This window comes from Tupaia chinensis, unplaced genomic scaffold, assembly GCF_000334495.1.
Source record: "Tupaia chinensis unplaced genomic scaffold, TupChi_1.0 Scaffold000596_1, whole genome shotgun sequence".
NCBI lineage: Eukaryota > Metazoa > Chordata > Mammalia > Scandentia > Tupaiidae > Tupaia > Tupaia belangeri.
In genome coordinates this window covers 267,296-333,470 of record NW_006160112.1, presented here as the reverse complement: position 1 = coordinate 333,470, position 66,175 = coordinate 267,296, and the positions used below count along the sequence as shown (strand labels likewise).

At 35.5% G+C, this 66,175-nt stretch overlaps 1 protein-coding gene and 4 pseudogenes across 1 annotated transcript in view; all 5 read right to left on the bottom strand.

Annotated features, from left to right (window-relative positions):
* The window catches only part of LOC102467678 (olfactory receptor 10AG1), a 39,072-nt gene extending 31,326 nt beyond the window's left edge, over nt 1–7,746 (bottom strand). Inside the window, exons 1-2 of the mRNA XM_027775670.1 lie at nt 7,658–7,746; nt 4,463–4,575 (exon numbers count right to left, since the gene is read on the bottom strand). Of these exons, the coding sequence (XP_027631471.1) occupies nt 4,463–4,575; nt 7,658–7,746 (202 nt within the window). The remainder of the gene's footprint in view (nt 1–4,462; nt 4,576–7,657) is intronic.
* Nucleotides 7,747–8,799: 1,053 nt separating this feature from the next.
* Nucleotides 8,800–17,305, bottom strand: LOC102503022 (olfactory receptor 10AG1-like; annotated as a pseudogene).
* Nucleotides 17,306–18,048: 743 nt separating this feature from the next.
* LOC102500505 (olfactory receptor 10AG1-like) lies at nt 18,049–18,992 on the bottom strand (annotated as a pseudogene).
* Nucleotides 18,993–34,234: 15,242 nt separating this feature from the next.
* On the bottom strand, nt 34,235–35,192 carry LOC102502592 (olfactory receptor 10AG1-like; annotated as a pseudogene).
* A 12,283-nt stretch (nt 35,193–47,475) lies between these two features.
* LOC102502165 (ribosome biogenesis protein BRX1 homolog pseudogene) lies at nt 47,476–49,853 on the bottom strand (annotated as a pseudogene).
* Nucleotides 49,854–66,175: the final 16,322 nt, after the last annotated feature.

Genomic DNA, 66,175 nt, shown 5'->3' with positions numbered 1-66,175 from the left:
TGAAAGGGGAACTCTCTTACACTGCTGGTGGGAGTGTAAATTAGTCCAACCACTGTGGAGAATAATTTGGAGATTCCTCAAAAATCTACAAATAGAACTGCCGTATGATCCAGCAATCCCATTTCTTGGCATTTACCCAAAGGACAGAAGAATTTCTCATTGGAAAAGTGCTTGCACATCAATGTAAGACATGGAATCAACCCAAATTCCCCCGTATGGATGAATGGATTGAAAAACTGTGGCACATATACTCTATGGAATACTATTCAGCCATTAAGAACAACAAAACCCTGACTGTTGACAGAAAGTGGAAGAATATGGAAGATTTATTGCTGAGTGAAGCAAGCCAGGCTATAAAGGAGAGACACTGTATGTCCCCACTTAATATATACCGAATGTCCGCACTCTATAACTGAAACTTACGGGTTAAAGGATGTACAAACAGAAGAGGTGGATATGAATGCCAGATGTGGTGTGTGTGGAGGAGTGGGGCCTGGGGAAGAACATTTGAAGGAGGGATACGAAGACAGCATTGTTGAGACAGGGAGGTAGTGTTGCTATATTTTGATCAACTAGACCGGGGAGAAATGTTCATGTATTGAAATGATCACCTTGTAAGCTAAATAATGTAATTGAATGTATTAAAAAATGTAAATAAAAATTAAAAAATAAAAAAAAGAAAGTTAAGCAAATCCTTCAGGGAAAATATGAGTGGTAATAATTCTATAATACACTAGAAGAAAGCTTATTTGCATTGTGTGTTCACATGTCATAAATTGAATGAAAAATGTATACCTATGTGTATCTTGTTGTGAGTCTAAAATAAATCATTTTAAAGTATTTTATTGATTAAATTTTTCTTTTCTTTTCTTTTCTTTTCTTTTCTTTTTGCTTTTGTTTTTGTGTAGATGAGTTCATTGTTCCTGGTTTCATACCAAATCTGGGATGACAGATTACTTAAGTATCAAAAAGAAACTCAGGAAGTGTAAAGACGAAAACCCATGTACCATTCCAACTGTAAAAGAGGAATATGCAATCAAGAAATGTAAGTCCACAGAGAGAAAATAAAAAATCAAATGTAGTAAACATAACTTGAGAGAATGTCTGGGTACCTGGTCTTCTTAAGAGTAAATATTAGTTGGAGTTCTTCAGAAATAAACTAATGATGCTAAATGATAATCTGAGTTCACATATAAAGAAACAACAATGCAAACTGAGAAAGTTTCTATTCTAATCAAAATGTAATGGAATTAGACATCAACAATGAAAAGAACATTGGGCAATTTCTCTTTAATGTGTAAACTAAATAACACACCACCCCCCAGGGGGCATGGCCATGTTGTAATCCCTTCTCCTCCATTCTCCTCCTGGGATCTTGTGCATGCATGCACACATGCCCAGCAAGATTTTCAAGACACTAGGTCTGAGATTTAACTGCAGTCAACCATGTGGGAGTCCAGTGACCCTGGTCTCCATAGTTTCTAATGAGATGTCAACTGTTATGTTACTGGAGTCCTGTGCATAAAAATCTGTCTTTTCTTGGTCCTTTTCTTGCTACTCTCAAAATTTTGTTCATTAGTTTCCTTTTCAACACTTGCAGTCTTGGCCCATTAACATTTATATTATTTGCACTTTTCTGAACTTGTAGATTAGTATTTTTCATCAAATTTTGGACATTTTTCTAAAATTTTTATGCTCCTTTCTCTCTTTCCATTTCTTGAATTTCCAGTAGATGCATTTGGTGTGCTCCATGGTGATCTACATTTCTCAGAGTCTCTGTTTAGATTTTTCATTCTTCCTTCTTATCTTCAAATTGCACAATCTTTATTGGCCTATTGCTGTGTTCACTGATACTACCTCCTGCCAGTTAAAATCTACAAATGACTAGCTATCATTTTTATAAACTTCATTTTATTTCTTAATATCATAAATGTTTTTAATGTGTAATTCTTATTGATAGTCTTCACGTTATGAAATGTGGTCATCAGATCATCCTTTAATTCTCTACACATGATATCCTTTAGTTCTCTGAAAATCTTTTATAGTGGCTGGTATTATATGGTTGTGTTCCCAGTCCAACATCTGTGCTCTTAAAAGATGAACTTCCATTGTTTCAGAAAAAGTTTTTAGAAGGTTTTTGTTTTGGAGCACATGCACTCACAGGAAAGATAGACAGAGACAGTAAGAGGTAAAGTGAGAAATTTACCCACCTTTTCTAGGTTTTCTTGTTTGTTGGAATATAATCACTCATAGTATTCTCTGATGATATTTTGTATTTGTTTTGTCCACTGTAATAATGCTCATTCCTTTGCTGATTTATCTGTTTTCTTTCTCTGTTCTTCTTGACTACTCTAGCTAATGATGTGTCAATTTGTTTTATCTTCCCAAAGAACCAATATTTGGTTTTATTTATTTTCTGTATGTTTCATTTTGTCTCTATTTAATTTATTTATGCTCAAATCTTTATTATTTGTTTTCTCCTTAAAGTTTTTTTATTCTTTTGGTTTTCCCAGTTCCTTAAGTTGTATTGTTAGGTTTTTTTTTTGTTTGTTTGTTTGTTTTTTTTGCCACCTTTCTGCTTTTTTCTTGCAGGCAGTAATTGCTATGAATTTCATTTTTGTAACTACTTTTGCTGTGTCCCCTAAGTTATAAACACTTCTTTGTTCATTTTCATTGATTTCTCTGAACCTTTTGATTTCAGTCTTAATTTCTTCTGTAGTTTGTTTATTTTCCACATGTTTGCTGTATATTTGAGGGCTCTTTCTGTAGTTGATATCAAGTTTGATTCCATTGTGCTTGGAAAAGATGCTAGATACAGTTTCTATATATTTTAATTTGTAAAGGATTGTTTTGTGCCCTATCATGCAGTCCTCTTTGAAATGTTTGATGTGAGGGTGAGAAAAATGTGTATTTTGCGGTTGTTAAATCGAATAGTCTGTAGATGCCTGTCAAGTCCATTTCATGTATGTTCTCAATTAGATATTGTCTGTCTTTGTTAATTTTTTGTCTAAATGATCAATGCAGAGGAGAGAGTGGGTGTTGATATAGCATATGATTATTGTGTTACAGTCTATCTCTCCCTTGAGATTTAACAGTCTCTCTCTAATGTAGTTAGGTGCTCCACTGTTGGATGCATAGGTATTTACAAGTGTTATATCTTCTTGGAAAAAAGTCAATTTAGTATTGTATAATGTCCTTTGTCTCTTCTTACATCTTTAATTTTAAAGTCTATTTTGCAAATCCAACTGTTCTTTCATTTCCATTTGCATGGAATATCTTTTCCCAGTTCTTCACTTTCAGTCTATCTACATCTTTATCAGTGAGGTGTGTTTGTTGTGAATAGCATATAGATGACTTCTGTTTTATATCCATTCACTAATCTGTATCTTTTAATGAGGAAATTTAATCCAATGACATTTAAAGTTATTATCGATATTTGCAGACTTATTCCTGTCATTTCATTAGCCATTTTCTCAGTTGGTTTTTCTTCTCTTATTTCTCTTTGTCTCTCTTTTGTTATACAGATACAATATTCCCCTCAGTACTTTTTGCAGAGCTGATTTAGGATTGATGGACACTTTTAGTTGTTTTTTTTTTTTTTTTTTTTTTTATCTGAGAATACTTTCATTTGTTTTTCTCATTTGAAGGATAATCTTGCTGGATATAGTATTCTTGGTTGAAATTGTTTTTCTTTTAATGTTTTGAATATATCTTTCAATTCTTTCCTTGCCTGCATTGTTTCAATCATTGTTTCAATTGAGTGGCCTGATATTAGCCTAATGGGATAATCTTTATAAGTAACATGATGTTTCTCCCTTGCCGTTTTTAGAATATTGTTGTTGTCTTTTATTTTTGTCAATCTTGTGATGATGTGCTGGGGGTGGTAGGATCTTTCTGTGTTGATTTATTTGGGGCCCTTTCATTTGGGGGGTCTGAATTTCTCCATGTTTCTCAATCTCTCCAAAAAAATTCAGACAGTATTTCATGAGAGGTTTTCCATGCCTTTAGAAGATTCTTTACCTTTTGGAATACCTATTATATGGATATTTGGGCATTTAGTGGCATCTAGAATTTCCCATATGTTGTTCCCATTTATTATTTTGTTTCGGTTGTTTCTCATTCTTTTCAGTGGCTTGGTCTAAATTGGAGACTTGGCCTTCCAGGGCAGAAATTCTTCCTTCTGGATGGTCTGATATGCTGTTATTGCTTACTAGAGATATTTTAATTTTTTGTATTGTATTCTTCATTTCCAGAAGTTCTGTTCATTTCCTTTTTAGGGTGTCTATTTCTTTATGAAGTTCCTCTTCATGTCCTGGAAAGATTTTATCATTTCCGGGAATTGATTGCCTGTTTTCTCTTGTATCTCACTGAATTTTGTCACTGAATATTTGTAATGATTTTTCTGACATTTCTGTGTATTCCTCTGTGATGTACATTGTTGGTGAGGGGTTACTGTGCTCACCTTGGGGAGAGTTACCCCCTATTTTTTTTCCATGTTTCTTTGGAATCTGAGTCAGTTTTTGGTAGTCTGATTCAGTCAGTTTTTGGTAGTCTGATTCAGTTTTCCCCTCTTTCCTATTGGAGTAGATTCTGTAGTATTTAAAGAGGAAATTTCACGTTTAGTTCCCAGGCATGTTCCTATTGGAGGGATGTGTCTCCGAGAGCAGAACAGTTATGGTAACTTCAGGTGCTTGACTCCTCTATCAAATTTTCAGCTCTTGATGAGGCAGTAGCAAACTAAGGAGATATAACTTAGTGAAAAAGATCAAGTTGTGCACTGCATACAAACTGGTGTGCCAAAAGTTTCAACATTACTCCTGGGGCCTCAGGATGCACTCATAAGAGGAAGCCTTCTGAGACCAGTCCCAACTGTCTTGGTGTTTGGAGTGAGCCCATGCCACTAGAGCACTGGATGATGGAGTGGCAAAAGTTCCAAAATTACTCCTGAGGCCTTGGGGTGCACTCACAAAAGGAGTTCTGTTGAAACTACACCTGAGTCTCCCAGGGAGTGAGATGAATCCTTATTTTTGTATTTATAAAGTAAGCAATATTATATAAAAATCTCCTATAATTAAAAATTGCCTCATGTTTCTCTCTTATTTCCAGTATTTACACACTCACTTTATCCTCTATAATAGAATCTACTATAGGTTACTCCGTTCTGGGTTCACAGACCTCTTATACCAAATTTTACTGATTCAATTTTGTAATATTGTATTCAATTTTTGTTTTTGCATTTATACCATCCTTTGCTGAGTTTTGCATTTATTTTTTAGCTGTGATAGGTAGAATTCTATGATGGTCACCAAGATCTATATGCCTTTATGTACTCCTATCATCTCCCAGCTATTCATACAAGGTAGGAGTTGATGTGAAGAGATTTCACAGATATAATTACTTTCCCTTATCAATTGACTCTAAATTAGAAACATTGTTCAGGTGGGTCAGATCTAATTATATGAGTCCTTTAAATTTTCTTTTAGTCATCATAGATAGTAAATTAGGAATTCAACATGAGGGGGATGGAATGGGGTACATGGCTTGGATCCTATTATTTTCTGGGACATGAGGGTGGCCCTGGCTGATATCCTGGGGGAAACTCCCCCACAACCTGCAACTGAAAGAAATGGAATTTCATTGACAGTCTAACAGGACTTAGGATCAAGATTTTTCATTCAAGAACTCTACCTATGAAATCTCTTGATTTTAGATTTGAACCAATAAGTAGAAAAAACCACCCATGTTGTGCCTATCTTCTGACCTATGGAAATTGAGATGACAAATTTCTATTATTATATGACAAGAAAAAGAATACTCCAACTGAACTTCTCCTACTCTCTAAACTCTGAAAGCTGAGATTCATTGCACATTAATTTTATTTCAAGCAAGAGTGCAGAAGGTATGAAGATAAAAAGGGCTGTGAAGATTTCTGATTACCGAGTGCCTCTGAGATCGCCAATGCTTTCCAGAATTTTTTTTTTCTCCCTACAACATATTAATTTCCTTTAAGCGAAAGTCTTGTGTGAGTATACTCTATAGAGTCTGTTGAATGCCTCCAAATAAGCAAACTAGAGAAAGCAGTGCAATTGTTATTATTTTCTATCAGGTCTAATAAAACATTTAATATTTCTTTGACCAATTATTTGGAAATACTCATATATACCTTTTTCTCTAATTGAAATGATTCCATGCAATGTCAAAAAAAAAAAAAAAGATGGATACCTACCATATCAATACTATGTTTGAATGTATTTATATTTTTATATTATTTTATTATTTCACTTCGGCCTATGTAAGTAAATTAATTGCCAACATTTTTTAACAATTTTTCAGTGTTAAAAATTTTGCTACATTTTTACTTTTATAGTTTTACAACTTATTTAAATTATTATTACAAAAATACATGAACATATTTTTATTATAGGTTGTGATACTGAGAAAAAGTTATATGTTCAGTGTTCAAGTATACATTTGCATGGTCTTTGATAATCACATATGCTTCCATCTTTTTGTGTTTCAAATACCAAGATTTCTTCATTAATTAAATATGTTTTGGCATTTTTCTCCTAGTTTTCATTTGGTTCACTTTTTACCATTCTGTAATGACTGATAGTCTTTTATTTGTAACTATATCTAAACATAGTGTGCTAAATTTCTTCATCTCTGGATTTGAAGTTGTTGCCTTTTAGTTATTTTAAAGAAATTATGGTAAATAATACATATTCTGATTCCTTTTATATCATAAATGATTTTTTTCATAAATCAAAGATGCTTTGGCTTTTTAAAAATAGATGTCTAATTATTCTTTAAGACATTTTAGATACAATAATAATGGATAAGAAATTTTTTCGTTGTACTATGATTTTATTAATAAAGCCATATTAATATTTGGAATGTGCACATCATGTTCTCATTTCGGTAAATTCAATCTATACAGAGATTTAAAGTATAAAACTGAAATGATTTTAAACTCAATGACTCAGTGATTATTGATTCCTTTGGAATTTGCATTTTTCAAGACACTGCTAACATGCATACACATCCATTATAGTCCAGCATGTGTAAAATTTTATATAAAAGGATACATTGTCTTTCTCTGTTGTACTAAAAATAGTGCTATGACTTATAAATTTTCATTCATCTCTACATGTCAGAAAATTCTTGGCATTTTTTCAGTGCAGCTGCTCTTAAACATTGTCTTGAATAGCTGTGTGTATGTGTAGTGTAGACCTACGTCAGTGACTAGGCCCTGAGAGAACCCTTTGCTCCTAATATTTGTTGCACTATAAAATACATTGAGTAAACATTCTCAAACATGTATCTGTAATAATCATTCTTATACAAGCATTTTTATTTCTACAAGTTGATATTCTTTTGATTCAGTCTCTAATACAGTATCTTGATTTATTTTGAAAGGAAAAATGACAAATGATTGTTTAAAAAGTATATAATGACAGAAGAAAGTAAGTAGCATACAAGTTGGGGAATGAAAAAAATGCAGAATTCATTCCAGATGATTTAAATTCCCATAAATCGCCTTCATATGCCTTACATGACATATTAGGTTCCCAGGATTACTGTAGCAAATATCAGTTTAATACAATAAAAATTTATTCTTTTAGGGTCTGGAAGCTAGAGACTGAAATCTTGCTCTTACCAAGGCCTCACTGTTACCAAATGTTCAAGTATAAAATAATTTCTTGTATCTTCCAGTGGCACCTGAAATTCCTTTGGTTCTGGCTGCATAACTCCAGTATCTTCATGACTTTCACCTTTGTGTCTGTCTGTTGTCTAAGTTTCCCCAACATATCTGCCTCTTCTAAGGACATTTATCATTGGATTTAGAGCCCGATCTGATTCAGGATAAGCTCTTTGCCAAATTCTCAATTTAATTACACAATTATACTTGTAAACATTCGTATTTTAGTATTAGGTTACATATGCAGGTTCCCTTAACATTTTAGGGGACATTTTTTGCTAATAATTATTTATTTAATTATGCTATTATTATTATTATTTTAATTTGCTATAGCACATATATGGCAGAAAGAAAGGAAGTCAGGTCTGGGACTGAAAATGAAGTCAGCCATGGAGGATTTCAGTGCTTTATGCACCATGCCACCTCTGGCCCCAGAGAACATTGTATTAAAGCACAGTCCATTGGTTTGGGTTGTGCTTTTTTGAAAAACAGAATTTTAGGTAGGTATTGCCAAAGACACACCTGAGTCCACAAGGGGAAAAATTATTTTATCTGATAAAAGTGAGATCAGTGATAATAGAGAAATGAACCACACCAGAATTTATAGCCATGGAGGACATGTACAAGAATAGAATCAGGGGGAAATGTAAAGAGAATCCAAAGTTTTCTTCACTTCTACCAACTTTGCTACTGATGGATTTCTAACTTAATCTTACCACAGTGCTATAAAAGGTGATAAAATGCATCTAAAGAAATGAAAAAAAAAAGAAAATTAATCACAAAGCATGACCCTAATATCTGCTTATAAAACACACTTGATTATCTTACATTATATTGTTCAGATACCCTACTAACTCACTAGTTCACCATGACGAAAGAGATTAATTTCCGATTTGGATTATTGCAATCAATTTCACTTAAACTTTGATTACAAAAAGTGACCCCCATTAACTCTATAATACAAAGGTTCTTAGATAAAATGTCAGGTGATCCATGCAAATAATTATATTATTATCTAGGAACTAAGAAAAAATAACTTTTTTATTGTATGTATAGAAGCAGGTAAAATTATTTCAGTATTTGCAAGTGTTTTACTCATGTCAATATTTGGGTAGTAATTTTCTCAATGCTATCCTGACATCTTCATTCCTCAGAGTATATATCATGGGATTCAATATTGGGCTAAAAACAGTATAGAAGAGAGAAATTAGTCTACCCATTCCTTCAGATTGTTTTGTTTTGGGTTGTAAATAAGCAATATTAGCAGTTCAATAGAATAACACTACAACTGTCAGGTGAGAAGAACAGGTGGAGAAGGCTTTAGACCTCCCTTTGGCTGATAACAATTTCGGGATGGAGATAATTTTACCATAGGAAGCAATAATCAACAATAATGGCACCATGAGAAATAGCACAGCATCTACAAAAATTGCTATCTCATTCACAAATGTGTCCCCACAAGCAAGCTTGAGTATTGAGGGAACATCACAGAAGTGGTTAATTGTGTAAGGTCCGCTGAATTCTAAAGCAAATATTTGGTATGTTTGCCCAATTACAGCTGGAATTCCACTAATCAAGGAGGCAACCACCAAGTGGATGTAGACCTTGTGCTTCATCACTAGAGAATAATGGAGAGGGTTACAAATGGCCATGTAGCGATCATAGGCCATCACTGTCAGGAGAAGGCACTCTGTGCCTCAAAATATAAGGGGGAAAAACTGTGTAGCACAGGCAAAGAAAGAAACATGTCCTTTCTGAGTCCAAAGGTCCACAAGCATTCTTGGGATGGTGACTGCTACATAGCAAATTTTAGAAAAGGAAAAATTGCCAGGGAAAAAAATACATGGGGGTGTCTGCGACCAGCAAGTAGCGTAATGGCTATGTCGCTGAACTTCCATGTAGTCCACCATGGTTCGAGTCCTGGACCTGGTGGCTTAAACTCACGCCAGGCACGTGCATGCATTGCCCAAGATCCCAAGAGGAGAATGGAGGAGAAGAGAATGCAACATGGCCATCCCCTGCTGGGGGGTATTTCTTGGGTACAATGGAATTCTTTTGCTATAAATTTCCTCTGACTCCTGACTCCACCATACACATTATGGTAGTTTTTCAAGATCAAAACTAAAAGAAACTTGAACAAGTAGGGATTTTGGAAATCCAACTTTTTTTTTTTTTTTTTTTAAGATTTTTGCCAAAGGTACATGTGCTAGACAGAAAGACAGAGAGAGACAGAGAGAGAGAAATCACCCCCTGGAGAGATGATCATGCTACAATCCCTTCTCCTCTATTCTCCTTTTGGGATCTTGGGCATATATGCGCATGTTCCTCTGCAAGTTTAAGTCACCAGGTATAGGACTCGAACCATGGTTGACTACATGGGAGTCCAGCGATGTAACTATTATGCCATGTGCTGGTCCAGGAATCCAATTTTTATAACTTATTTATTTGTGGAGCAAGCATAGAGAAGATCTTAATTTACAAACCAAAGATCAAAAAATATTTTAATTATTATTTTTTGGAAATAAAAATTTTTCTAAAATTCAGACTTCTCATCTATTTATTTTATATCAGTTTACATGACAAAAATTTGATGGGGCCATGCAGACAACACAAGCTGGTAAAGAGGCTGTCTCCCATGGCCTGGGCTGGGAAGAAACGGCAAGACAAGGCCAGTGGTTTACTAACTCTCCTTGTGTCATTTTACTGGCCTATAATTTCTCTGCCATGAGTTTTACTGTTATTACAGTACCCTGCAAGGGTAAAATATAACCCCCAACCATTACAATAAAGCCAATTAGTGATCTTGTAGGAATGTGTTCCCTAAGAAGAGGGTGGGAAGTTTGAGACTCCCCCACTTGTCCCTCTAAGCCAAAATTAACATAGGTTAGGTCAAAATAGTATAAGCCAAAGTAGCATCAGTAGCATATAAAAACTAAGTTAGTTTAAGGCTAGTTTTACGTACATACCCCTTGAGGATGAACAAACCTGAGGGCTCCAGAGAAAGATTAACCACCTTAACTGGGAGCTCTTATCTAAAGCAACAGGTAGCTTTCAACTACAAAGAGTTTCTCATCTATGTGCTGTTGACCATGAAAAACTGCTAATAAAACATCTTGTGTTGTCTCCTGAGCTATAAGATCATCTTCCTTTCCCATATAAGATCATAGATTCACCCTCTATTGTTGTAATGTATAGATAGTCCATATATTAACTGTGTCTTTACTTAACAAGACAAGATTTCTATCTAGGTCTTTGCAACCAGCAATGTTATCGCCCTGGCCTGGGACTGAAGTTATCAAACATCCTGCAAGCCCCCTCTTCAAAAGACCCTTCCCAGTAATTAAGATCTAAGAAGAAGATACAACAGACAAACAGACTTCCTCATCCTAAAATCTGTGATTGATTTTACCTAATCTGACAAGACAAACAGCATGTTTTATAATTATTGCTTCCATGCTTTGTATACCCTGTTCCTTGGAGTATATCTTTTACTGCCCCTCACCCATTTACTTGCATGTATCACACTTTCAATAAAAAGGCACGATGATTCCTAGCAGTTGTCACTCCTCAGAGAGCGATCTCTGAGGGGTGTCCGGCAAAGGACGTGCATGAAAAGGCATCTAGGCCTATGTCCTCTGTTCACCTTCGCCGCCTCCGTCGAGATAACCCACCCACGCTGAGGCTGGTCCCTGGCAAAAATTTTCTAAATATAATTCTTAAATCTTCAATGCTCATCCCTGTTTTAGATTAAAGTTTGCCATCTGGTAGTGTCTAAGAACATAGGCATTAGTTAATAGTACATAGTGTGTGACCTTGTCCAGTACTGAGAGTGGATGGAAAAACTAAAATTAACTTTTGCTGTATTGGACAGCAAGTATTTGAAACAAATTTGAAGAGCTAATGGTATGTTGTAATATACCTGTCTGCATTTAGTTTTTATTTTAAGCATTAGTGTTTAATTAAATGTTGCTATTGCTTCTGGCCCATATTAATATATTTTAGTTACTGTTAAATGTATATTTGTTTATATCTCAATATCATTATTATTTTCAGTATCATAATATCAACACTATGAGACATAATTTTATTGAAATAAAATACATCCTTTAAAATGTATTTTATGAGTTTTAAAATTCTAAGTTTTTGAAAGATATATATAGATATAGATGTATATATATACATATACACACACACATACATAGTGAAATATATAGTGAAGCCATTGTTAAGAAAAAGATTCAAAACATTCATGTCAACTTCTAAATTTTGTAATATTCCATTAGTTATCGAGTGGGGCCATTCGGTGGCTTTGTGGTTAAAGTTGCTGGATCCCATATGGCCAGCTGCGTTGTTCTGGTTCCAGACACAGTAGTTTGAAAAACACACCAGATGTGTGTGCATACGTGCCCAAAATCCCAAGAGGAGAAGGGATTATAGAGTGGACTTTCCCCTGAAGGGTGTTTTCTCACTTTCTCTTTCTCTGTTTCTATGGAGTGAACATGCCCTATTATTAAAAATTAAAAAAAAAAAAACTACAATGGTTGTAAAATAGTGTTTTTAATTATTTCATATTTTACTTCCAATATTTTGAGACCCTAATTTTACTTTATTTTTTCTCATATGTAATAATTGTAGATATTTGTGGGATACAGTGTGATTCTTTAGTATAATAATGCAATGGGTAATGATCAAATCAGGGTAATTATCAATAGTATATCTATTATCTCAAAAATTTCTGATCACTGTGTTTTAGAAACATTACAAATTATCCTCTCTAGTGACTCTGAAATACATAGTAGATTATAATGAACTACACTAAACCTACTGTATTTTATGATAGAATTGTTCCTCTTATTTATCTGTAATTTTGTTTCTGTTAAGGATCATTCTATCCTCTCCTTCTTCTTCCTAATCTTTGGTTGGCATTGTTCAACATTGCACCTCTTTTTTTTTTTTTTTTTTTTTAGTATTTATTTCCTAAGTGAGAGACAAAGAGACAGAGACAGAAAGAGGCTTACTCAGGCAAGTTTCCAAACACAAACTTGTAACTTTTCTGTGTGGGTCAGAGCTCAGGGATTTATAGCTGCAGTGTTACAATTCTGTAAGATAATTTTTTCTATTTTTGGATAAATATGCATTTAACTATTTCTAATTAATTAAACTATCATCTCTATGAAATATACCTGTTAAACTTGGGTGATACATTTATCTTTTTTTTAGAAGTTTTTGCCCTAGGACATGTGTGCTCACTGGAGAGAGAAACAGAGACAGAGAGAAGGAAAGTGAGAAATCATCCCCACAGGGAGGATGGCCATACCTCAATCCCTTTTCCTCCACTCTCCTCCCAGGATCTTGGGCACACACACAAACACAACTGGCTTGAGTTTCAAGCTACTGTGTCTGTGACTCCCACTGCAGTTGGCCATGTGGGAGTCTGGTAACATAACTGCTATGCCATCTCTTGGCCTCAATACATTTTATCTTAAAGTCTGTCTTTTTGTCCGGTGTTACTATAGTCACTCCAGCCTCTTTTGTGTGTTCACCAGATACAGAGAAAGAAAGTGAGACACCCTCCCCGTGCCCCCTGCCCCCCGGCCAGGAGGAGGTAACCATGCTGTAATTCCTTCTACCCCCTTCTCCTCTTGGGACTTTGGGCACACATGCACATATGGCCAGTGTGAGTGTCAAGCTGCCAGGTTCAGTACTTGAATTGTTGTCAGCCACTGGGAGTCCTGTGCCTTAACCACTTACACCACCTGATGCCACCAATCACTACAGCTTCTTATACTTACCATTTGCAAACAAACATTGGTTCCTAGTTTTTATTTATTTATTTTTTAATAGAGGATTTTGCTTTAGGGGGGTTGAGCTCACCAGAGAGAGACAAAAGAGACAGAAACAGTGAGAGGGAAAATGAGAAATCACTTTCCAAGGGAGATGGCCATGCCATGATCCCTTCTCCACTCTCCTCCAGGAATTGTGGGTAGACACACATGTCTGGTGTGATTTTCAAGACACTGGATCCAGGACTGGAACTGCAATCAGTCAAGTGGGAGTCCAGCAATGTAGCTGCTATGCCATCTGCTGGCCCCATCTAGTTATATTATTTTAATTTATTTATATCTTTTAGTTCTTTGTTGTTGTTTTTGTTTTTTATTTTTGTTTTTTTTTTTGTTTGTTTTTCTTTTTTGAGAGGTTTTTGCTATAGGACACATGCATTCGCCAGAAAGACAGAGAGATACAGAGAGTTAGAAAGCAAGAAATCACACCCCCACACACTCCCAGGAGGATGGCCACACCACAATCCCTTCTCCTCCATTCTCCTCTCAGGTTGTTGGGCATGCATGCATATGCGCCTGGCATGAGTTTAAGCCACCGGTTCTGGGACTTGAACTGCGGTTGACTACATGGGAGTCCAGCAACATAGCCATTATGCCAACTGCTGGTCCCATCTTTTAGTTTTAAGGTTTTTATACAAAATACATATTTAAATCTTGCTTTGTAATTGATTATTTACTTTTCAATTGTGATATTTAGTTGAAAATGTAGTCATTGATATGTTTAGATTTACTTGATTTCAATCATTTTGTACTTGTTTCCTTTATTTTTTGATCAATTATTTCCCTTTGCTATATTTTTGGACTATTTAAATTTTTCTAATGTTCCACATTATTTTATCCATTTCATTTTTAGTGTCTCTTGTAGTGAATAGAATATACTATTTTGAGGGAACCAGCAGTTAGCGTAATGGCTATGTTGCTAGACTCCCACGTAGTCGACCACGGTTCAAGTCCCGGACCCAGTGGCTTAAAACTCACGCCGGGCGTGTGTGTGTGCATGCCCAAGATCCCGAGAGGAGAATGGAGGAGAAGGGATTGTGGTGTGACCATTCCCCCTGGGGGGTGATTTCTTGCTTTCTGTCTCTATGTCTCTCTCTGTCTGTCTGGCGAGCGCACACGCCCTATAGCGAAAATCTCTCCCCCCCCCAAAAAAAAGGAAAAAAAAAGAATATATTATTTTGAAGCTACACAAATTTTCAGTTTCTGTCATAGAGTACAGACATTCAATATATATTAAATGAAGACATAAAATGTTTTTTCTTTTTATTTTCCTTTTTAAGATATTTTTGACATAAGGTGCATGTGTTCAGCAGAGATACAGAGGGAGACAGAGAGACAGGAAGTGATAAATCACCCCCAAGGGCCATACTGCAATCCTTTCTCCATTCTCTTCTTGGGATTTTGGGCACATGCACACATGCATCCAGCATGAGCTTAAGTCATTGGGTCCAGGATTCAAACTGCAGTCAGCTACATGGGAGTCCAGTGATGTAACCATCACACCACCTGCTGGTCCCCAATACTTCTTTTTCTTAGTCTGGCTTGCTTCACTAAGTATTAGATCTTACATATTTTTCAAATTTCTATTAAATGCCATAGTCTCATTGTTTTTTTAAAATAATTATTTTATTTACTCGTTTATTTTAATTTGACCAGAAAGGGATAGAGTAAGTGAATGAGAGAGAGAGGGAAAGTGAGAAAACAAGCTGCCAGGTCCAGGACTCGAACCATAGTCAGCCATGTGGGAGGGAGTCCAGTGCCCTTAACCACCATGCCACCTGCCAGCCCCGTCTCATTGTTTTTTTATGGCTGAGCAATATTCCATAGTTTTTATGGGCCACTCTTTTTCAATACATTCATTCATGGAGAGCAAACATGGATACTAGAGACAGTGTGGGAGGTGGGTGGGCAATAGGAGGCAAGAGGGAGGGAATCAAGGGGGAGAAAAGCGAAACATTTAACAGACACAAAAGTGGGAATTTTGTGTCTGTTAAATCACAAGAGAAGAATGGAGGAAATTATCTGTTGGTGATGATGTGTATGGGAATATATTTGACTGAACTAACATGCAGTGTGTTCATGGTGGGGAGATTCATTTTGTATGCAAAGATGTACAGTGATTATGTAAAAAATTTTAAAATCTGAACAATTTATTTCAGTTATTCATGTACCACTTTCCTTAAAGAGTACACTTTTTTTTTTTTTAAGTTTACTTGTTCCAGAAAAAGAGAAAGAAAGAGAGACAGCAATCCTAAGAGGATCTTGACACCATGATCCACTCCCTGATTAGCTAGTCTGGAATTATGGGCACACACATTCCTGGTGTACTTGGGGAAGTGCCAGACATGCCTCAGAAGCTTCCTGTATGCATCAGCCTCTAGGAGTATTTCATTTCTGTGCCACCTTCTGGTTCCTATATGTAGAGGCTTTGAGTCATATAGGTCAATTGACCACTCCTCTAATATCCTTTATGCAACAGTCTATATAGTTACTAGATTTACATACATTATAACCCCCAATATTGCTAAAATGCTTATTTAAAGACATGTATTTTGGGCTAGCAGGTGGTGTGTTGGTTAAGATGCTGGATCCCATAAGGCCAGCTACAAGAAAGGTCCTGGGTTCATGTCCCAGGACATCTGTGGGAAACATGCCCACATTACTGAAATCCAGGTGCCTATAAGGGCAGGTTCACAGGGGGGACACTATTGGAGATGCCTATTTTTTTCTCTCTCTCTTTATTTTTCTCTCTTTTCATTTGTCTCTTTCTCTCTCTGGAAAATGTAAATAAACTTGAGAGAGAGAGAGAGAGAGAGAGAGAGAAAGTGGGGCCAGCAGGTGGCATAGTGCTTAAGGTGCTAGACTCTCACATAGCTGACCACATGTGATTCCTGCACCTGGTGCTTTGAAAATCATGCTGGGCACATGTGCAAGAGTGGCCAACATCACAAGAGAAGAATGGAGGACAAGGGATTGTGGCATGGCCAGCCCCCCGAGGGGACGATTATTCACTTTTCTTCTCACTTGTTTCTCTGTGCCTCTCTCTGGCAAGTGCACATGTCCTATGGCAGAAACCTTTAAAAATGAAACTAACTCAAAACAAAAGAGTAAAACTCTTCAAAATGTAGAATTAATGACCAAATTCCAGAAACAAATAACTGCTGCAAGAATTTACGATCTAGACCCTAATTCCTGTATATAAGAGCATTTTTCCAAATAAAAGTTATTTCCCCAAACGAAAGTATTTAACAATCAAAACTCATATCGAGGTCAGCAACAGGTTATAATCAGAAACGTAGACAGAGGGTAGGCAGTGGAAAGAGAAGACAAAAAATTCTCTACTGTCCATTTCCCTAGGGTTTCAGCTAATCTCCATCAGATGACCAGAATTCATCGGCTGTGAATATAGATTGTTTCAAGAAAACTCTCTCTTTTCTGTCCGCAGATCTCTATTGTCTCCTTAGCCTTCTGTTCTGCCTTCTTACAGTTTTGTCACTCTGCCCTTGACTCTGTCATTGGGGTTCTGAAGATGATTCAGAGTGCTATTGTTCAAGGACTCCTGCTGGGTTTTCATTTGGATTAGCATACTGTCCATAGCCCAAGATCTGCTCCTACTCCACAGGTATGCTCTCCTGTGCTCGTGAGTAAAAGATTCAATGTCCTCCTGCATCTTGGGATGACTCAAAGAACTATTTGAAATCTTCCTGAGGTTCCAGAACCTCCCCTTTCTCCAGTTCTCCAAGTCCACCATGTCCATGGGACACATTTTTCCTACTATATTAGAACTCAGTATGGATGTGAATGGAGAAGCAAGACAAAAATGGAGCCCTGGCTATCAATCCTATGTATTATGATTTTTTAAGAAGAAGTGAGACTGTTTTATGCTCTCATTTGTAATTTATTGTGGTGAATATTTTCCTTAATAAAGATAACATATGTTATTTTGGGTTATCATAGATTGATAAGGGTAATTCATGTAATTTTATTCATGCTTTTAACATCTGACAGTGTATACACCTTTCACTTTTGTATTATTACTCTTCTGTTGTAGCTTCACATCTCTATTTGAGAGTTTGCAGTGAGGGGTAAAACTGATTTTTAAAATTAGAATATTATTAGATAAATTAATAGAGTTTTTATTTCATGAAATAAATATCTGATAGGAGAAATTTAAATTGGGCAACTTGTGACTTCATGATTAAGGTAGCTGAATCCCATATAACTGACCACATGGTTCATGTTCAGGACTTGAGAAGCATATTGGGTGCATGTGCGTACATACTGAAATCCAAAAAGGAGTGAGACACAAAGGAGAAGAGATTTCAGCATGACCTCATCCACTGGGAGATATGTTCATCCTCTCTCCCTCTTTTTCTCTTTCTGTCTCTATCTGATGAGTGCACACACCCTGTGGCAATTTTTATTTTTAATTAAAATAATGGAATTAAATCAGTTAAATCTTCATCAACATTAAGCATACATAAAACAACTTCCAGTATTTCAAGCCTCTCACACTGCTGATAATTTGGAAAGGACTTTTCTCAGGGTCTGTGTAATATCTTTGTTCCATAGACTATCACGGGATTGAACATTGGGGTCAAAATGGGGTAGAAAAGAGGTAGAAAGTGCAGTTTTTCTGCACTTTTGTACTGATTGGACTGGACTGGGGTTTTAAATAGTGGCTGATGCATAGAATAAAATAATAATGATGAGGTGGGAAGAACAAGTCGAAAAGGCTTTAGTCCTTCCAGTATTTGATGGGAACTTCAGAACGGTTAAGATAATTCTGCCATAGGAGTCAAGAACCAACACAAAGGGAACAGTGACAAATAGCACAATGGATGCATAGGTCACCATCTCATTCATGAAGATTGAAAAATCATCACAAAAGAAGTGATTGATTTGGTTAGATCCGCAAAAGGGCAAAGAGAAAACATGGCACATTTGTCCATCTACAACTGGAACTGCACTGACCCAGGATTCAACGACCTTGTAATTCATGACTAGAGCATAGTGCAAAGGGTTGCAAAGGGCCACACAGCGGTCATAGGTCATCACTGCCAACAGGAGACACTCTGTGCCTCCAAGCATCAGAAGAAAGCATGTTTGTGCAGCACAGGCAACTGAAGAAATGTTTCTTTTCTGAGTCTAAAGATCCATGAGCATTCTAGGAAGAGTGGCAGACATAAAAAAAAACATTTCTAGGTAAGAAAAATTACTGAGAAAAAAAATGCATGGGGTTATGAAGCATGGAATTCACTTTTGTTATTAGAATGATGATGCCATTGTCCAACAGGATAATCATATAAATAACAAAGAATACTTCAAAAAGAAACAAGTGGAATTGGGAATATTAGAAAAGTCCAAAAGAACAAATTCCACTATTGTAGTGAGATTGACTTCTGTCATTTTAATTTGTTTTCTCGCTGTGGATTTACATTTCCTGACTGCATGTTTTTCTTTAATAATTGGATTCAGAAGTAGGTTTTGGTTTTTGTGATTTCTCAATTTGTTTCTGACTTTTCTATTCTGTTATTTCAGGAGCTTTGAAATAAAACCAAGAACAATGAACTCATCTGCAGAAAATAAATAAGTGAATTAATAAAATGCTTACATAGATTTATAATGTTATATTCTAATTATACTAATAATTCTAGTTACATTTTAGTTATATTGAGCTGTTGGAAAAGTCATCATCTATTTTTTTAAATACATGACCTAATATATCATATTATATAACATACTATATTACCTAGTCCCTTATATTCTAGTTATTTTCTAATCATAACTATGCATTTATAATGTCAAATTCAAATTATACTATTCTAATATACCAATAAGTTCCATACAGTTATACATTTTTATTCCATTTACAATACCAAAGGGTATAATGTAGATGAACTTCTTCTCAAATATAGATTCATTATTCAGCCCCACATGCTTTTTTTTAATCTAAGGGTTTGCTCAAACAACTCCCTTTTAAGAAAGGTTGTCCTCTATTGCAAGTATTGTTCTTCCTTTAAGTTTCAAATATTAAAATGAAGTCTTTCTGCCTTTTTTATATTTTTACTCTATATTTCTACATAAAATTTCAAACACTTGTGGCATTATATTCAAGCAGAAATTAGTTTTTCTGTTAATGTTTATTTCCCATTCTTATGTGATGGTATTGTTTCTTTAACTAAATGTGTAAGTCATTGAGACCAAGCACTCCTTTTCACAATTTCTAAGTGACTGTCTCCTATATGATATTAATAATAAATTTAATAATTAGTAATTTATAAGTTCAAGATTGATGAATTATTTAATTCAATATTTTTTAATCTTCTACTGCCCAATTACATTTATATTTATGTTTTATTGAGTTAGAACCAGGCTTCATCATCCTAATAACTCCCTAAGGTCACCACAAATTCTCTTCTTTTGTTGATCGTGGGCTGAAACATCTGAGAAAAATACTCAAGAAAAACACAGATGCATTTGGTCTCATTTTAAGTAGTGACCAGAAAGAGGTAGCAAACAATTTCTGGATTAAATATACCATTAATATTGCTTGTGGATGAATTCTTCCTTAAATATATTTTTTCATTACTTTTTGTTTGAAAATAATGGTTTTACCTACTTTTTGATAACAAAAAAAAGAAATTATTATTCAAAATAGTTACATGATTTTCTCAGGCTTTCATATATTCTGGGATTCAACTCCATAACATTGCTCTTTTTTTTTAAGAGATTTTTGCTATAGAGATCTTGTGCTTTCCAGAGAGACAGAGATAGACAGAGAGATGAAATACTTGTAGAGAGACAGAGAGTCAGAAAGCAAGAAATCACCCCAGGGGTGATGGCCATGCCACAATTCCTTCTCCTCCGTTCTCCTCTCAGGATCTTGGGCACGCACGCACACGCGCCCAGTGTGAGTTTTAAGCTACTGGGTCCGGGACATGAACTGTGGTCGACTACATGGGAGTCCAGAGATGCAACCATTACACCATCTGCTAGTCCCCATACCATTGCTCTTTTCATATCTTCTAGCTTTACATAGGTAAAAACTTTGAGTTTTATCCATCTCATTATTTCTTTAATAGTCTCCTGAGTAGCTGGGAAGACAGGCATATTCAATTAAGTTCAACCTTTCCATCTGAGCCAGTAATCTGACCAAGTCTCAGCCTGCCAGGTAGCATACAGCTTGCCACTCCAACTGGGTTCAGACATTTCATTTTGTTTTCATTTGTTTTATATCTTACTGCTTCTTTGGAAAATAATAGAAAAATTCTACAATCTCAGCTACCATTTATTATGTTAGTTACGATCAATCACTGTGCTTTAATACATTTGTACTAAAATTATTTACTTAGAACTCTCAAAATAAAACATCCAAGGCTCAGCAGTTAGCATAATGGCTATGCCGCTGGACTCCCATGTAGTCGACCACAGTTCATGTCCCGGACCCAGTAGCTTAAAACTCACACTGGGCGCGTGTGCGTGCGTGCCCAAGATCCTGAGAGGAGAACGGAGGAGAAGGAATTGTGGCGTGGCCATCCCCCCTGGGGGGTGATTTCTCATTTTCTGTCTCTCTGTCTCTCTCTGTCTGTCTGGCGAGTGCTCGCGCCCTATAGCAAAATAATAATAATAATAATAATAATAATAATAATAATAATAAATTAAAAATCCAATTAAATAAGTCATTTATTACTTTAAATTTATGTGTTGATTTTCAAATGTCTTATATTGTTTGGAAACCTGGAGCATTTTCTTTGCCTTGTCTTCATATTGTCTCCTTAAAAATGTCGTCTTTATTCTCTGATCTGTATATTTTATCTAGGACTTTTATTTCCACTTAGTAAGTGAATATCTTAAACAGAGACATGTCATGAGAAAAGTATTGGTTTGGGAAACAAGATCTATATACTACAAATCAGTATATGCAATTTTACACATCTAGGAAAAACCACTGTACACACAGGTAATGTACTTCAAATCTCAATTTTTACTTACAAAAAATCACTTTGTAAGGTAAATAATGTGATTGAATGTATAAAAACATGAAATAAAAAAATAAATTAAAAAAGTACACTGATATATAAGTGTGTGAATAAAGTGCATAAGTAATGTGTATATTGTTAAGTGGGCAGAAAACATCAATTGTGGGATGAGCAGATGACATAATGGTTATGCTGCTGGACTTCCACATGGCCAACTGGGTTCCAATTCTGGACCCAGAGGCCTGAAACTCACACCAGGCATATGTGTATGTGTGCCCATGATGCCGAGAGGAACATGGAGGAGAAGGGATTGAGGCATAGCCATACCCCCCCAGGGGGTTACTTCTTGCTTTCTGTCTCTCTGGCAAGTGCATGAGCCCTATAGCAAAAATCTCTCTCTACAAAAAGAAAACTTCAAATGTACTTAGAACAAACTACATTTTTTTATTATTCACTATCAGGTAAAAGAACTTCTGTGAATTTTCCAGCCAACACCTGGTCTCCCAAATCCACAGATCAGTCCTTTGAGTTATCTTTTCATTTTATATAGAATATAGCACAGCCTCTCCCTTAAGACATTACTCCACATGTGATTCTAAATCGAATTATAAGTAGAAAATATTATTAAAAATAGTTATTTCCCATGAAGTCAGTGAGAATAAGTAAATATACAATGACATTTAAAAGACAAATATTTAGGGTCCAGACTATGGCACAACAAAAAAGGTATGATACTTTGTAATTTTAAAAAATTTCTTTCTACTATTTTTAAAAGTTATTTATTTATTCTTATTTTATTTCAATTTCTTTTATATATTCAACCATATTATTTAATTTACAAAGTGAATATTTCAACAGGTGAACATTTCTCCCCAGTCCAGTTGATAAAACTATAAAATATCTTCAACAGGTAATACCACATTTCTTTGATCCATTAATGCTTTGCCTCCCTATTTTTCCTCTAAATGTCCTTCCACAGACCCTACTCTTTCACACACACTATATCTGGTATTTACATCCATATACTGTGTTACTATATCCTTTAGTCAATCTGTTTTAGTCATAGAGTGTGGACACTCGGTATATATTAAGTGGGGACATACAATGCCTCTCCTTCATAGTCTGGGTTGTTTCACTCAGCAGTAAGTCTTTCATACTTATCCACTTCCTGTCAAAAGCCATTTTTTTTTAATGGCTGAATAGTATTCCATAGAGTATATTTGCAACAGTTTTTCTATCTATTCATCTGTTTGTGGGCACTTGGGTTGATTTCATGATTTAGCAATTGTGAATAGTGCCACAATAAACATCGATATGCAAGAACTTTTCCTATTAAGAATTCTTCTGTCCTTGGGTGGATACCAAGGAGTGGGATTGCTGGATCATATGGTAGTTCTATTTGGACATTTTTGAGGAATCTCCAAATTGTTCTCCACAGTGGCATTCCCACCAGCAGTATAAGAGAGTTCCCCTTTCACCACACCCACACGAGCACTTACCATTTTTTGTTTTTTTAATCTTGGACATTCTGACTGGGGTTAGGTGGTATCTCATTGTTGTTTGAATCTGCATTTCCCTTACAATGAGGGATGTTGAGCATTTTTTTCACATGTCTTTTAGCTATTCATATGCCATCTTTAGAGAGTGTTTTTTTTAAAATTCGTTCTCCCATCTTTTAATAGAATTGATCATCCTTTTTTGGAACAGCTGCTTAAGTTCCTTGTGAATTCTGGCTATCAGCCCTTTATTTGATGCATAGTTTATAAAAATATTTTATATTCTGAGGGCTGCTGATTCACACTAATTACTGTGTCTTTTGCCATGCAGAAACTTTAGTTTGATGTATTCCCTCTTGTCTATTTTGGGGATTATTGACTGTGCTTTGGGGGTCTTATTTAAGAAGTCTTCCCTACTCCAATGTCTCCCAGAGTTTCCCATTTTTTCCAGGAGAAGTTTTATAGTTTTGAAGTCTTAGATTTAGATCTTTGATCCACCTTGACTTGATTTTTGTCAAAGGTGAGAGGTAAGGGTTCAGATTCATCTTTCTACAGGTGGAAGTCCAGTTTATCCAGCACTTAAAACTTCTTCAACAAATGGTACTCTGTAATTTTAATCCCATATGGGAAAGTTTCTGGTTCAAGTCTGGAGACTTCTTGAACCTAACATCACAGCCTTAGTCATAATCCAGGGCTGGCTGAAGGCTAGGGTGAATGACAGGATATTGTTGGAGTACTCTCTCTCTCTCTTTCTCTCTGTTTCTCTTGCTCATAGATGAAATTAATAAATTTGAGTGAATCTTTTATAATCAATTTCATAAAGTTCCAAAATTATCATCCTTATATATTGACTTAAAATAGACATAATTTCTAAAAACTATCATCTTTGGCACTTAATTACTTTTAATTCTAACATTTATATATTTATATATTTAAACCAAAATTATATGTCCTTATAGAGAAATTAAGCAATACATAAAATGTTTAGCAAATACAATTCAGTGTGTGCCACATTTTGCCATGTCCATTGTCAGACTTGATCAAGTATAACAAACACTATAATAGGAGGGTCAGCAGGTGGCATTTGGGTAAGGCACTGAATTTGCCCATGGCTGACCACAGTTCGAATCTCTGACCTGGCAGCTTAAAAAATTATACTGAGTGCATGTATGTGCATACTCAAAATCCTGAGAGGAGAATACAGGAGAAGGCATTGCAGTGTGGTCATCCCCTTGGGGGTAATTTCTCATTTTCTCTGTTTCTTTCTGTCTCGCCCCAGTGAGCACACCTGCCCTATGATAAAAACAAACAAACAAAAAAGCTATGAGCCAAAGAATTTAACTAAAAATTTTTATTTATAAATTCATAAATGGGGGACAAGCAGCGTAATGGCTATGTCACTGAACTCCTATGTAGTCGACCATGATTCGAATCCCGAACCCGGGGGCGTAAACTCATGCCAGGCACGTGTGCATGCATGCCCAAGATCCTGAGAGGAGAATGGAGGAGAAGGGATTGTGGCGTGGCCGTCCCCCCTGGGGGGTGATTTCTCACTTTCTATCTCTCTGTCTATCTCTGTCTTTCTCGTGAGCACACGTGCCCCATTAGCAAAAACCTCTCCAAAAAAAAAAAAAAGAAATTTATAATTGGAAAAAAATAAATCCTGCATATTTAATTTAATAGATAATGTTTCTGTAGCAAACGGCAAACTCTCTAATAAAATGCTTTTATTTATAATGACATTTTCTTCATCAGCTCGACAAAGTATTTTTAATCAAATATGTAATGCATATTCTTTTTGCTTATGGTTTCCTTAAGAGTTTTTTTTTTTAAGATGGATAACTCTAATATTATATATTGCGTAATTGTTCATAGTAAAATGTGCTATAAATGTATATATTTCAAGTTCTTGAGGCAGATTTGTTAATCTAACTTTTTAATTCTTTTTTTTTTTTTCTTGGAGAGGTTTTTGTTACAGGGCATGTGTGCTTGCCAGAGAGACAGAAAGCGAAAAATCACGCTCAGGGGGATAGCCACGCCATAATCCCTTCTGCTCCATTCTCCCCTAGGAATCTTGGGCACACATGCACACGTGCCCAGTGTGAGTTTAAGCCACAGATCCAGCACTTAAACCACAATCGACTATATGGGGAGTTCAGTGACATAGCCATTACGCTAACTGCTGGGCTCTAACTTTTTAATTCACAAAGTAGAAAACCTAAAGTGCTATTTACAGTGATTTCAAGTTCAGGCCAAAATATACTCATCATTTCAGAGAGACTTATTTATTGTGTTTTCTTTTTTTGAGAGGTTTTTGCTATAGGGCGTGTGCACTGGCCAGAGAGACAAAGAGAGACAAAGAGACAGAAAGCGAGAAATCACCCCCTAGGGGCGATGGCCATACCACAATCCTTTCTCCTCCATTCTCCTCTTGAGATGTTGGGCATGCACATATACGTGCCCAGTGTGAGTTTAAGTCACCAGGTCTGGGAATCGAACTGCAGTTGGCTACATGGTAGTTCAGCGACATAGCCATTACACTAACTGCTGGTCCCTTATTTATTGAATCTTCATACTCATTTTGTTCAGTTGTTGTGCATTAAAATATCAAATATCAATAGTTGTATTTACCTTTTTCAGTTTTGCTTGAGTTGCTTCTTTATAATGATAAAGTTTTAAAATATATTTTAAATATTTAAATTGTAGAAGATCTATGCCATTCTTTAACAAAAGCTGAACTTCCTTTTAAGACAGAAAATGCTCTTTAAAGATGAAATAATCATTTATTCCCAGTGGGATTTCCTTTCTCCCTCCTAGCACCTAACACATAAGTAAATGTTTCTTTGCAATTATTTTGTTGTTTATGCCTCCAGATAAACCAGACACTTCTGCAATGTCCTCATAGAATATAATTTCTTGTGCTATTCCTTTTCCAAATACTGCCAAAGTATGTGAAAGTTCTAGAAGAATATATACTATTGTCTGATAGTTCTCTCTTAAAACGCTCCAGTTTTAAAAAATAATTATTGTATTTATTATTATTAATAATAATATTTAATTTGATAGAGACAGAGATGGCAAGTGAGAAAGCAAGTAACTAGATCCAGGGTTTGAACTGCTCTTGGTCATGTGGGAGACCGGTACCCTAACCACCATATACCTGCCAGTCCCAGAATGTTCAATTTTTAAAATCTATTGATATCCATTTTTTTATTATGCTTCCTATAATTCCTCTGAGCAGACAATTTTAGAAAATTTTATAATTTGTTAGTATCATCTGAATGCTTGTTTTGTAGAAGTAGGCATTTGTTATTACAGGGTAACTGTTCTGAAGACAAAAATTTCTGTCTTACAGATACTAAGATTACTTTATCAAAGTATTGTGTTTTCTTAAACATGAGAGACCCTAAGCAGACAAACTTAGCTCATTAACAAATTGTATAAACAGAGTCAAGAACAATTATTATCTGGAGTGAGGCATGTTGTTGTCTGAGGTGGACCTATGTGGGAACATTACTGGTTCATATATAAAGACTTCCCTGAGCACAGTAAGCATGTGTGCCCATGATCCATGCTAGCTGAACCTAGTGGTGAATCAAGACCCTTTCATAAGTGTTGTTCTTCTTGATTTCTCTATCCCTATCACTCATGGAATAATGGATATTTTTTTGTAATACATTGTACTTTATTTTATTCTATTATTTAAATTTATTTATTTATGGATAAACTTTTTATATAATAATAAGAATATTATTATCTGTAAAAATTATCTCATTGTAACATTTTTATTAAAATCAAAATATAATAGTGATACAATTTATGGGATAGAGTATAGCTTCTTGTAACATAAACAGTGTTTAATAAGATCAGGGCACTAAACATATCCACTATCTGAAATATTTATGAAGACTTTGGGTTGTGGACACTCAAGAGTTCCTTCTAGTTATCTTGAATCATGCAGTGAGTTGTCATTAACTTTAATTACTTTACTATGGTATATTACTATAGAAGACTTTTGTTATATACTTGCAATCATATCTTTTTACCAAATTCTCCCTATCCTCTCTTCACACTTCTCTACTTCCCATGTTCTAGTAGTCACTATTTAACTCTCCACTTCTATGTGGCTAAATCTATTAACTTCCACTAATTATTGAGAACATATGATATTTGTCATTAAGTACTTGCATATTTAATGTAACATTATTTCCTATAATATAGGTTTGTCCATGTTGCCTCTAATTACTGAATTTTATTCTTTTTTATGACTGAATAATATTTTATTCTATAAATTTTCTACAATTTTTTATACATTGATCAATTTGGGAGCAATTAGATTGATCAAATATTTTGGATTTCTAAACAGTGCTGCATTAGCATTCAACTAATATCTCTTCAATGAACTGATTTTATTTCCTTTGGCTATATAGTTGATAGTAGGGTTATGGAATTTTAAGTTAATTCTTTTTTTTTTTTATGAATTACCATACTGTTATTCATGATGGTGGTACTGTTTTACATTTCCAGTAGCAATGCACAATAATTCTTTATTTCTTTCTTTCTTTTTAGATTTTTGATGTAAAGCATGTGCACTTGCTGGAAAGACAGAGACAGAGAGTCAGAAAGTGAGAAATCATCCCCCCAGGGGAATGGTCATGCTGCAATGCCTTCTCCATTTTCCTTTTGGGATTTTGTACATGCACACACATGTGCCTAGAATGCGTTTCAAGCTGCCAGGTCAAAGACTCAAACCATGTTCAATCACATAGGATTCCAGTGCCTTAACCTCTATGTTATCTGTTGACCCCTACTTCTCTTTTCTTCACAACCTCGACAACACTTGTTTATTTTTTATTTTGTTGACAATAGCCATTCTAACTGAGATGATGTGATACTTCATTGTTCTTTTATTCTGTATGTCACTGGTGATTAGTGAGGTTAAGCATTTTCTCATTTAAATTTTAAACGTTTATATATCTTATTTCAGCACTATCTCTTCAGAATTTATTGGGCATTTTTAGTTGGATTATGCATTTTTTCTGTTCTTTTTTGAGTTGTTTTACTTCCTTGTATATTCTGGTCATTATTCTCTAGCAAAATATGTAATTTGCAAACATTTTCTCTCATTCTGTAAGTTGTCTCTTCACTTTTGTTTCTTACACTGCGCAGAAGCTTTACAGTTTGATGTAATCCTATTTGTCTATTTTTGCTCTGGTTGTCCTCCAGAAAGACAGAGAGATAGAAAGTGAGAAGTTACTCCCCGGCGGGGTGGCCACACTGCAATCCCTTCTCTTCCATTCTCCTCTTGGGATCTTGGGCACGCATGCACACACTCCCAGTGTGAGTTTAAACCACCAGGTCCAGGACTCGAACTGCAGTCGACTACATGGGAGTCCAGTGACATAGCCATTATGCTAACTGCTGATCCTAAACCTACCACTTTAAATGGATCCATTTTTTTTAATCATTCCTTGTTGTCTTCTGCCAATTTTGAAATTAATTAAATCAGTTTTTGTTTTCTATTTTAATTTTTTAAATGATTTTTATATATACCATTTTAAAATTATCATTTCAGTCAATGTTTCATAGCTAACAATTAACAAGATATCATACATTTCAACTCATCCATTCCATAGAGGTAAAGTTGTTCTACTTTAAAATTCATCCTTTCTAACTAAAACTTTATTTTCCACATTCTGCTTTATGTTTTGTATCTTAAATTATCCACTTCACATCTTACACTTCACAAATGTATTAAAACATCTTATGAAAGTATGATTTCATTTGTTAATTTTATTTTTTAAAAATTATTTTATTTACCTTTATTTATTTATTTTAATTTGAATAGAGAGGGACAGAGTGAGAGAGGGAGAGGGGTGGAAAGAGAGAGAGAAAGTGAGTGGGAGAGGGAAAGTGAGAAAGCAAGCCACCAGGTCTGGGACTGGAACAGTGGTCAGCCATGTGAAAGTCCAACACCTTTAACCACCATGCCACCTGCTTGCCTCTCTTAATTTTATGCTTTGTATTTTTGTTCCCACATATTTTACTTGCATTTGTGTTATAAATCTCAACCTACTATGCTATTTTTTATGTTAAATCTATTTTTATATTTATTTTTCAGCTTTATTGTAGCACAATGAAAATGATATATATTTACTATATATAACTTGATAATTTCATATATGTATATATTCTTAAATAATTACCACAATTAAGCTATATGATATAAGCATCATCATGCATATTCTCTTAAAGAATTATTTTATTTTATTTATTCATTCATTCATTCCAACTTGATCAGAGAGAGACACAGGGAGAGAGAGAGAGAGAAAGCGAGAAACAAGCCACCAGGTCAGGGAATCAAGCCATAGTCGGCCTTGTGGGAGTGTCCAACACCTTAACCACCATGCCACCTGCTGGTCCCTATCACACATATTTAACATTTTATTTTTGTGTGTGTGGTGGGAACACTTACGATCTTACTCTTTTACAAATTTCAATACAATGTTGTTAACCATAGTCACCAAGCTGTACATTAGATCTCTAGAACCTGTATACCCAAAATTTTATATACTTTGACCAGTACAAAGAGATTTCAAGAAAAATTATACTATGAGTTTGTCTTGGCACAAAAATTGATATAAATGTAGTTTTTTATAATATACATTTTCCATACATTTTTAAGACCTTTCATAGGTATATAAGGTACACATAATTTTAATAGCAAAATAATTAAATAATCTGAGAAAATGAATAGAGTATCTTAATAAGAATTTTTCCAAACAAGATATAAAGATAGTCATGGTACATGAGAAATTATCAATTTCAAATACCAAAGCAATGAAAATTATAACCACCATGAAAGATCCTTTCATAAAACTCATATTTTTTAAATGGTTATTATAAAAGCAGGCAAAATATAACAAGAGTTGATAAGGATATAAAGAAAGAGAAACTGCTGTATATTATTGGTGGGATTATAAATTGTTAGAGCCATTAAAAAGTAGTGTGAAGGTTTCTCAAAACACTAAAAATAGAATTACTTTAAAACCTAGCTTTTCCATTTCTGGGCATATACCCCAAATAAATAAAATCAATACCTTAAAGAAATATCTTACTTCCGGGACCAGCAGCTAGTGTAATGGATATGTCGCTGGACTCCCACGTAGTCAACCGTGGTTTGCGTCCCGGACCTGGTGACTTAAAACTCTCGTTGGGCGCATGTGCGTGCTTGCCCAAGATCCCTTGAGGAGAAATGAAGGAGAAGGGATTGTGGCATGGCCATCCCCCGGGGGGGTGGGGGGGGTGATTTCTTGCTTTCTGTCTCTCTGTTTCTCTCTGTCTGGAGAGCACACTATAGCAAAAACCTCTCCAAAAAAAAAAAAAAAGAAACATCTTACTTCTCACAGTTTTTGCAGCATTACTCACAGTAGCCAATATTAATTATTTCAAGTTATAAACATGGAATGTATCACCATTTATCTTTGTCTTTAACTGTTTTCATCAATATTTTATGATTTTTACTGGACCTAATTGCATCATTTTTTTTCGAGAGGTTTCTGCTATAGGGTGTGTGCGCTCACTAGAAAGACAGAAATAGAGAGACAGAAAGTGAGAAATCACGCCCCCCTACCAAGGGGGATGGCCACACCGCAATCCCTTCTCCTTCATTCTCCTCTCCAGATCTTGGGCAAGCACGCACAAACGCCCAGCGTGAGTTTAAATCACCGGGTCTGAGACTCAAACCACTGTCGACTACATGGGAGTCCAAGGACATAAGCATTACGCTGACTATTGGTCCCCAACCTAATTGCATGATTTTTAAAAAGTGTTTTGCTGTTATGTTTTGAATGAGTACCCCAATAATTATCCTGTTTAAATTTGGTTGTGATAGTATTAAAAGGGGAGAATTTAATCTGACTATGGCGTTGAGTAGTGGGGGCTTGGGAGGAAATTAGGGTTAAAATATCAGGGCCAAGTACCCTTGATGGGATCTTGTTGAGTTTTGAAAGAGAGAGAACAAGATAGAAACATGATCTGCACAAGCTGTTGATATGTGATACACTGCACTGCCTTTAAAGTCTAAAGAAAACACATCTATCATAATAATAATGATAATAATAATAATAATAATAAAGCCTTTTTTTTGGAGAGGTTTATTTTTGCTATAGGGCATGTGTGCTCGCCAGACAGACAGAGAGAGACAGAGAGATAGAAAGTGAGAAATCACCCCCCCAGGGGGGATGGCATATATATATATATATATATATATATATATATATATATATATATATATATAACTTAGAACGTTTTATTTAATTATTTATTTATTTGACCAGAGAGAGAGGGACAGAAGGAGAGAGAGAGAGAGAGAGAGAAAGTCAGAAAGTAAGCTTCCATGTCCAGGACTCAAACCGGTCAGCCATGTGGAAGCCTGGCACCCTTAGCCACCATGCCACCTGCAGGCCCCAACTTATATACTCTTCTTTTTTTTTTTTTAGTTTATTTATTTATTTATTTGATTTTGACCAGAGAGTGCCAGAGAGAGAGAGAGAAAGTCAGAAAGTAAGCTTCCATGTCCAGGACTCAAACCGGTCAGCCATGTGGAAGCCTGGCACCCTTAGCCACCATGCCACCTGCAGGCCCCAACTTATATACTCTTCTTTTTTTTTTTTTAGTTTATTTATTTATTTATTTGATTTTGACCAGAGAGTGCCAGAGTTAAAGAGATAGAGAGAGAGAGGGAAAGTGAGAAAGCAAGCTGCCAGGACCAGGACTCAAACCACTGTCAGTCATGTGGGAGTCTAGTGCCCTTAACCACTATTTCACCTGCTGGCCCCAGTCTTTTTTTTTTTCTATTTCATCTTGATTCAATTTTAATAAGGTATATGTTTTTATTAATTTCTTATAGATTGTCCTGTTTGTTCACATATAGTTGTACCCAATACTCTTGTGGTCCTTTCCACTCCTGAGGCATCCACTATAATGCCTCCTTTATCATATCTGATATTATTTATTTCTGTTTTCTCTCCTTTTTTTTCAGTTTATCTAAGAGTTTGTTGATTTTGCCTATCTTTTCAGGAAATGAAATCTTGCTGTTTTAAATTTTTTAAATATACTGTTGGATTTATTTTTGTCCCAATCTTTATTATTTTCTTCCTTCTAGCAACTTTTTTAAAAATTAATTGTTGTTCTTTTTCTTTTCTCTTTTATTCCTTTATTTTTAGTTTTTTAGTTGCTTAATGTGTAACGTTAGGTAGTTGGGATTAGCAGATAACATTGTGTTACTCTCACGTTCATGGCCAAGCATGGTTTGAGTCTCAGACTCAGGAGCTTAAAAATCACACTCAGGAGTACAATGGAGGAAAAGGGTTTGCAGCATGGCTATCTCCTCTAGGGGATACCGTCTCATTTTCTCTCTCGCTGTTTCTCTCTGTCGTGCTGCGTTGGGCACACACATTGTATGACAAAAACAACCAAAAATGTAACATTAGGTTGTTTAAGATTGTCTTCATTTTGATTAAGCATTTATTGCTATAAACTTTTCTTTTAATATTGTTTTTGCTATATCTTGTGTGTTTTGATACATTGTGTTTTCATTTTTATTTGTCTCAATATAAATTTTAATTTATTGTGTAATTTTATTTTGGACTCTGATTGTTCAATAGTTTGCTCTTTATTTTCTACGTATATGTAAATTAGAATCTCTTGCATTAGTTGATTCCCAGTTTCATGCTAGTATGGTCAGAAACTACTTGATATGATTTCACCCTCCTTGAATTATTAAGGTTTGTGTTGTAACCTAACAATCTATTCTGAAGAATGTTCTGTGTATGCTTGAAAAGAATGTGTATTCCTCTAGTTTTAGGTAGAATGTCTATTGGATCCATTTGTTCCATATTGTGGTTCCAGTCAGTACTTTCTTCATTAATTTTCTGTTTGGATATTCTATCCATTATTTTAAATGGGTTAAAAGTCTAATAAGAACAAGACTTTTAAAAACATAGTGAAGAAGGTGGAATGATAGTGTTTTAAATGCTCTAAATAGCAGAAGTCTGTTTAAATTTGATTTTATCTGAGTATGAATCATGTAAGAATACTTCAAAAAATTGTGGGAAAATGAAGTTAATGCATGAGTTGGTGTCAATGAAAAATTTTTAAGTCCGTGTACACTTTTTTCATAATACCTTTTCTCATAAATTTTGAAGTCTCCCTCATATATGTGCCACGAACACTTTCTCTATGCTGTAATTGTTTAAGACTTTGGATGCATAGGCTTTGACATAGTGGTTGAAAAACTTCCATTATTAAAGAGAGATCTACATGTCTAGCATTGTACATAGTTGCTAATATTTCATTGGATAGATCAAGAGACAGTGTATGAGACAAAGTAAAAAAGGCATGTGTACAAGAAAAAATGATTCATTGGTGGCCATTACCATCCAAATCTGACATGATTTTTTTTTTTTGGAGAGATTTTTCACTGTAGGGCGTGTGCGCTCGCCAGACAGACAGAGAGAGACATAGAGACAGAAAGCGAGAAATCACCCCCCAGGGGGGATGGTCACGCCACAATCCCTTCTCCTCCATTCTCCTCTCGGGATCTTGGGCACGCACGCACACGCGCCCGGTGTGAGTTTTAAGCCACCGGGTCCGGGACACGAACCGTGGTCGACTACTTGGGAGTCCAGCGACATAGCCATTACACTAACTGCTGGTTCCCCTGACATGATTTTTAATGACTATATAATTTCCTATTGAATCTATGCACATTTTGTTAAATAATTAATAATGAAAAGCAATATTTTTCAAATTTTTTGCTTACACAGTGTTGTAATAAACATTACAGTACACACTAGTTACTTGTGTTAATCATTTTTTCAGATATATACTTAGGCATTGAGGCTCTTGTTTCTGTGAAATAAAATGTTGAGTATAACTCAGTTGGGAATAAGAGTGTTTTGTTTCTTTAATGAGAATGTTAAGTGGTGATCTATAAAAGGAAAATAATAGAAAATGTGAGAACATATTTATATTTCATTTGTCTCGTTTAGTTACACATATCCATTCATAGTTTGCAGGGGGAAGAATTATCATGAGAAACAAAACAATGCTAAGCACATTAAGGCAATAACTCAGACATCCATTAAAAAGCAAAATAAAAATTCATATCCAAAAATAAATATACAATAATAATTTTCTGTTACTTAAAGCATGTTATGGTGATAACAATTTGAAAAGGACTTTCCTCAGGGCTTCTGAAACATCTTTGCCCTGCAGACTGTGTATCATGGGATTAAACACTGGGGTCAAGGTGGTATAGAAAAGGCAGACCAATTTGTTTCTTCATTCTGATTGGATTTGGGATTTAAATATAAAACCACGACTATAAGATGTGATAAACAAGTGGAAAAGGCTTTGGTTTGTTCTGTGTTTGATGACAACTTCAGGATCGTTGAGACAATTCTGCCACAGGACCCAAGATAAAGGGAACAGTGACAGATAATAGAGCTGATACATAGACCACCATCTCATTCACAAACATGTCTCCACAAGCCAGCTGAACATTGGGAAAATGCCACAAAAGAAGTGGTTGATTTGGTTAGATCTGCAAAAGATCAAGAGAAAATCTGGCATGTCTGCCCAAATGCAACTGGAACTGCACTGATGCAGGAGGCAATGACCAGGTAGATGCAGACCATGTGGCTCATGACTAAGTGATGGTGCAGAAGGTTGCATATGGCCATGTAACAGTCACAGGCCCTCACTGTCAAGAGGAGGCTCTCAGAGGCTCCAAGAGTAAAGACAAAGCACGTTTGTGTAGCACAAGCAACCAAAGAAATAGTCTCTTGGTCCAAAGATCAGTGAGCATTCTAGAAAGAATGACAGACACAAAACAGATTTCTAGGAAGGAAAAGTTGCTGATACAAAAATACATAGGCATATGAGGAGTGGAATCTACTCTTGTTATTAGAATGATGATGCTACTTTCCAGCAGGATAATAGTATAGATCACTAAGAATAATCCAAAGAGAAACCAGTGAAATTTGAGAATATCAGAAAAGCCCAAGAGAACAAATTCCTTCAAGGTAAGGACATTAATGTCTATCATTTTAAATTTATTTTCTCTCTGTGGATTTATATTTCCTGGCTTTTTATAATGGAATTTGGACATGAGCATTAAATTTATAATTTCTGTCTTTTTAATTTTTTTTTGAGAGGTTTTTGCTATAGGGCGCATGCATTCGCCAGAAAGACAGAGAGAGATGGAGAGACAGGAAGAAAGAAATCACCCCCCAGGGAGGATGACCATACTGCAATCCCTTCTCTTCCCCTCCATTCTCCGCTCGGGATCTTGGGCACGCATGCACCCGGCGTGAGTTTAAGCCACCGGGTTCAGGACTCGAACCGCAGTTGACTACATTGGGAGTCCAGCGACATAGCCATTATGCTAACTGCTGGTCCTTTAATATTTTTATTATGGTTTTTAATTAACAAATGAGAGTTGTATGACCTTGTGTACAGTGTGGGTTTTCAAAGCATGTATACATTGTGTAATAATCAAAACAAGGATAAACATATTTACCATTTCCAGCATTTATTGTTACTTTGTGCAGTGTATGATCTCAGTTTCTTTTTGACATTTGTGTTGTACAATTTTAGGAAATTTTGTGTGTGAATGAGAACAGTAAACTCATCTATAAAAAAAAAGTTTAATCAGTAAGATCCTTAAAAATTTATTTGTAATGAAAGATTTGCATTCTAATTGTATTTATAAGTAGGATACATACAGCTACACATTTTTATTAACCTTCAGTCTGAGATAGCAGAATGTAAGTGAGCATCTTCAGTTAGTCAAAGAACCATCCAGCTTTGCTCTCCTCACTGTTTTCATTCAAGGATTTACTCAAACAACCTTTCTTTTTAGAAATATTTCCATCTTTTTGTAATTACTTTTTTCTTTAAAAATCAAATATATCTTTGAAGTTCTTTTTGCTCGCCTCTTTTTTCTCTTTATTCGTGTGTAGAATTTTGTCTCTCTTGTCTGATATAATCAAATATTTGAGATTGCATTTACAATCTAAGAACTTCCATAAATCTGGAGGCCCATAGGTTACCCATGAGTGTTTGGATTGTGCTTCAGTGCTGAGCAATGTGGGCCATTGCTTCATGGTCACCTCACATTTCATTTGTATTAATATAGACATGAGGCCTTGCTGGGTTAGAGTACAGGCCTGTTCCCATCTCTGGGTTGCTGAATAGGTCATTATGGTTTGTCTGTTTTTTTCCTACCCATTGGATAAGGGCTACATTGTCCTTTAGGGCTGATCCCCATCCCTTGTCTTCTTCCTGAAAAAGCATCCCTTCTATGTGACCTATTTTAGATAGGGAGTCTTTTTCCAAAGAATGCCTTTCTTCGTTAGCTGCAAACTCAGCTTGTCCTAGTATTCCCAAACTGGCACTCACCCCTCCTAGCAGGTCACACTTTGTCAATTTTTTTAAGGGTCAATTTTGGCGAATCCACCAGGAATGTTGTTGTCTTAGCATACTTATAGCCATAGTACAATTTGGGTAAATGGAGTTAACCCAGAATCTTTGGGTGTCCCAAAACACCTTTAAGTGAGTAGAGGTCACGCCTAAATATGCTCTTGTTTGAGTGTTCCATAGAGCCTCCCAGAGGCATCCCAGCTGTAAAGTAGCATTTGTACCATCAGGGACCTCTGTCCACCAGTAGACTCCCATGAACTGCTCTGTAAGAGCAGAGTATGTCTGATTTGGTCTGGATAGGGGCATTCAACCACAGCTACAAGGCTGATAAGTGTGTGGGCAGGTAGCACTGTGGCAGTTAACACATGAGGCAGCTAGCCTTTCCCCATCATACCCAGGCAATTGCCTGAGTTTGTCATCATTGAGGTCTATAGTGATGCAATGCTCTACTTGAATTGATTCTTGCAGAAATCTGCCTGAGGTATTGTTAGGTAAATATTCTTGCATAGCATCATATTTTGTAAAAGTTTTATAGTATAAGAATCCCATAAAGAAGGTACCTTTTGCAATGTTTACAATAGAGCTGTCCCATTTAGTAGCTTTCATTGTTTCCTGATTATGTCATATCAGATGATATGGGTTTTTTATTATTATTTTTTTTGGAGAGGTTTTCACTATAGGACTCATGCGTTCGCCAGACAGACAGAGAGAGACATAGAGACAGAAAGCAAGAAATCACCCCCCAGGGGGGATGGTCACACCACAATCCCTTCTCCTCCATTCTCCTCTCGGGATCTTGGGCACGCACGCACACGCACCCAGCATGAGTTTTTAAGCCACCGGGTCCAGGACACAAACCGCGGTCGACTACGTGGGAGTCCAGCGACATAGCCATTACACTAACTGCTGGTTCCCCCCAGAAGATCAAATCTTGAGTGTGGAAGACAAAAACACTAACCTAGAAAAAATTATCAAAAAGACTAGAGAAAATAACCAAAAAAATGAGGACAATATATGAAAAATACTAGACACCATTAACCACCCAAGCATCCACATGGTTGGTATCTCAGAAGGTGACAAAAATAATAAGGGTATTAACAACTATTCCATGAAATCCTGGAAGAAAACTTTACAAGTCTAGAGAAGCACTCAAACATTCAGACTTAAGAAATACAAAGAACCCCAAATATAGTCAACCCAAGAAGATCTTCTCCACGGCACATTATAGCCAGTATGACCAAAACCACTGATAAAGACAAGATACTAGAATTGCCAAGAGAAAAAAACATCAAACTACTTACAAAAGCTATCCCATCAAGCCCTCTCATCAGAAACAATGCAGGCAAGGAAAGAATGGTGAAATATATAGAAAGTGTTAAATGAAAAATAATTTCAACCAAGATTATTATACTCAGCAAGATTATTCTTCATATGGGAAAAAAGATGAAAACATTCTCAGATAAACAAAACCTAAAAGAATTTACGAACTCCAGACAAGCTCTTCAGTAAGTTCAGAAGGGAGTGCTGTATCAGGAAAACTAACAACAGACAGACAGATAAAAGAGTACAAAAAACAACCATGAGGGACCAGCATTTGAGACAATGACTATGTTGCTAGACTCCCATGTAGTTGACCATGGTTCTAATCCTGGACCCAGTGGCTTCAACATTCTGAGCGTGACTGCATGCTTACCCAAGGTCCCAAGAGGAGAATGGAAGAAAAGGGATTGCAGCATGGCCACCCCAGCATGGAATCATTTTAGAGACTGACCATATGATAGGGCACAAATCAAGACTTTATAGATTAAAAGGCATAGAAACTATATCTAGCATATTTTCTGACCATGATGCTGTTAAGCTTGATATTCACTTTAGGAAAAATCCTTGAAAATAAACATGGAAACTAAACCACCTACTTCTGAATGACTTAACTACTAGAGAAATTATATCTGAAATAAAAAACCTTATGAAAACAAATGATAATAAGTATACAATTTCCCATAATCTATGGGAGACCACAAAAGTATTAATAAGATGGAAATTCTTAGCAATTAGTGTACATATAAAAAAGACGGAAAGGTGGCAAATAGACAACCTAACATCATGCCTCAGGGAATTGGAAAAACAACAACAAGTGCCAGGCAAAAAGAAATAATAAAGATTTGAGCAGAAATAAATGAAATATAAAATAAACTATACAGAAAATAAATGAAAGCAAAAGCTGATTCTATGAAAAGATGAAAAAGATTGACACTCCATTAGATAGACTGATAAAGAAGAAGAGAGAAATCAGATTGATCAATTATGTAATGAGACAGTCAATATTATAGGAGAAACAATTGAAACATAAAACATCCTACCTACTGCCCTGTTCTGGGTCCACATTCATGGCTGTGAAGGCCCCAGCCTAGGCCCCTAACCTTTCCAGACCCAAGGTATCAGTCAACCCTTCCAGACCCTAGGCATTAGTAAGGACACAATAGTCACAAGCATTTCTATCTCTGCCTCTGCTGCCATGTTCTGGGTCCACCTTCATGCTGTGAAGTGTCCAGCTTACTCCCACCCCCTGCAGAACCTATGCATTAGTAAGATAGGCAAAAACTCTCTCTCTCCTGCTATTTTCTATCTTTTCTATCTTCTCTTAAAAAAAAAAATTCCCCCAACTATTCTCATGCTAAGTTGTCTCTCCTTTCCTCATTTAGGACAGAACACTCATAGGCAACTCCATCTCTGCCTTTACTGACCTGTTGTGGGTCCACCTTCAAGGCCATGAAGCCACCAGCCTGGGCCCCCACCCATTGCAGACTGTAGATATTAGTAAGGACAGAATACTCACAGACATCTCCATCTCTAACTCTGCTGCCCTGTCTGGTCCCCACTTTGCAGACCCTAAAGCATTAGCATGGTTGGCAAAATCTCTCCTATTTTCTATTTTTTCTAACTTGTAAAAATTATTTTAAAATTTATTTATTTATTTTAATTTAATATTATCACATCTTTACAGTATACATTTCTTTTTCCAACACAAATATCATGCATGTCAGTCAAGACAAGGATATTACTATATACATTATCAACAAATAACTTCTCATTTTTTGTCAATTAAGCACACTCTTACCAGTGTTTTTCTTCCCTTTTGCCCTCACTCCCGTCCATACTAAACTTTTTTTTTCACATGTTATTGATTCGCAAAAGATCTTAAAGTATAGACAAAGCTAGAAGCTGGTGACAAGTTCACTGCAATTTTATTCTGAAACAATTTTTTCCCTCTCTCCAATCTCCCTTTTACTAAAGAGAAGTATAAACTAACTTATTTGAAAAAAAAAATAGATTAATCTCAATTTGGTCTGTTATTTGCACAAGGTCCCCTAAGAATTCAATTTTTTGACCTGCAGTTGGCATAATGGCTATGATGCTGGATTTCCATGTAGTTGACCATGGTTCTAGTCCCAGACCTGGCACCTTAAACTCATGCTGGACTCGTGTGTGTGTGTACCCAAGATTCTGAGAGGAGAATGGAGGAGAATGTATTTTGGTGTGGCCAACCTCCAGCGGGGTGATTTCTCACTTTCTGTCTCTCTGTCTCTGTCCTTCTGGCAAGTGCACATACCCTACAGCAAAAAGCTCTCCAAAAAGATAATAATAATTCAATTTCTATATGGTAGAGACTGAAAGACTGAAGGACATACAAGCATTAAACATTGTTATGAAAATAGAGACAAAGTGGAGCGAGTGTGGGAAGGAGGAGAAGACCTTAGGAAAAGAAATTCGAGGGGAAATTTAGAGAGGTAAGACATTTGTGTGACACAGATATGGTTATTATTTGTTGATGAGGATTTGTATAGTATTTTCAACTGGGCTGGACTGAGTTGTATATTATGCTGGCTAAAGTCTCTTTACAATCTAAATGATGCATAGTGATTAAATGCATAAATAATAATATAAATAAATAAAATAATTAAATTTCTGATGTAAGGAAACAGATACTATTGTATTGTTGAACTTATGCAAATAACCATTCTGCCACACACCAAGAATTCTCACAAATATTTTCCATTGCAAAGGGATCAGGAAAGAAAAAAAGTTTATGTTTCAATTTTAAAATTCTATTTTTAAAAAAATGCTGAACCCAACAACTCAAAAGAAAATAAAAATCCTAAAATCTGGAAGGCAAATCATAGAAGAAAATCAGTAATATTTTAGGAAAAAAGTCATAGAATTCTATTTCACCAGTTCAGTCTCTTGTAATCTCTCTTTTGTTGAATTTGCAGTGTTACCATGGTCTGACCTTTCCATGAATATTCAACATTATTGTTGATATTTCAGATCTTGTCCCTACCATTAAGTTGATCTTTTTCTTGATCATTTTTTACTCTCTTATTTGTCTCTGTGTCTTTAGTTTTTGTGGTATAACATTCTCTTCAGAACTTCTCCAAGAGCTAGTCTGGTATTGGTAAATTCTTCCAGGTTTTGTTTATCTGAGAATTTTTCTCTTTTCTTCCCACATGAAGGATAGCCTTGCTGGGTAAAGTATTTTTGGTTGAGATTGGGTTTTATTTTGTTTTGTTTTGTTTTTATTTTTATTTTTATAAAGATCTCTTTCATCTTTTTAAAATTTCAATTTCTTCTATATATTCAATCACATATGTCACTTAGCTTACAAGGTGAGTATGCCAACATGTATACATTTCTCTCCAGTCCAGTTGAGAATATTATACATGATATTTTCAACAGATAATAACCCATTTCTTTGTCCAATAAATGCCTTGCCTCTCTATTTTTCTCATTAATGTCCTTCCTGAGACTTTCCTCCTTCACCTACCCTCTTCCCATACTGTAACTGGTATTTATAACCATTTTCTATGCTTCTAAATCCTCTAGTCTTTCAGTTTCATTAATACAGTGTGGACACTTGGCATATATTAAGTGAAGACATGCAATGTCTTTCCTTCATAGTCTGGCTTGCTTCACTAAGCAGTAAATCTTACATATTCATCCACTTTCTGTCAAAAGCCAGGGTCTTGTTTGTTTATGGCTGAGTGGTATTCCATAGAGCATATGTGGCAAACTTTTTCAATCCATTCTGGGCATTGGGCATTGGAGTTGGTTCCATGTCTTAATAATTGTAATAATGCTGCAATAAACATTGATGTACTAGCACTTTTCCAACGAAGCATTCTTCTGTCCTTTGGGTAGATACCAAGGAGTGGGATTGCTGGATCAGCTGTAGTTCCATTTGTAGATATTAAAGGAATCTTCATAATGTATTCCACAGTGGCTGAACCAATTTACATTCCCACCAGTAGTGTAGGAGAGTTCTGCTTTCACTACACATCTGCCAACACTTAACATTTTTTTTTTTTAATCTTAGTCATTCTGACTGGCGTTAGGTAGTATCATATGGTGGTTTGGATCTACATCTCTGCTATAAAGAGGGATGTTGAACTTTTTTTTTTATGATCACAATGTAAGTTTATTTATTTATTTTTGACAATTGTCTAGTCCATTAGGATTCTGAGCACATCTGTCCATCTACTTTGCCAAGCTTCTGGGACCAAAAACAATCCTGATCATACACATTTTGTATATTTGTTTGTCTTCCCTAGAGAATGGGTATTCAACTCATTCTCCCATCTTTTAACAGGGTTGATCATCTTTATTTAGAAAATCTACTTGAGTTCCCTGTGTATTCTAGTTATCAGTCCCTTATCTGACACATAGTTTACAAAACTATTTTTCCATTCTGAGGACTGTCAATTCACACTAATTGTTGTATCTTTTTCCATGCAGAAATTTCTTAATCTGATGTATCCCCACTTAACTATTTTTGGATTATTGACTGAGCTTTGGGGGTCTTATTTAAGAAGTATATCTGGGACCAGCAATTAGTTTAATGGCTATGTCACTGAACTCCCATGTAGTCGACCATGGTTCAAATCCTGGACCGGTGGCTTAAACTCATGTTGGGCACATGTGCATGCATGCCCAAGATCCTGAGAGGAGAATGGAGGAGAAGGGATTGCAGCGTGGCCATCCCGACTGGGAGGGGGGTTATTTCTTGCTTTCTATCTCTCTGTCTCTCTCTTTCTTTCTGGTGAGCGTACGTGCCCTATAGCAAAAACCTCTCAAAAAAAAAAAAAAAGAGTATATTCTACCATAATACCTCCCAGAGTTTCCCTAGTGTTTTACAGCAGTAGTTTTATAGTTTGTGGTCTTAGGTTTAGATCTTTGATACACTTTGAGTTGATTTTTGTCAATGGTGAACAGTAGGAGTTCAGATTCATCTTTACTGCAGGTGGATATCCAGTTTTTCCAGAACCCTGCTAAAGAGCATTTCCTTTTCCCACCACTTTGAGTGGTACCCTTGGTCAAAAATCTGATGGCTGTATGTTTGAGAGTTTATTTCTGGGGTCTCTACTCTTTTCCATGGGTTCACCTGTCTATTTCTGTGCCAATACAATACTGTTTTGATTATCACAGCTTTGTAATATATTTTTGGGTCAGAGAGTGAGATGCTGCCCACTCCACTCTTTTTTTTAAATTAATTAATTTATTTACATTAGTCACATCTTTACAGTGTAGAACATTTATTTTTCCAGCACAAATACTATGCATGTCAGTCAAGCCAAAGATATTACTCTATAACTTATTAGCAAATAGCTTCTCATTTTTTTTGTCAATCAAGCTTACTTTTACTTGTTTTTCTCCTTCCTTTTTTTTTTTTCCCTTCTTGTCCTTCCATACTAAACGTTTTTCCACATTTTATTGATTCACAAGATGTATAATTAAGCCACTCTGCAGTATATTCTGGATGGGAAATCACATTTTGTATGCTATGACAATGTTCAGGGAATGTAAATTAATTAATTAATTTAAAAAATGTTTCAGAAGAAAATTGCAAGTGCACTTGTCACTAGATTCTAGCTTTGTCCATATTTTTAAAGTATCCTGCCCACTCCACTCTTCTTGTGCAGGATAACTTTGGCAATATGAGGTCTTTTATCATTCCAGGCAAATTGTATGATTGTCTTCTCTAGATCTGTGATGAATGTCTCTGCCACTTTTATTGAGAATGTGCTAAATATATAGATTAATTTATATAGAATTGCTATTTTGATTACATCAATTCTTTCAATCCAGGAACATGGGATGTCCTTCCACTTGCGTCATTTTCAATTTCTTTTTTTAGCTTCTCATCATTTTCCTTGAGGAGATCTTTAACTTCTTTGGTTAGATGTATTCCTAAGGATCTTATACATTTTGTGGCTATGGTAAATGGAATTACTTTCTTCAATTCTATCTCAGTTTACCTGCTGTTCATATACAGAAATGCTTTAGATTTCTGCATGTTGATTTTGTATTCTGCAAATTTACTGTATTAATTTAATACTTCCAGTATCTTTTCAGGATACCTTTGGGTCTTATGTATATACAGCCATGCCATCTACAAATAGAGATAATTTCACCTCTTCTTTTCCTATATGAATATCTTTTATTTTATTCTCTATTCTCATAGCATTTTCGAGGACTTCTAGTACTATATTGAAAAAGAGTGAAGAAAGTGGTCATTCTTCTCTTGTACCAGATTTTACAAGGATGATGTTAGCTATGGGATTTTCACAGATAGCTTTAATTGTGTAGAGAAATGATCCTTCTATGCCAATTTTGTGAGAGCTGAGCATGAAGGGATGTTGTATCTTATTAAATGCTTTTTCTTTATTCTTTCTGTTAATATGGTGTATTACATTAATGCTTTCACATATGTTGAACCAACCTTATATCCCTGGAATAAAGCCTATTTGGTCATGATGTTCAATCTTTTTTATATGTTGTTTGATATAATTTGTTAGTATCTTGTTGAAAATTCTTGCATCTATATTCATCAGAGATGTTGGTCTATAGTTTTTTTCCTTGTCCTGTCCTTGCTGTTTTAAGGATAAGGGTGATGGAGGCTTTATAAAATGAATTTGGGACAGTTCCATCCTTTTGGATCTTTAGAAATAACTTGAGTAGATTGGGGGTTAACTCTTCTTTAAAAGTTTAGTAGAATTCAGAGGTGAAGCCATCAAGACCAGGACTTTTTTTTGCTGTTGTTGGGAGGTTATTTATCACTGATTAAATCTCCTAGCTCATAATGGACCTATTCAGACTTTCTACATCCTCTTGACTCAACCTTGGTAGATTATATGTGCCCAGGAATTTTTCCATCTCATCCAAATCTTTTTGTTTGTTAGTGTATAATTGTCCATAGTATCCTCTAATGATGTTTTGTATTTCTATCATGTTCAGTGTTATATTGCCTTCTTCATTAAAAAATTGATTTATCTGTCTCCTTTCTCCCTTTTTCTTAATTAGTCTAGCTAGTGGTGTATCAATTTTGTCTATATTTTCAAAGACTTGACTTTTACTTTCATTTATTTTCTGTATAGTTTATTTTCTATTTCACTTATTTCTGCTCAGATCTCTATTATTTCTTTCCTCCTGTAGTTTTTTTGAAATTTTTTTCTGGTGCTTTTCCAATTTTTTGAGGCATTATGTTAGAAGGTTCATTTGGCTTCTTTCTGTCTCCATATGTACACTAATTGCTATGAACTTCCCTCTTATAACTGCTTTTGAGGTGTCCCAAAGATTATGGAAACTCATGTGCTTATTGTCATTGGCTTCCATGAATCTTTTGATTTAAGTTTTTATTTCTTCAGTAGTTGTAACGTTATTCAGAAGTAGGTTATTTAGTTTTCATATATTTGTATGTTTTTGAGGATTTCTCTTCAAATTAATGTCAAGTTTAATTCTATCATGGTCAGAGAAGATGCTGGATACAGTTTCTGTCTTTGAGTCCGTAGAGGCTAGCTTTGTGCCCTATCTTGTGTTCAATCTTCAAAAAGGCTCCAGGTGGGGGTAGAAAAAAGGGCATCTAGAGGTTTTGGGGTGGAAGATTCTATTGATGTCTGTTAACTCCATTTGATTTATGGTACCATTTATATACTTTATCTCTGCTTATTTTTTGTCTAGATGATCTTTCCAGAGGCAATAATGGGTGTTGAGGTCTCCAACTATTAGTGTGTTGCAGTCTATCTCTCCTTTTAGATCTAACAGTCTTTCCTTCATGTATTTGGTGCTCCTGAATTAGGAGCATAGATATTTATGAGTGTTAGATCTTCTCAGTGGATTAGCTCTTTTAATGCTGTCTAGGGCCCTTCTTTCTGTCTTCAAACAGTTTTTGTTTTAAAGACTGCTTTTCAGAAATTAGTATCATGACTCCAGATCTTTTTTGGTTTCCATTTGCATGGAATATCCTTTACCATGCCTTCACTTTTAGCCTATGTATGTCTCTAGCAATGAGATGTGTTTCTTGTAGGCAACACATAGAGGGTTTCTATTTATTTACCCATTCAGCCAGTCTGTGTCTCTTGATTGGAGAATTTAATCTGTTAACATTCAATGTTATTATCGATATTTCTGGACTTGTCCCTACCTTTCAAATGGTCATTGCCTTGTTGTCTTTTACTCCCTTATTTTTAGCTGTTAATTCTTTAGTTTTCCTGGAACAGTAGTTTCTTCAGGGTTTCTTGAAGAGCTGGTTGGTGTTGGAAAATTCTTTGAGCTTTTGTTTGAGATTTTAATTTTTTTCTCATATGAAGGATAATCTTGCTCAATATAATAATCTTGGTTGAAATTGTTTCTCTTTTAACACTTGCAATATCCCTTCCCATTCTTTCTTTGCTTGCATTGTTCTCATTGAAAGGTCCAATGTTAGCCTGATGGGATTACCTTTGTAAGTCAATTATCATTTCTCTCTCACTAATTTTAGTATCTTGTCTTTATCTGTGATTTTTACCAGTCTGGCTAAGATGTGCCGTGGGGAGGACCTTCTTGGGTTGATTCTATTTGGGGTCCTTTGTATTTTTTGGGTCTGGATGTCTGAGTGCTTCTCTAGACTTGGAAAGTTTTCTTCCAAGTTTTTATGGAGTAGATTTTTTATGCCCTTATTAGTTTCTTCACCTTCTGCTATACCAACTATTTGGATGCTTGGATTTTTAATGTAATCTAGTATTTACCATATATTATCCCATTTTTTTTGTTATTTTCTCTATCTTTTGATGGTTTATTTCTAGGTTAGAGGTTTTATTTTCAATGTTGGATATTCTGTCATTAGCCTGATCTAATTGGCTTTTAATACTTTTGAGAGAGATATTGATTTCCTGTGTTACAGACTTCATCTCTAATAATTCCATCTGACTCTTCCAGTGTCCATTTCTTCCTCCAAATCATGAAAGGACTTCCTCCTCCCCTGGACTTTATCATCTCTTTTCTATTCCAACTCATAGAGTTTTGTCACTATGAATGTTCTGAATTCTTTGTCTGGCATTTCAGTAACTTCTGTTTTTTGTTTGTTTGTTTTTGTCTGTTTTGTTTTTTAAGAGATGGAGAAGAATTATTGTGTTCTTTTGATGGAGACATATTTCCTGACTTCTTCAAACCTGAGGCTCTTGTTCTACTTCTAGCCATTGGATGATGTACTAACTTTTGGATACCTTTTTGGGGAATGTTTCTGCCACTGGGAACAAGTTTTCTTTCCTTTTGCTGTGGATTGATGTGTGTTGATGTCTCTCTTCTGCTTAGTTTAGTAATCAGTTCCCCACAGGAGGAGTCTTCTATTCAGGTGTCTGAGGAGCAGTTTCTCCTTTTTCATACATGCTTCAGTAACAGGGATGATAGACAGGATATAGAAAACAGTTATGTCTCTATAACAGATAAATAAGTAAAATAAATGTTTACATAGAATAATTAAATAATATTTTGCCTTTTTGAGGTCTGATGATATTTTATTTAGAAAAAGATAAATGCCACCCATTCTAATATTTCAGTTTTTCATTTCTTAAATTCCACACTAATGTCTAATCAGACATAAGATAGTCCTCAATGATAGAAGTACTTATACACTGAATCCAGAATAAATATTCATTGATTCATTGTGCATTCATACTGTCCATTCTCTCTTGCATTTTCTATGCCTTTGTAAATCCTTCTCTTTCTTTCACATTGAATATTGGCTCTGGTTTTACCCCCTGTATTTCTACTGGTTTTCCCTCAACTGGTATAATAGCAAAATATCTTCAGTGGGATCAGGTGGAATTACAGACTTTGGTTCTTTCTTTCTCAGCTTCTGCTGCTTCTTTTGCTGCTTCTTTTTATGTTTTGCAGCAGCAATGAATCTTACAATATGCTGATGCTTGTTTGGTGGCTGGTAGTGAGGATTTTCATATAAAGTTGGTATGCCAAAATTTTCCTGGAAAATCTTTATAAAGTTTAGGACAAAATGAGGTCCTATTTCTACAAGAGGGCATCTTCTTCTATGATCTGAAAGTTCTGAAACGATACCCTAGTTTTTAAAAGGGTGACAGTAAACACATGATCCAGAAATGGTTGACTTTTAGGATGATACTGTGGTGTACTAAAGATATGAATTAGGAGTTCTTTTTTTTTCTTTTTTTTTTTTTGTACTTTAAAAAGGACAAGTGTTCTACCCATAAATTCTCTTTTTCCCAAAACAATTTGGAGTTTTGTTTGCTTATTTGTTTGTTTTCTAAAACAAAAACCACACCAAAAATTTTAAAAGATACTGGAATTCCTCTGTTTCTAAATAATAGCTAGGCTAGAAACATAAAGGTTATCTGGTATACCAGGGATCACAAGTTACAAGTGAGTATTGTCAAAGTGGAAATTATAGTCTAATGCCATTACAGGCAAAGATTATTCCATTCTCATCCTCAATATCCAAGCACCTCTCAGAACAGTTAAATCAGGTCAAGACAGTCCAGGATATTAATTAGGCTTTGTTACATAAGGCCATTATGTTCTTCTAAGATGCTAACAAACCTAAACGATAAACACTGAAATCAAAATAAAACATACTAGAAACTGTCACAGAAATTATAAGTTCCTTGCAGTATCGTCCTTTCTACAACATTAATAAAGGTAATATGTTAATATTAAAAAAGAACATTTGATTTTATATCACCAGCCATGCACTTTTATCATGAGCTATTACATAAATGCTGTCTCATTCTATATCCAAAAGGCACAACCATTTTATGCTCACAATTCACTTCAGTATTTATAAAAAGTTTTCATGATTTACATAAGCACATCTATCAGTGAGAATTTAACATTGAGATGTAATCTGACATCCATAATATCTCATGTTTTGTAGACAACAATGTAGGAGAGATGTATTTTTAATCACCTTTCATCTGAATGACCTTATGTAAAAGAAAAGAAAAACATCAGTAATTTAGAAGTTCTAAGTTTCCAAAGGAGATTTTCAGATGTACGCATAGAAATGGGTACGAGGTTGATTTTTAAAAAACGTCTTCCATGTCCACATCCTGTTGTAACTGCTGTACCAGTTTTTCTTCCAGCCGTTTTTCTTTGCCTGCAAGAGGGCCCCAGATAAGATGAATGTTTTGCTTGATTTCTTTGATGTCCTGAACTTTCTGTAGCTCTTTGTTTTTCTTCAATATGTTCATAATAAATTTAGCTTGACGTTTCTGTTTGATCTCTTCAACTCTTTTCATTGCATCAATAGTTTTATTCCACAGCTCTCAATGGTATTTGACGGGTTCATTTCTACATTTTTCAAATTCAAATGAATTATCCACTATAAGCTCTTTACCAGCTGCTGTCCAGAATGCTTTAGTCCACCTGACCTTGCGAGGATTGCACTTCTTTTTAAAGTTTTTAGGAGTTCTTTAATAAAGCATAATGTGGCAATTCATCAAAAGCAGGATCAAAAGACAAAAGGGTCCAAGAACCTTTCAAACAGTTTCTGGTCAGCTTTAGTTTAGTGAGGGTATGAATATTTTTAATAAAGGATTTAGCAGATGGTCCATGAGGACAATTTAAAAGTCACATGTAGAAATCCTTTTTATTTCTTAGCTTCCAAATAGATGCATTTAATGCAGGTTTTCATTTAACAGACCTCATTAATTATAAATAATTTATCTTTACGATCCATTTTAGTATCTGCTTTAGAATTAAGCATCAGCATTCTCAAGTACTGCATTAAATGTCTTGTTCTAAAATTTATTCTTCTGGAAGAAAAGATAAAAATTTGTTCCTTAGTTTTCCACTTGCCCTTGTAAATTGGGCCCAGGATATTGTCTCTCTCTTGTTCCTCCACCTCATCTACCACAACAAGCTGCTTTGCTGATGTCCCAGCTTCATTTTTAGTGTTTTATTGGCTTCTTCACTTGCACCCCAAGTCCCCACCCCACTTCCTTTTGGTGGCCACAGTTTTCTTTTACCATCTACAATCCTGGTCTTCTTTCCCATTCAGCTGTTGCATCTTTCCCAATATTCTGCCTTTTAAAGAGGGACAGTTCTGACATGTTCAACCACATAATGAATTTGAAAGACAATGTGCTCAATAAATGATCATGCTTTTTCTGTTTAATTTTTAAGATTTTGAAATAAAAATTGTATATATTTATGTTGTGCACATATTGTAAATATGTATACATTGTAGAATGGCTAAATGAAAATAACTACATATGTACTGCCTCACTTACTTATCATTTTTTTGTGATGTAGACACTTAAAATCTCTCTTCATAATTTTCAGATGTTTAATACATTCTTATTAGCAGGAGTTCCCATGTTAGGCCATAGTTCTAATAGCACTATCACAATAGTTAATAGATTATTAACTATAATCACCATGCATCTATTATAATAAGTGCAACTGTAGAGAACCAGTTTATTAATGCTACTTGCAAGGTTGACAGTTCCATGTACTTCTCCCTCCCTCCATATTCTCATTCAAACACAAAATTTCTGACTGTTCTTTGACTCAGCCAACTGAGTTCTTCTGCATCTTTGGTACCAAGCTGGTACCTTGAGGATTCTAAATACCATTCAAGTCACAATTGAAGTTGTTTAGGTTGTTTCCCAAAACACTGAAAGATCAAACATGCTGTTGCATGTTTAAGAACTAGCTCTGTCTTAACCAAATTGTCAAACCCTTACATTAACTCTCTAGATTCACTCCTTCATGGAGAGATAAATACATAGAACACATCCTTCATTATCCTTCATGAGGACTCTAAAAAACCCTGTATGTAATTTCCCTCAGTAAATGCTTTTCACTGTTTATCCTAGAAGTTTATATTAGTGCTTCTTACATGACTATGCCAACGGATCCCATGTCAGTATGATGTGGATTGGCCTTTGTGGGAACACCATTCTGCAACATTTGGGACCCCTTGAGCCACAGAACTGGTCACACAGAACACTGTTGACATCAAAGGTAGCATAAAATAAAATTAAGTCCTTCTAAATTGTTCATATGATTTGTCATTTCCATGGTAAGAACTAAGAAAATAGCCAAAATTTACATATAATATGCTTGGGAGAGCTAATGTCAATATCATAACCTTTAAATTAAAAAGTGATATAATAACTCAAAATGGTTATTATGTGCTGATAAAGTCATCAATTCATGAAGAAGCTATAACAATGGAAAAGTCCAAAAATATAAGAAGGATCCTTGACCACAATTGACTGTGAAAAATCAGTGGTTTTACAGGACTTGTATCCCTTAATATTTCTCTTGAAATAATGGGTAGAGCCTCTAGACAGAGAAAAAAAAATAATCCTCAGTGAGGATGACCATGTTACAATTTCTTCTCCTTAATTCTCCTCTTGGAATTTTGGACATGCATGGCCATGCTCTTGTCATGTTTTTTTAAGCTGCTGGGTCTAGGACTTGGGCCACCACTGACCAGGAGGCATTCAGTCACTTTAACTACCATGCCATGGGCTGGCCCTGACTGGAATGTTTTTCAAGCCTTTAATCAGGACTATTGCAATGATAGAAAAAGGTCATCAATAATGATACATACAAATATAGATGCATTAGAATGAAGAGACATGTATAGCACACTTCACATTAAAATAGCAAAATCTCTGTTTTTCTCAACTGTGTGTGAACATTTTTGAGGAGTAACCATATGTTAGAAGATATCGTTCTTATATAATAATTATCAGTAAAGAGATGAAAATTTTATTCTCTGATTAGCATAGAAGGATGTGAGAAACTAAAAGCTGAAATAGTCAAGTATGTGGATATAAACAGATTCATAAACAACTATTTTGTTTCTATGCTTTTACCCTAAGACATACATAGTAAATTTATTATGAACAATTACAAATGCAAATATACTTGAATGCTCTAACAGTATGTCAAATAGCAAAAGGGCCCATGACCCTGCCTATTTGATCCCAAGCAACCATTCTAGCCTTAACTCCTACAATACATTTTTTAAAATTTTCCATGAGTGAGTTTATTTAAAAATTGTAAAGATTAACATATTAGTTTTCACTACATATAATATGCAATTTTTAGCTTAAAGACAAAAGTTTCACACTTAAAGATTTAAAAAAAAAGATGTCCTAAAAACGCAGACATTAAAAAAAACTAAGCTGAATATATCTATCAACATAGGTTTCTCCCTTAAATATTCACATTTCAAAAGCTTGTCTGAGAAGATTATTTTTTAATTAGTTTTTCTGGCTGACAATAATTTACAACTGGTGGTAATTAAAACCTCCTTATCTTTGAGAACACACATTATTGGCACATAAAGAATTTTAAGTTACAGGCATTTAACAGTTTAATCAAGCATGTAGTTTTACCAGTATATATTATATACAAAGTCTCAGACTGTCATTGTGGCTGTTTGAGAGGGATTCTTTTTTTTTTGGAGAGGTTTTTGCTACAGGGCGCATGCGCTCACCAGAAAGACAGAAACAGAGAGACAGAAAGAGAGAAGTCACCACCCCACCTCCCCCTCAGGGGGATGGCCATGCCACAATCCCTTCTCTTCCATTCTCCTCTTGGATCTTGGGCATGCACACACACATGCCCGGCTTGAGTTTAAGCCACTGGGTTCGGGACTCAAACCACAGTCGACTATATGGGAGTCCAGCGACATAGCCATTAGGCTAACTGCTGATCCCCAGAGGGGTTCTTTTACTGGGAAAAGCATCCTTCAGCACAAAGAGAGTAGCAACATCTGAGTAAGTTCTTTGCCATGAGTTTCTGATTTTCAGCTTGGAAAAGAACAGCATTTAATGACGGCGACTAAGTACAATAATGGTTGCCTATGATCTAGTCATTTCAAACATTTTCTTCAGTCACTTCATGTATCCAATTAAGAAGCATGTACCAGTCAATGCGGCAAGATTTCCAAAGGTATAAAACACTGCAAAAAGCTTTATGCCACCAGGAAGCCACAGCAACCCAGTTCCAAGGATGGAAAAGAAGATGCTGCTCAGGACACAGATGACAAACCATTTCAACCTGGTGCTGAAGCTAGTGATGAGGTAGAGGAGTTCAATGTGGCGGGGCCCCAGAATCTGTCTCAGCCCCCTCACTGCCGGTTGGTTCAGTACATTGGCAAGGGCACTACTGTGCCCCACCCCACCCCCACCCCAATATACTGCTATAAAAGAATTACATAGCTCTCTTATACATCCTGAGTGTACAATAAAATCTTCCAGGAAGTCCCCCGACAGCTCCCCTTTGCTCTGATCACTTACTATTAATTACAATGCTTTATCTCCATGGTCACAATAGAGGGTGGGCTGAAGTTCTTTCTAGGCAGAAATAATCTTGACCTTTGGAAGGCCCTTCAAAATACATTTAAGGTAAACTTAATCCTTTCTTTAGGTAAAATAGGATTAGGCCAAAACTGGCCCAGGACACCTCCGCCCTCTCCAAGTGAAATAGATAAATACATTAGGATTCCTCAAATTAAGTTTTAAATCCCTATAAAACTGTATAAGTATCATTCTTTATTAAGATCCATAAGAACTAATATCTATTCTTGAGATTTTCTTTTCTCAGCACCATTCCCAGTAATCACAAGATGGCTGTTGCGCTGCATCAGCTGATAGTCATCTCTGCTTACCACTTTCGCGAAACTGCTTTCCATGGAGACCCACCTACAATTGCAGAACTGCACTAGACCCACCCTTAATCCAACCCTGAATTGCACTAGACCCACCCTTAATCCAACCCTGAATAGAATCTATGTTCTCTATTGTTAAAAACTTTATGAGCTGTTAATTTAAACACTAGCCCCTCTCCCGTTTACTTGCATGTAACACGTTTTCAATAAAAACGCACGATGATTCCTAGCAGTTATCACTCCTCAGAGAGCGATCTTTGAGGGGTGTCCGGCAAAGCACGTGTATGAAAAGGCACCAAGGCCTCTGTCTTCTGTTCACCTTCGCTGTCTCTGTCAAGATAATCCACCCATGCCGAGGCTGGTCCCTGACAATGAGGCATCCAGGGCCTGCGCAGTCAAGCTCTACTCCTCTTTATCCTGGCGACTCAGCACCAGCCGAAGCTTCTCCATGGCCCTGCTCCTGGTTGCAGCGCCCTCCACTCACTGTGGGCCTCTCCCGCCCAATACAAACCCAGTTCCAAGCCCCACGAACTGGCCTGGAAGTACAGATACCCTCCTACAATACTTGATAAAAAACCAATTTTTAAAAGAACAATGCACAAATAAAATTAGAAATTACTTTGAGAATGGCGTTTGTCTTCTGTCATCACTTGTATTACTCCAAATTACAGAATTATATTCTGTTTATGGCTGAGCAATATTTCTCTTTGCATACATACCATATTTTCTTGTCAGTTCATCAGTTCATGGACAACTGAGGTGATTTCATTATCTTGGCTCCTGTGAATAGGTTAGAAATACATATGAACATCAGGACCAGCAGTTGGCATAATGGCTATGTTGCTGGAGTCCCAGGTAGTCGAATGCAGTTTGAGTACTGGACTGGGCAGCTTAAACTCATGCTGGGCATGGAAGTAGAAGGTATTGTGGTGTGGCTATCCCCCGGGTGGTGATTTCTTGCTTTCTGTCCCTTTGTCTCTCTGGTGAGTGCACGTACCCTATAGCAAAAACCTCTCAAAAAAAAAAAAAAAAGACACATGAATGTGAAGTTTTTTTATATTTCAACTATTTTTAAATTTTATTTCAAGTTCTTTTACACATTCATTCCTGTTATTTAGCTTGCAAAGTGAATATTCCAACATGTCTTACCAGTCCAGTTGATAATACTGTAAAGTTATCTTCAGCAGTTAATGCCGCATTTTTGTACTATTAATGCTTTGCCTCTCTATTTTTCTCCTTAATATTCTTCCTCATACTCTGCTCCTTTGCCCATCCTCTTCCCACACTGTATCTGGTATTCACAACCATTTACTATGTCTCTATATCCTGTAGTCATTCAGTTTTAGTCATAGAGTGTGGACACTCAGTATATATTAAGTGGAGACATACAATGTCTCTTCTTCATAGCCTGGGTTGCTTCACTCAGCAGTAAATCTTTGATATTCATCCACTTTCTGTCAAAAGCCAGGGTTGTGTTTATTTATTTATTTATTTATTTATTTATTTTATGACTGAGTAGTATTCCATAGAGTATATGTGCCACACTTTTTCAGTCCATTCATCTCTTCATGGGCATTTGGGTTGGGTCGATGTCTTAGAAATTGTGAATAGTTGTGCAATAAACATCTATGTGCAAGCACTTTTTCAATTAAAAATTCTTCTGTCCTTTGGGTAGATACCAAAGAGTGGAATTGCTAGGTCACTTGGTAGTTCTATTTGTAGATTTTGAGGAATCTCCAATTTGTTCTTCACAGTCACTGGAACAATTTACCTTTCCACCAGCAGTGTAAGAGAGTTCCCCTTTCACCACACCCCCACCAGCACTTATCATTTTTTTTTTTTAATCTTAGTCATTCTGAACTGGATTAGGTGGTATCTCGTTGTTTTGATCTGCATTTCTCTTATGATGAGAGATGTTAAGTATTTTTTAATATGCCTTTTGTCTGTTCATATATCATACTTAGAGAGTAGCTTTTTTGACTCTATCTCCTATTTTTAAATAGGGTTGATCATCTTTTTTCAAGACAGCTGCTTGAGTTCCTTGTTTATTCTGGTTATCAGTCCCTTATCTGGTGCATACTTTACAAAAATATTTTCCCAATCTGAGGGCTATCGATCCACACTAATTACTGTGTCCTTTGCCATGCAAAAACTTCTTAGTTTGATGTAATCCCACTTGTCTATTTCAGGGATTATTCACTGTGCTTTGAGGGTCTTATTAAAGAAGTCTTTGCTTACCCCAATGTCTCCCAGAGTTTCCCCAGTATTTTCTAGCAGTACTTTATAGTTTGAAGATTTAAGTTTAGATCTTTGATCCACTTTGAGTTGCTTTTTGTCAGTGGTGAGAGGTAGGGGTTCAGATTCATTTTTCTGCAGGTGGATATCCAATTTTTCCAGCACCATTTGCTAAAAAAGTTTTTCTTTTCCACTGGAGTGATTGGAGTCCTTTGTCAAAAATTAGTTGGCTGTATGTTTGGGAGTTTATTTCTGGGGACTCTATTCTGTTCCATTGCTCCACTTGTCTGTTTCTGTGCCAGTACCATGCTGTTTTGATTACCACAGCTTTGTAGTATATTTGGAGGTCAGGGAGTGAGATGCCACCCACTCCACTATTCTTGTACAAGATTGCTTTGGCAATACAAGGTCTTATGTGATTCCAGAAAAATCATCTGTCTTTTCTAGATCTGTGAATAATGTGTCTGGTACTATGTGATTGCGATTGCAATAATTATGCAGAATAATTTGGGTAGAATTGCCATTTTGATTGTATTAATTCTTCCAATCCAGGAACATGGGATATCTTTTCACTTTTTTTTTTTTGAGTCAATTTCAATTTCTTTTTTTAGTTTCTAATAGTTTTTCTTGTGGAGGTCTTTAACTTCTTTTGTTAGATTCATTCCTAGGTATCTTATACTATTTGTGGCTATGTAAATTGAATTACTTTCTTCAGTTCTATCTCAGTCTGCCTGCTGTTTATATATATAAATACTATAGATTTCTGTATGTCAATTTTGTATCCTGTGACTTTACTGTATTCATGTATTACTTCCAGGTATTTTTACATAGACACCATTGAGTCTTCTATGTTTACAATCATGTCATCTGCAAAAAAAAGAGAATTTCACCTCTTCCTTTTCTATTTGAATGTCTTTTACTTTATTCTCTTTTCTGATTGCCTTGTCAAGGACTTCTAGTACTATATTGAAAAGGAGTGGAGAAAGTGGGCATCCTTTTCTTGTACCAGGTTTTAGTGGAAAAGTTTTCAGCTTTTCCCCATTCAGGATGATGTTAGCTATGGGTTTTTCATAAATAGCTTTGATCGTGTTTATAAATGACTCTTCTATGCTGATATTGCTGAGAGTCTTGATCCTGAAGGGATGTCATATCTATCAAATGTTTTTTCTGTATCAGTTGATACGATCATATGCTTTTTTATCTTTCTTTATGTTAATATGATGTATTCCATTTATGGTTTTGCATATGTTGAACCAACCTAGCAGTCCCGGAATAAAACCTACCTAGTCGTGATGTGTAATCTTTTTTATGTGCTGTTGGATACTATTTACTAGTAACTTCTTGAGAATTTTTGCATCCATATTTATCAGAAATATTGGTCTATAGTTTGTTTTCCTTCCTTGTCCTGTTGTTATTTGTTTCATGGATAAGGGCAATGGAGTCTTCATAGAATGAATTTGGGGGATTTTTCTTCCTTTTGGATCTTAAGAAATAACTTGAGCAGAATGGGTGTTAACTCTCGTTAAAAGTTTAGTCGAATTCAGAGGTGAAGCCATCACAACCAGGGCTTTTCTTTGTATGGAGGTTATTTATTCCTGATTCAATCACATGGCTTGTTATTACATGCCTACTCAAACTTTTTATATCCTCCTGGTTCAATCTTGATAGAATATATGTGTCCAAGAATTTGTCCATCTCATGCAGATTTTCTTGTTTCTTGGCATGTAGTTGTCCATAGTATCCTCTAATGATATTTTGTATTTCTGTTACGTCTGTTGTTATATTGCCTGCTTCATTGCAGATTTGATTTACCTGGTTTCTTTTTTTTTTCTTAATACATTTTGCTAGTCATGTATCGATTATCTTTCAATGAACCAGTTTTTACTCTTATTTATTTTCCATATTGTTAATTTATTTTCTATTTCATTCATTTCTGCTCAGATCTTTATTACTTCTTTTCTCCTAGAGGTTTCTGGATTTTTTTTTGTTGCTTTTCCAATTCTCTGAGGTATGATATTAGATGATCCATTTGTTGTCTTTCTATCTTTTTCTTATGTGTACTAATTGCTATGAACTTCCCTCGTATTACTGCTTTTGCAGTATTCCAAAGATTTTTAAAAGTCATGTCCTCATTGCCATTGACTTCCATGAATCTTTTGATTTTAGTCTTTATTTCTTCAGTAGTTATACAGTCTTGAGTCTTTCAGGAGTACATTATTTAGTTTCCATGCATTTGAGTATTTTTTGTTTGTTTTTATTGCTCTTTTTTATTTTATTTTATATTTTTACGTTTTTTAATATATTCAATCATATTTTTTAGCTTACAAAATATAACAATACTACCCCCCTGTCTCAACAGTATTTGAGTATTTTTTTAGGATTTTTCTTGAAATAAATATCAAGTTTAATTCCATGGTGATTGAAGAATTGGTGGATATAGTTCCTATGCCTTTTAATCTGTAGAGGTTTGCTTTGTGCCCTCTCATGGTCAATCTTGAAAAAGGTTCCATGTGAGGGTGAGGAAATAGTGTATCTCATGGTTTTAGTCTGGTAAGTCAATTTGATTTATGATATCATCTAGATCCTTTATTGCTTTACCTATTTTTTGTCTAGATGATCTGTCCAGAGGGTATAGTGCAGTGCTGAGGTCTCCAACAATTTGTGTGTTGCAATCTATCTCTCCTTTGGGATCTAACCATCTTTCCTTGGCATATTTGGGTGCTCCTGTGTTAGGTGCATAGATATTCATAAGCGTTATATCTTCTTGATGGATTAGCTCTTTTAATACTACATAGGGTCCTTTCTTCTTACAGTTTCTGTTTTAATGACTATTTTGTCAGAAGTTAGTATCATGACCCCAGCTCTTTTTTGGTTCCCATTTGCATGGAATACTTTTTCCAATCCTTCACTTTTAGTCTATGTACATCTTTATCTATGAAATGTGTTTCTTGTAGGCAGTAGATAGAGGGTTTCTGGTTTTATGTTTGTTTCATTTTTTGTTCCATTCAGCCAGTCTGTGTCTCTTGATTGGAGAATTTAATCCATTGACATTCAATGTTATCGTCAGTATTTCTGGACTTGTCTTCATGTTTAAGTTGGTCATTGTCTTGGTTGTCTTTTTAGCCCCTTTATTCCCCCTGGCTGTCTGTTCTTTAGTTTTTCTGGAACAGGACTCTCTTCAGAAAAGTGAAGAGTAGTCTGTGGGGCAAGGAGGACTAGGAAATTAACAACAGAAACAAGAAGAGAAAAAAAATTGCCCACATTTCTGAGAGGGGAGGGCTCTGGGGTTGGGATAGCTGGAGCTAGGGCTGGGGCCAGTGATGGCCCTGCCTCAAAGTTCCTTGATGACCAGGGGGCTAGAGATGGAATTGGGGCTCTTCTGGAGAGTGGAGGCCAGTCTGTGGAGCCAAAGACACCTTTTTGACATATTTATTTTCTTTGGATATAAGCCTGGTAGTGCCATTGCTAGATCACATGACATTTTTAACTTTACTTTTTAGATAATCTTTCATATTATTTATTTATACTGGATTTACTATTTTTTAGCCAGCAGTGCACAAGAGTTTTTATTTATGCCCATGCTCAGAAGCATTTATCATTGCTCTTTTTCATTTAATTAGTTAATTTTTTATTCCAATACAACTTTATTTACATGAACATATGAGAGAGGGAAGACTGGCCTGAAGGCCATAGTTTGCCAATACCTCGGTTAAATTACAATAAATACTATTATACACAATAGAATATTTTTCATTTATTTTTTAAATTAAGTAGATTTCTATGTATAGATATGTGTCTTGGTATATAGCTGAGTGAATAAAATGCCAGAGAGAATGTGTGTTCACCAGAGAGAGACAGAGATAGAGATAAGGAAGAATTATCCCCTGATGGAGTATGATCATGCTGAAATCCCTTCTCCATTTCTTGATCCTGTCAGGATTTTGGATATGTACATTTACATGCCTGACATAATTTTTTAAAGTAATAATGTTATAAATTGTTCTGAGATTAACTTTACCCACCTTTCAGCTTATTTTTTCTTATTTATTCTAGGGTACATGCACTTGCATGTACATACATGTAGGGAGAGACAGAGAAAGAAGGAAGCTGAGAAAGCAACCTCCAGGGGGATGACCATGCCACAATCTCTTCTCCTATTCTCTTCTTGGAATTTTTCATGCCTATCCACACACTGGAAATGTTTTTCAAGCTGCTGGGCCAAGGACTTGAACTGCCACTGAACTTGTGGGATGCAGCCACCTTAACCACTATGCCATGGGCTTGACCTGCCTAGTATGGTTTTCAAGTCTTTTATCAGGACTATTTCAGTGATAGAGTGAAGGTATTCTATGTGGCTATATTTATTTTTAAAAGTATAAACATATAAATATATATTTATATATAATAGACTTAAATAATATACATTCAGATTACTATTAATAACATTACCTGAGAGACCACTGGGAAATCAGTTCCACCAACATAGCCACTGCCAGTTTTCCTGCAGAGATCCATGGCTCATCCCCTCATTTCACCTTAAAAAAATAAGGTGAAAAATATTCCACCTTAACCATCCTCCACTCACTTTTGAACTCTCGGGTGTGTTCATTGGAACTTTGAGAAGAACTTAAACTCTCCCTGCACCATTGGAACATCTGTTCCAGTGTTAGGCAGTGAGCTGCTTGTGGCTGGAAGGCTGTGATACAGAGACCTGTGGTTCATAACCTCCCCCACACATATTTGAACACTCATCTCCTCCCTCACTCTCCTGTGAACTCTCAGGCGTATTAATTGGAACTTTGAGAAGACCTTGCCTGCTCCCCATGTCATCCAGGCATCTATTCCAGTAACAAGCCTGGCTGCACTGAGTGGCAAGGAGACTAAGCTGCAGAGAAAGTTGAGCTTATCCCTACACCCCTCTGAATTCTAAAATATCAACATTTTCCCTTAAGTCTTCCTTAATTAAAGTTCAGCAGCTCAGTCCCAGGTACATTTATTCTACAGAAACTGGGAGGAGTTTGAATCAGCCAAGTCCAGTGACAACAATGCAGGTTGCTGGTGAGCATCAGGGATGTACAGCAGCAGAGAGGTCACCTGTCAACTACTCCCATGGTCTTTGAATCCACAAAATTAACTTGAAGAATTTAGAAAAAAGTATTAATTACCAATTGCAGAACTACAAGAAAATGAAAAACCAAGAAAATACCTCACACCCAAAAGAAAATATCAATTATTCATCATCAAAGGACAAAACAATGGAACTCGTGGAAGTGTCAGATAAACAATTCAGAAATTTTGTAGTGACAAAACTAAATGCAATGCAATGAGCTTCAAGAGATGAAGATGTCCTTTCATGAAATGAAAGAAGAAATAGACACCATAGTGAAGAATCAATCAAAGGGTTTTATAATAATAAAGACTATAATACAGAAAGGAAAGCCTCTCTAGAAAGAATTAAAAGAAGATTAGGTTACACAGAAGATCAAATCTCGAATGTAGAATATCAAATCTCTGACCTAGAAAAAAATATTGAAAAGACTGAGAAACTAACAAGGGAAAATGAGGACAATATATGAGAAATACTAGATACCATTTTAAGTGCCCAAACATCTGGATAACTGGTATATCAAAAGGTAAAGAAAATAATAAGGGCATTGAGAATCTATTCCATGAAATCCTTGCAGAAAACTTTCCAAAGAGAAAACCAATAAAGGATTCAGACCCAAGAAATACAAAGGACCTCAAACAGAATCAATCCAAGAAGATCTTCTCCAAGGTACCTCATAGCCGTATTGGCCAAAACCACAGACAAAGACAAGATACTAAAATTGGCAAGAGAGAAACATCAAGTTACTTACAAAGGATATCTCATCAGGTTAATATCAGACTTCTCATAAGAAAAATTGCAGACAAAGAAAGAATGGGAACATATATAGAAACTTTTAAATGATAAACAATTTCAATGAAGATTACTATATCCAGCAAGATTATCCCTCAGATGGGAAAAAAAAAATTCTCAAATAAACAAAACCTGAAAAATTTACCAATGCCAGACCAACTCTTTGAGAAGTTCTGAAGGGAGTACTATATTAGGAAAACTGAAGTCAGATGGACAGATGTAAAAGAACCTAAAAAACAACAGAAAAAATGGCTCACTTAATGATAGGAACATGTTCAGAAATATAGGTAATAATGTTGAATGTTAATAGATTAAGCTCTCTGATCTAGAGACACAAACAAACAAACAAACAAAAACCAGATACCGTCTATCTGTTGCATACAAGAAATTCATATTATGGATAAAGACATACATAGGCTAAAACTGGAGGATTGAAAAAAGTTATTTCATGCAAATCGAAATAAAAAAGGGTTGGAGTCATGATACTGATTTCAGACAAAAATAGACTTTAAGACAAAAAACTGTGAAAGATAAAGAAGGGCAGGGCATTATATAGTAGTGAAAGGTCTAATTCATCAAGAAGACATAACACTTATAAAAATCTATGCACCCAACTCAGGAACACCCAAATATGTAAAGGAAAGATTGCTAGATCTAATAGGAAAAATCAACTGCAACAGGCTAATATTTGGGGATCTCAATGCCCCATTATCTCCTTTAGTCAGATCTTGTAGACAAAAAATGAGCAGAGAGATACAGGGCCTAAGTGATACTATAAGTCAAATGGACTTCACAAACATCTATAGGAAATTCCCCCCTAAGGCCATAAATTATACATTTTTCTCACTCCCATATGGAAACTTTTCAATGATTGACCATATGATAGGGTACAAAACAGGCCTTTTCATAGGCATAAAAACTATAGTAAGCATCTTCTCTGACCATGATGGAATTACATTTGATATTAATTTTAGGAAAAATCTTCAAAATGCACAAACATGGAAATTAAACAACCTACTCCTGAATGACTACCCAACTACCAAGGAAATACATTCTGAAATCAAAAGATTTATGGAAACAAAAATAATGAGTACACAAGTTTTCATAAACTATGGGACACTGCAAAAGCTGTCATAAAAGGGAAATTTATAGCAATTAGTATACATAAGAAAGAAATGTAGGTGGCAAATAGTTTAACATTATGCTTCAGGGAATTGGAAAAATGACCACAAATGCCACAAAATGCCAGGAAAAAAGAAATAAGAAAGATTTGAGCAGAAATCAATGAAATTCAAAATAAATCAACTATATAGAAAATAAATAAATGCAAAAGCTTGCTCTTTGAAAAGATGAACAAGATGAACACACCATTAGAAAGAATGATTGAGAATAAGAAAGAACAAAACAAATCAGTCAAATAGAAAATGAAACAGTCAATATTACAACAGATAAAACAAATTCAAAACATTATTAGAAGATATCATGAATGACTATAGGCCAACAAACAAGAAAATTTTGATGAGATTGACAAATTCCTGGAGGCAAGTAATCTACCAATATTGATTCAGCAGGACTTAGAAAGTCTGAATAGATCCATAATAGGGCAGAATATTGTATTAGTAATAAATAACCTCCCAACGAAGAAATGCTCAAATCCTGATTGCTTCACTTCTAAATTCTACAAAACATTTAAAAAAGAGTTAACACTTATTCTATTTAAATTATATCTAAATATCCAAAAGGAAGGAAACCCCTCAAATTCATTTTATGAAACTTCCTCATAAATAAAGACATGACAAAAAAAGGAAAACTACAGGCCAATATCTCTGATGAATATAAATGCTAAAATTCTCAATAAGATACTTGCAAATTATATTCAAGAACATATGAAATAGATTACTCCTCATGACCAGGCAGGCTTTTTTTCCAGGGATGTAAGAGTGGCTTAGCTTATACAAAACTATAAACTTAATTCACCATATTAATAGAAAGAAAGATAAAAGGATGATATGGTCCTTTCAATTGATGCAGAAAAAGCATTTGATAAAATACAACACCTTTTCTAAACATGAACAAAGCCATATAGAAAAATGTATAGCTAACATTATACTGAATGGGGAAAATCTGAGTGCTTTTCCAGTAAAAACTGGTACAAGACAAGGCTGACCACTTTCTCCACTCCCTTTCAATATAGTAGTAAAAGTCCTAGACAATGCAATCAGAAAAGAAAATAATATAAAAGGCATTAAAATATCCAAAGAAGGGTTTAAAATATCTTTACTTACAGATGACATGATGCTATACATAGCAGACACAAAGATCTTCTCAAAAGAAACTGGATTTATCAAAGTAATAAATGAGTACAGGAGTTCTTAAGCAGAGTCCATTTCTGTTTACAGCCCTTGCCCAGTCAGGGAAACTGAAGCAGGACTGTCCATCAGCCCAGCCCCATCTCCAGCTCCCATCCTCGGACTCCCCACCCTCAACCAGAAAGAGGGACTAGACTTGTCTAGAATTATAGTTTTCAAATATCTTAGCATCATGAGGCCTCTGGAGACCTCACTCTATACTAAACCACCTGGAATAAAAGGAGAAACTGCTTTTCAGAAACCTGAATAGAATACTCCTCCCATAGGGACCACATTGCCAACCTCACCAGAAGAGAAACTTCTGCACAGAAGCAATCCATAGAAGCAAAAGGGAAGCAATCTAGTTCCCAGTGGTAAAAGCATTCTCCAAAAAGATATACAAAAGTCATCACCCAATGGCTAGAAGTCTCAGAAGAGCCTCAAATTAGAAAAACAAAAACAAACAAAAAAAAAAAACACAAGAAATATGTATTAATAGAACACAATAATTTTCCTTCATCTCTTGGGGAAAAAAAAAAACAGAAAAAGTTACTGAAATGTCAGAGAAATAATTCAGAACATTTATAATGACAAAACTCTATGAGTTGGAACAGAAAAGATAAAACAAACTCCAGGAGAACAGGAAGTCTTTCTACAATTTAAAAGGAGAAATAGACACCATAAGACAGGATAAAATAAAACTCTCAAATCAAATCTTGAATGTAGAAGACAAAACCACTGACCTAAAAAAAAATCATGAAAAAGATAGAGAAAATAACAAAGACTGAGGACAATGTGCGAAAAATATCAGAATCCAAATATCTGAATAGGTGAAGAAGCTAAGAGCATTGAAAACCTATTACATACAATTCTGGAAGAAAACCTTCCAAGTCTAGAGAAGCACTCAAACATCCAAATCAAGAAATACAAAGGACATTTAGAAGAAAAATAGGGAGGCAAAGTATTAATGACACAAAGAAATGTGGTATTATCTGTTGAAGATATTTTGTAGTTTTATCAACTGTACTAGGGAGAATTATTCACCTGTTGAAATATCCATTTTGTAAGCCAAATGATAATGTGATTGAATGTATAAAAGAAAATGAAATGAAAAAAATAAACAAATAAAAAAGTAATACAATGTATCCAAAATAAAATCAACCCAGTAAGATTCTCCCCACAACATATCTTAGTCAGACTGGTCAAAACCACAAAGGCAAGATAATAAACGTGGCCACAGAGAAACATCAACTGACTTACCAAGGTCATGCCATCAGGTAAACACCAGACCTTTCCATGGAAACAATGCAAGCAAGGAAAGAATGAGAAAGTGGTAAGAGAGAAACAATTTCAACCAAGATTATTATATCCAGTAAGATTATCCTTCATATAGGGAAAAGAAGATTTAAATCTTCTCAGACAAACAAAATCTGAAAGAATTTGCCAACTCCACACCACCTTCAAAAACTCTGTAAAGAGCCCTGTTTCAGGAACACTAAAGAATGAACAGTCAGAAATGAGAGTAAAAGACAACCAAGACAATGGCCAACTTAAATGTAGAGATAAGTCCAGAAATATCTACCATAACATTGAATGTTAATGGATTAAATTCTTCAATCAAGAGACACAGACAGGCTGGGACCAGCAGTTTGGGACTAGCAGTTGGCATAATGGCTTTGTCACTGGACTACCATGTAGTCAACCGCAGTTCGAGTCCCGGACCTGCTGGCTTAAACTCATGCTGGGTATGTGTGCGTGAATGCTCAAGATCCCTGGAGGAGAAGGGATTGCAGCGTGGCCATCTCCCTGGAGGGTGATTTCTTGCTTTCTGTCTGTCTCTTTCTGGCGAGCTCACGCACCTTATAGCAAAAACCTCTCAAAAAAAAAAAAAAAAACACCTCGGTAACCACCTGCAGGATGTTGAAACTGGATCCCCATCTAACATCATTAACAAAAATCAACTCAAAATGGATCGAAGATCTAAACTTAAGACTTCAAAAAATAAAACTACTGGTGGAAAACACAGGAAACTCTGACACAGATTGGGGTAGGCAAAGACTTCTTAAATAAGACCCCCCAAATCACAGTCAATAATTCCAAAAACAGACAAATGGGATTACATCAGAGTAAGAAGTCTCTGCATGCCAAGGACACAGTAATTAATGTGAATTGGGCAACCCTTAGAATAGGAGGATATTTTTGTAAACTATGCCTCA